This window comes from Manis pentadactyla, chromosome 2 (genome assembly GCF_030020395.1).
Source record: "Manis pentadactyla isolate mManPen7 chromosome 2, mManPen7.hap1, whole genome shotgun sequence".
Lineage (NCBI taxonomy): Eukaryota > Metazoa > Chordata > Mammalia > Pholidota > Manidae > Manis > Manis pentadactyla.
In genome coordinates this window covers 195286261-195358349 of record NC_080020.1, presented here as the reverse complement: position 1 = coordinate 195358349, position 72089 = coordinate 195286261, and positions in this window count along the sequence as shown.

The window sequence follows — 72089 nt, the reverse complement described above, 5'->3', positions numbered from 1 at the left end:
ATTAAATATTTTCTAGGTTCTGGTGCTCGAATTCTTAACCCTTTGAATTTTGAGTGAGTGACACTAAGAAGTTCACAGCCCAGATGAATCGGAAGGGGTGCAGTGGCCAGCAGGCTAGATTTTATTTGGCATCATGGTTTTTGCTTATTTGATTGCTGCCCAATTTTCAGGCATAGTTCTCCAGGCTTTCCACCTTGTCTATCTTTCCAGTCTTTGTTTCCCCCAGAGTAGGTTTCTCTTCTTACAGTCAAGAGACATTACTGATAATTGCTCCTTTATATGGGCTCTCATAACACACTGTTAATGCACATATTATAATATTTATCACTTGTACTGTTTTATTTTAGTTACTCATAATTAGAATGGGTTTGAAATAACTCTGATCATCTCATGGCCAAACTGGATACAACAAAGTTGTGCTTTATTGATCAGTCCAGTTAGATTTTTTAAATAGGCAATGACTTCTATAATTTTAAAATATGTTAAAGGAGCATCTCGCAGAAAAAAAGAAAAAAAACATTCACTTAAACAGATGTAGTGCAATGAAGCCCATGAAGGAAGCACGATGTGATCTATGGAGTCCATCAAGGATGGGCGATAACAGAATAGGGAGGCAGGTACTCATGAGGCAATGGACTGAAGCATGGATATTGAGTTTAGATTTGACTTTCATGTATAATAGGATCATATTAAGAAATTAAGAGTCCCTAATCCCTGAGAAGATTATGGGAGAAAGTCTCTGATGTTTAAAAAAAAATTTAAGTTATAAAATAAATAGAAAATCAAACAAAAGTTTGAATATTCCTGTGATAATTTATTTTGAGATCTGAAATGTCAATATTTTGAAAAAATACTCCTTGTAACTTTTGAATTTTTTTGAATATTTTCTCAAGTGTTTATTTCTTAACTAGCAACCTAGTTTGCCTTATTTTTGATCCAGTACCATATATGCTGGACACTCAGTGAATAATATAACTTATGGGTTTGACTATCTTCTGGGTATGGACTTGGGGATCAAGGGATGATCAAAACACCTATCATGAACCACCTAAACTCATTTTTCTCATCCTACTGGTTGTATCTAATTCAGTCTGAGCTTGAGAAAAAAGATCATGGATAAAGCAAGTCTCCGAGGTAGGTGTTTTATAAAGGAACTTTTGTATTTTCATGATGTAGGTAGCAATATTCTTTTCAAATGATATTTTTGGAAGGGATTTTTTCTGAAGACTTAGAATGAAAGCACCTGGACCAGATTCTGAAAGCAGAAGGCAAGTTTCACCTCAGGTGTTAAGCATTTGAATCAGGACATGTCCTGTGGAGTAGTCGCGCAATAGCAAATGCTTTCAGAGAACGCACTTGAAGGGTCGAATTCACTGACCAGTTCTTCAAAAAGGGTATCTTATTTTTAGCTCATTTTCTTACAACTTTTCATGAAGAAAATGCCACTGTTTTGTAGGAGCAGAATTTAAAAGTGGAAGCTTTTTATCCATTACATGGCCATTAAGCCCATAAGCCTCCCGATGCTAACCTATATACACTGTCAAGACAGGAAGACATGGATAACATTAAAATTGACAATAAATAAGTGCCTGCATCAAAATATTTTCCTTTCTATCTTTGAAATTACTGTAAGACCTATTATTAACAGAAAAACACTACCAAGGCATACACGTGGATGTGTGTGTGCACGTTTTCTTGTGTGTATGTATGTTTATGGGGTCACTGGTGTCTTGCCAATGGGTTTCAGCCCTTGGCAAGGTCGCTATGGATTCAATGTGACCAAAGAAATGACAGTAGAACGTTCTTGGGGTGAAAGAGTTATACCCAACTTTATTTCCATGGTGGCAGGTCAATCACTAAAATCCCATTCACTCAGAGCAGGTCTGCATGCAGCAAGCCAGTCTCTGCCTCTGGACGCTCTGCCTGCACAGCCATCCTCTGGTCCTCTGTGCCTCACAGTCATCCCACACAGCCATCCTCTGGGCCTCTCTGCTCTGCTCTCCTGCAGCCTTGCAGCCGTGCCACCATGTGGTCCAGAGCACTGGGCGGAGCTCTTTACATAGAGTCAATCGCAATGTATTACCCACAGGTGTGTAGTGAGCTAGCCAACCATGGCCAGGTGAGAATCCTGGCCACAGGAATTTTCATTTTATCCACACTCTACCCCTGCAGGATTATCTTCTCTCCATCTATGTGCCCTCAGTCCTCTGCAATGGTCCCTGTGCAAGGAAGCTGAAACATTGTAATCAAACTCCACAACAACATAATACAATATACAAATAACAGAAATTGTAAGTTATAAAAACCCTCAAGCCTGAGGAGACCCATTGCCCCTAAGCGGTCATCCTGGCTATATGCAAACCAGTTCTACTCAAATGAGTTAACCAAAAGAACCATGGGTGAGCCTTACAATACCCTCTTTCTCCAGTCTCTCCAGCAAAAAGTCTTGTAGGCATACAGGCCAGACTTGTGGCTCTGTCTCTGGCCTCTGCCTCTTTGGTCTTAATGGCTGGAACTGCTGCTCTAGTTTCAGTTGTTGCCATAGCTCCAGTAAGATACTATTTGACTTCCTGTCTAATTTCCTTCCGTCTGCTCCTGCCTGTATTAAATTAACCCACATCTGGTTCCTCATAACCTTCATGGGGCCCTTCAAATTTTTCTTGTGAGTAGAAGAACTTATTTTTTTCCGTGTTCTCATTGCTTCAACCCCTCCTAAGTCTGCTACTATATGTGTCACCTAGTTTATGGGATGCCCTAAGTGAGGGGAAAGAATGGCCACTAGAGACCCAAAGAGGGATGTAGGAGCCATTTGAAGCACAATATTTCTCATCCCAGTAGTGCAAATCTGATCATCTGGACCATAATTCTCTGGACTACAGATGGCATTTCTTATGCCTAGCTCTCATAGCACCTGTTGGAACTCAGCATATGTCTGCCATCTAACAGGAGAGGATGGCAGATCACCTGGATTGGGCCACACAGCATGAAGTGCAGCCATAAGCCAGTCGAGGGGAGTTGACTCCCTGGGGTCTGATGTGCATTTTGTAATCACTGACTCAAGGCAGGCTGCACTGTCAGGGAAGACAGCTTTCCCATCTCTGATCCCGACAGAACAATTCCATCCACCCCTAAGTCCCACAGATGCAGGAGCCAAGCTGATATTGACTCCGAGGGCTTCTGCCTAAACTCGGAGCCCAAATCCGCCAGCTCAGCCTGAGTATAGGGGTGGACCATAGAGTGCTCCATGACCCGGGGAGGGGGCTGCACCTCTCCTTGGGGAACCCTGAACTACTGGGTCTTTATTTTCTTTACAACCACTGGGCATACTTCAATACAGGAGGGGTCAGTGCCTCTGGCACCACCCCTTCATCCTTCCCCAGCTCCTCTATTTCCAGGGCTGATGGCACCTTTCTCTCCCCTCCCCCGAGTGCCTCCTCTGCTGCAACCTTTACCTTTTCTACAGTGCCTCACAGCAAAGATAGCTCAGTCTTCAGCAGCTCTCTTACCTTCACCTCAATGCTTTGCAGCTGGCATTCTTGTGCCACCCCTGCCTGTGCTTCCCTCAGGAGTTCGTCTTTCTCCTTGATGGCCTTTTCCTCCTTCAGAGCACCTGGCAGTGCTGCCATCTCATTCTATAAGGAATCTTTTACCTCTTCAATGGCACCTTGCTACCAGCATTCTCGTGCTGCCTCCTCTTACAACATTGCCATTTCTTTCTTCAGGGAATCCACAGAAGTTTGTGGCTCACATTCTCGTGCCACCATTTCTTGGGTCTTTTCAGGAGCAAGTCCTTCTCTTCTGTAGATTCTTTTAATACTGTGAGAATAAGCCAACTCACAGTCCCTGCTGCCTCACGAGCACTCTGTCTCTCAAAAGACCTACTTACTATACCAAGGGCTTCCCCTACAGCCTCAGGTGTCACCTCCACTTGCCTCCAGTCCTGGGGTGGGGCCCAGCCCTCTAGGAGGCAAGTCACCTCAGACCACTGTCCACCATCTCCGCATTCACAGGGGCAGCCTGCAGAAGCACACTTCCCATAAGGGCAGTCTATCTTTTTCCTTGGTCAACAATGAAGCCTACCAACTATGCCAATTGTCTTGCTGATGGGTCTCAGCCCCTGGCAAGTTCACTATGGATTCAATGTGACCAAAGAAATGACAGTAGAACATTCTTGGGGTGAAAGGGTTATACCCAACTTTATTTCCATGGTGGCAGGTCAAGCACTAAAATCCCATTCACTCAGAGCATTTCTGCATGCCACAAGCCAGTCTCTGCCTCTGGGCCCCTCTGTCCACACAGCCATCCTCTGGGCCTCTCTGCCTGCACAGTCATCCCACACAGCCATCCTCTGGGCTTCTGTCCTCGGTGCTGCCACCACTCCAGCCTCTGCTCTGCTCTCCTGCAGCCTTGCAGCCATGCCAGTGTGTTGCCCAAAGCACTGGGTGGAGCTTTTTGTATAGAATCAATAGCAACATATTGCCCACACATGTAGTGAGCTAACCAACCAGGGCCAGGTGAGAATCCTTGCCACAGGAACTTTCATTTTATCCATAGTGGTATGACACCTATAGGTGTCTGTCCACAAATTCTATTTGAGAACTCACAGAAGGACTTTGTAAATCTTTCCCTAAATGCAACTCAGCCACCCACAAAGTACAAATGGGTATTACTCTTGCTCACACCAGCTACATGCCTGGTACTGAGCTTTGCAGTCTTTTCAGGTTCCCAGTGGATACCATTCATCTCAAATTGTGTAGCTTAAATGTTCTAGATGTTCAGTTTACTTGCCTCCACACATCAGCCCCCAAATTTTTAAGATTCACTGGATTTCCCTGCAACTACATGAAAATAACTGTTTCATCAGGCAATGATTGAGCTTTTAGTGCTTGCCTAGTCAGGGACTAATTCCTTAATAAGCTATTCCTGCAGTAGTTTCTAAAGCAAAATACCAGGCACATTTGTTATCGAATGGAGCCCTTACCAGTCATTAGTTGCTGCTAAGCCACAATTAGATCAGTTTTCTACATGCTATAAAATCATTTTGGCATAACTGATGCTCAGGGAGATTTTTGCACAGTCTCTTGCTTTTTTATTTTTTTCAAAGTGAAAACTGAGCTCAGTGACCTTTGTTTTGCCTATTATTCTCTCTCTCTCTCTCTCTCTCTCTCTCTCTATATATATATATATATTTATATGTATATATTTAAATATATATATATATTTAAAGAAGACCTGAGTGAGTATTATGGTTTACAAATGATTCCAGCTTTATTTAATTTGTAGTCACTCCATTTGTACTTACAGTGTGTGTGTGTCTGTGCATGTGTACAGAATATAGAAGGCTAAGAAATTGAAATGGTTTATATAAAGGCAATATCCATTCATCAAATGCTTGATGTTTTAGAAGCCTTGGACAGGCTGCAGGTTTTTTATTCACTCTTTAAACCTGTAGAAATTATTTGGCTTGTATGTCTGCATCAGTCATCACTAATGTTAAGTTATAAAGTTTCAAGAAGTTTCTATGAAGAGCTTAGTCCTCTCCATTGCTGCTTCTGCCAAAGAAAAAGTGAAGGATTTTGTGTTATTGAGAAAGGAATGATAAGGTGTTGAGATAACGTTTTTCCTCTATCTATTCCTGTATAAAATGTTTAGGCCATGAAAACTTGCCTATTACTAATTATGTGATGTCTACAGAGTAACTGTATCTGGTTAGCCCACAGCACAGAAGTCACAGTTCAGGCCACAACCCTATGTGAATAGGAAGAACAACTTTTCACTTTTCGAAGTCCCATGACTTGATGATACATTACATTAACCTTACAGATGTTAAGAAAATTATATAAGCTCTTTATAAAATGGGTGTTCTTACCTATGTAGTAAGGATAATATTTATTCTGCTGTAAACTCAGCCAGCAAGGATTTGCTATACATTTACCCTAGAAACACACAAAATGCTAAGGGTGTACATAACATGATTCTTTCCCAGGGAGAATTTGCAACTTAGTAATTTTAGTCCTATATAACACACTTGACAGTACTCTGGTATAGAAATAAAAGCACTAGTGATCCTCAGCAAATATAAAATAACAAATGCCACAACTTTCTAGCTTTCTGAGGTTGAACAATTTATTTAACATTGCTAAGCCTATTTCTCCATCCACAAAGTGGGAACAAATGAAGATTCCGCCATATAGAATTATGAAGGGTCAATGAAATAAAATCTACAAAGTGCTGAGCACAATTCCAGTGATATGGTCAAACTCAGATGTTGTCCATAAATAAATAAATAAATGCCAAATAAATTAATATGTGTATTGAAAGAAATGGGGGTGGGAGAGAGAAGAAGGGGCAAGCATTCATTAAACATCTGTGTGCTCAGCAACTCTATATCTCTGTGTATCTCCCTCTCTCTTTGCCATTTGCTTGCTCTGGGACATTGGGCAGGCTACTGAATCTCTTTGTGCTTCAGTTTTCTCAGCTCTACAATGGGAAAAATATAGTATAATTGCTGTGAGGATTTAATACATGTAAAGCACTGGTGCATCGTAAGTGCTCATTAAACTTATTGCTATTTCATTTTGCAGTTATTATTTCATGAAGGGCATAGGATAACAATGGGAGGAAATATAGACTGCTCCATTGAGAAAAATGGGGAGACCACATTGGATCTCCTCATTACTAGGGGTTTTAAAAATGAATGGTTTAAAACTCAGTGAAACCTAGTTTCCTGCTTAAGATTTGATCCTCTGTTCTTTCAGTGAGCATGATTACTCACCATATGATCATTTGATGGTTACTTAGCACATGATTATCTGCCATGGCTAAAACAACAGAAGTGAACAAACAAACAAAAAAAGCCTGCATGATACTGTTAAGTCAGATTCAACTACTGAACTAGACAACTTCAGAGGTTCCTCCAAGGCCAAATCCAAATGCTTATAATTCAGTGTTTCTTTAAAAATATTCATGTAAGCAGTGCTTCTGTAACTCAGTGTTCTTTATAATAAGCATCCATCCCTCCTAACATCTCTTAAAAGGAAAATTGATGTTGTTCTAGTTGGAAAGATGATGAGACAGAGGGAGGTGAATTACCTGGACTAGTCACACGTTAAGTCAATAGCAGGGACAGACTCAGATTGAGAAGTAAAAGGAAACAATGTCTTCCCCTAACAGTAGTGATACTTTTAGTTCTAAGACTATTACCTTTTATTGCTTTAACTTTAGTTTTGATACATTTAATTGCTTTTGAAAGCACACCATTCAACATGCTTGAATGAGTTTTTAAAAAGCACCAATTTCTACTCACTAGTGGTTAAACTTCAGCTAGCTGTCGGTATACTGACATAAGGAATCCTGTGTGAGTCTGGCCAGTCTACTATGGCCTAAAATAATAAGGGAGTTGAATACGGACCCTACTGACATTGCCTGAGCAGCCAGTCCCATTCTGCTAGGGGCTTCTGACACCGAAGCCTGACTTCTCCAGGTAGCAAGGACACATGTGGCACTGGCATCTGGGTCTTCTCACACATCCCAGCCACTTGGGAAAAGAGTTTATTAAGTTGAATTATTGCTATTATTTTCACTAATAACGAAAATGGCAGGACATCATGTAGTTGTACCTGAGTAACTCAAGTCACTGTGGAAATTGGGGAACATCAAATAAAATGAACCATCTCAACAGTTCACTTATGGTTACCTCAGAAGCCAAAGCTGAAGAGCAGAGACCATGCCTAGAAGAGTTTTCTAAGATTTCTTCAGCTTTGATTTTCTGGGTTTTGTTATATTTTTGTTTTGCCTCTTGGCTGTTTCACCATAGTGATTAACACTGAAATGCAGGATACCTTTTCTTTTCTCTGGTAGGAACAAAAAGGAGTAGAGAGCTGGGAAACCACCCTCCCTTCCACAGCCAGGCTTCAGCAGAGAGTAGTCCAAAGAGCAGTAATGCAAAACAGACTGAGTCCCTGGGGTCTTTTAACAGGACCTGTCTTTGAAGGTGGACATGAAGACCAGTTTGAGTTTAAAATGTGACCTTAGAGGTTTGAGTAGGTAAGCCATGTGTGGAGCTCTTGCATTGAAGAAAATCAGCCCTGCTTTCAGGAGACTGTAAAGGACTCCAAGAACCTCATCCAGTACCCATGTGTCCCCACTGACTATGGAATGCAGTCCCAGGTTACCTGTTCAGCTGTGTTTCCCATTGTTCTCTTTCACACTCCTCATGCTCTGTGTAAGCTAAACTACGTATTTGTATTCCCTGCTCGAATCCAAAGCAATCCTACCTTAAGCACTTCCTTCCCCTCAAACCCATTTTTCTCACATCTCTACATGTGTTTCTCAACTTAGTAAATGGAAACTCCATTTACTGACACTGTTAATTGCTTAAACTAAAAATTTCTAACCATCCTTGAACCCTTTTTCATATCCACATGCCATTTCCATCAACAAGTCCCGATTTTGTCTGTTTCTCACCCCTTCCACTACAACAAGGCTGCTGCAAGCTGACACCTCTCTTGCTCAGATCATAATAACATTCTAACCAGTCTCCTTGTTTCTTTCCTTGCCTGCCTGCTATCTACTTTTAACAAAGCAGACTCCTCTGCTCAAAGTTTTATTTTCCATACAGTCAGACAAAGGCCAATGTCCCAGTTGTGACCTGCAAGACTTCCTAACACTGGGGTCCACCTTACTCCTTAGGTCTCATCTCCTACTCCTCTGCTCACTCACTCCATTCGAGTCAGAATGGCTTCTTTGCTTTCTCTGTCCAAATCAATCAAGCCCACTTCTCAGATGTGTTGTACATCTTCAGCATGAAGTCTCTTCTTCTAGTTATGCAAATGATGTTTCCCCTTACCTCCTTCAGGTGTTTGCTTAAATGCTATATTCTCTGTAGAATCTATCCTTACTACTTTTTCTTTCCACAGATCCATCGTTATCTAACATACTGTGTATTTTATTTACATTACTTTCTTATCTGTCTCCTACCATTAGAAAGGAAGTTCACACAAATAGGGAGTTTTACAAATTTTGTTTTTTGTTGTGTCCCTCCGCCCCTAGAAGAAAGCCAGGCCATATAATAGAGTCTCATTAGATTTTTCTAGAACAGATGATCAAATAAAATCCACCTCTTTACATTGCTGAAAGACTTCATGAGCATCTCAAAAAATAAGTGAGTTATTTCTCCCTTGAAGAGCCATCGTTTCTAGAGGGTATGAAATAATACAATGCCTGAGATCCAGATAGCAAGGATGATGAAATCTTTTCAAATAATATCACTATTATTATTAGGTCCTGGTTACAATTCCAGAAACCCCCTGTGGACTTAGTTAACTTTCTCCAGTACCATGATATCCTCTCTAAAGTGATTAGTTATCACTTTATTTTCCATAGTATCAACTTCAGAGTCAGCACTCATTCTCTTCAAACAAATTACTAAAAGCAACATGATAACCTGGCAGATTTGTCTTAACTTTACTTGTCTTTTTCCCTTTGAAGCTAAATCCTCTCTGCTCTTTTCAGATTATCTGAATAGATTGTATGTGATGTATCATTGGCTTTGTTGTTCTATTTTAGTGTGAACATCTTAGTGTATTCTAATGAGAGGCGAAATAAATTTGCCTAATGACATGAATAATTATAAATGTAAACATTAGCTGGGTATGTGACTCCTGGGAGAATGCCTCCATAAAGAAAACAAACCCTGTGGAAGCCAACAAAGAGAAAAAGTGACAAGTGTAATCAAAAGTCTTTCTCTCCCTCTGGCAATTCAGACTGCAGATAGACTCTTGATGCTGAGTATATATGAGCAAATAGGAAGAGGGGGAGGATATGGACTGTTTTCAGTTGACAAAGCTGGTAAATTATTGGTGAAGGGAGGATTTGGGCAATTTTGAACTCTGAATTGCCCAATGAGGAAAAGAATGGCTCAGTTTAATTCTAATCATCTAATATTATGGTCTTACTTATAATAAAGCACTGTGATAGGCATTTCCAAAGAAACAAAGATGAGTAAGCATCAACTATGTTTCAAAGAATTTCGAACTTAATAGAGTTGAGAAGGCAAGATACAGTCACAATTTGGAAGAAAGATGTAGAACAGAAGTCACAATGACACAGGCACAAGATTGCTATGAAGTTCAATTGATGAAGAGGTTATAACGAATTCATTTGTATTTGCTCAGGGGAGGAGGATGAGAAATGAGTGCAGATTTGTATAAATATTGGGAAAAGTCTTTGTGCCTCTGAAAAAAGAGACCCTAGGATGGATTTTCAAATATGAGTGGTTTTAACAATCAAAGAAGTTCAGGAAAAATATTCTAAGAAGTAGGCTTGAAGTTGGAAAAGTTAAAAATACAGCAAGTAGTTCATTGAAATAAATCACAGAAAGGTGATGATAGTAGGACTGAAAGGTACGTGAAGACAATATTATTAATATCCTTGAATATCAGCCTGTAAGTTTGTACTGTAATGCAAAATGGGGAGTCAGTGAAGACTTTGGAGCATCGGTGGAACTTTATAAGAGCTTCCAGAATGGTGAGATTCTTTTTGGAGTTTCCAGGGGAAAAGCACTGCTCTCTTTCTTTGTTACTCTCTCCTGGCCTCTTTTGACCTTTGACTTCCAAAGGTCTTAGTAGAGATAACCTGACCTTTTGTAATTTAGAGATTGAGGTTGAGAGGTTTGATCATGATAAGCCCTGAAATAGAGTAAATCCTCACAGAAATTGTACTGTTATTTTTCCTATTGTAGAGCTGAGGAAACTGAGGCACAAAGAGATTAAGTAAACTGCCCAAGACCACATAGTTAGCAAAGTTAATAAATGGCACAGAGAGTAAGAGAAAGAGAGAGAGAGGGAACCAAACATGCACTGCTGAACTGTTATAAAAGCCAGTAGACATTTGCTTAATATGTTATGGCCTTGGCTAAATTAATTTAAAGCACTAGAATTTTAATGGGGATTAATGAATTGAATTAATAATTAGAATTTTTAAATATACGGCTGAATATATTGATAGTTTTAGTTAAATATTCCTCAGTTGCCTTATTATATTGACTGAACAGTTCCAATCAAAGATCACACAGAAATATTTCATGTATTCTGAGCTGTCAAGGCTATGGCACTCACTGAAGCACAAAAAGCAATATCTGAAGCATGAGCAAAGAGAAAGAGTTCTGACTTTAATTGTAGATAAATAATTTTCCTTAATACTAAGTGAATAGTAGTAATATTTGGTTTTGGAAAGTACGAGGGTAATTCTGCAACCTTTTTTTAAAGGACACATTCTCATTAATGCAGCTAAGGTGTTCTTGTTTGCTCCATTTAACAGCTATTCAGCTGTATTCTCACATGGTGTGTGTGAACAAGTGAGTTAAAAAATGTCGTAAGCACCTATATTAAGAAGAAGGTAGCATAATATCATTTGCTTCACCCTATCATCTCACCTGTGTAAGAATAATTGCAGCTACGTAGACACTCAAAGAATTAAAAATGGGACATCATTCACAGGATAATTATTCAGAGAAAAACAACAAAAATCCTTATATTTACTTTTTAATTTCCAAAAAGGGGAAGTTGTGAATTCCCTAATATAATTTCCATTTCTTCTCCTGGTCAGCCACTTGGTGTAAGAATAAATGTCTCTTCTCTGTTCTTCCCTTGTCTGGGCTCCCCTTTAGGTACTTGAAGGGACAAGAGCCAGATGCTGAAGGGACATGTCCCCAGTAATATTGATTTTGATCCTCTTTTAGGGTTGGGCCATCACAAGGATAAGCTTATTATCATTTGCCTGAGTGTGCCTACCATATGTGTGCATTTCATTTCCACAAATTGTAAAGGTTCCTGTAAACAGAAACCAAAAAATGTGTGTGTTATTGTTAAAACATTATCTTTTCAATGAGAAATTATAAAAACATATACAGAAAATCCTTCAGATGCAGAGGTCAGACAATCTTACATTTCTAAAGGACTTGAAACTATTGGAGATCTGTAATATTCAGTCACCAGATATCACATTCATTATGCTTTTGTCAGCTAAATAAAGTAGATATCATATAATTCCTTTTATTTCCTTTTCTTGAGGCTGAGACTTTGTTAGAAATTAGTGTTGAGTCAAGAACTTTTAAAATATAAATTCTATCTTACCCAACATTTATTTTTCTAGAAATACAGTCTAGGTAGACAGACTGTCTTGGGCCAGGCTCCTATATAAGACTGTTGTAGTTCAGGGTTGAGAAGAAGCCTCTGAAATAAGAATTTGTGTGTAAATGACTTTTTATGAAAGTACCCCAGGAGAAATGAGGAAGAATAGGAAAGAGAAAGGATCCAAGCAGGAGTGCAAAATAAGGCAAAGGTCCTCTACAGCCATATCAGCCTGGTAACACAGGGACTCTGCGATATAAATCATGCCTCAAAGTTTGTCCTGACCTGAGGCAAGGATCTGGGCTTTCATATCCCCACATCTGCATTAGCTGTGGGTACTTCCTGCTCTTTGCTCCATGTGGGCAAAGCAGCTCCAGGAGCCCAAGGGCAGTTTGCAGAAGAGTCATGGGTAAGAGTGGTGTAAGCCCCTAAAGCTGGGAGAATGGAACATAGCAAAGGGTTCAGAGAATATCTGAGCAGAACACTGAAAATGACCACTGTATAGACTAAGGCAGTAGTTAGAGATGCACATATTTACATCTGATTTGCTTATTACAATTATCTGTGAAATGAAATAAAGGAAGAATGACTTTCATCACAACATGGAAGACTGTACAGACATTTGAGTTTTTGTTAATTTATTCAACAAGTATTCTTTTGAATTTAACTGATTTCAGGCACTGGGAATACATCAGACAAAATAGAAAAAAAGCAATCTACCCATATGAGGCTAGCATTCTAGAGACAAAGTAAGACCAAAACACAATGGATAATGGAGATGTAGTGTGCAAAAGACAGTAAGTTATGTGGAACAATACAGAACAAGGCATGGTTAAACAGGAGTTCCAAGCGCAAGATGTGTGTGTAAGGGAAGGGAATATATATTTTAAATTTAAAATGTAATTGAAAAGGGCCAACTAAGCAAAAACTTGAAAGAGATGAATAAATATTGCCATATGCATAACTGAGGAAAGATGTTTCTAGTCAGAAGAAATGGTGCAAAGGCCATATGCAGAGAGAATATGCCTGCTGTGTTTGAAAAATAGTGAGAAGATTCACCTGTTTAGAGCAGATTAAGATAGAGGTTCTGTAAGTGATCATGTCAGAGAGTTAATAGGGAGCCACATCATCTTGGGCTTTGTAGGTCATAGTAAGGAAGTTGAGAAGCTATTGGAAGATCTTGAGCAAAAATGTGACAGGATCTGAATTATACTTTTTAAAGGATCACTCTGGTGATGTACTGAGAACAGATTTTGGAGGGGCAAGGATAGAAACAGGGAGATAAGCTAGAAACTATTGTAATAACTCAGGCAAGTGATAACAGTGAATTGGAGTAGGACTATAGCATTTGACACGGGTGAGAAAAAGTGGATTATGTTATAAATGTAAACAACAGAATTCCCTGGTGTACTGGATAAGAGGTGTGAGGGAAAAAAAGAAGAGAGGGCAAGGAGGATTTTAATTTTTGGCCTGAGAAGTTGGAAAGATAGAGTAATAATTAATTAAGATTTGTTTCCACCTGAAGAAAATAGAACAAAAGAGTAGAGAATACTCAAAGTAGGCAGAGGAAAGGAAATAATTAAAATCAGAGCAGAAATAAATGAAATAGAAAAAAATGATTGCAACTGAAGCTTCATTCTGTGAGAAGAGCATTTAGTTGGTAAATCTCTAGACATACTGACCAGGGCGAAAAGAGGAAGGACATGAATTACCAATAATAGGACTGAGAGAGAAATCACTACAGATTCTACAGTTATTAAAAGTGATAATAACAGAATTTCATGAACAGTTTTATGCCAGTTAATTTAATAATTTTGAGGAAATGAACAAATTCCTTGCAAGACACAACTCCCAAAGCTCACTCAAGGAGAAATAAATTGAATAGCTCTACCTCTACCATGCCTACCAAAGAAACTGAATTTGTAGTTTAAAACCTCCTCTCAAGATAACACCAGAGCAGATGGCTTCTACCAAACATTTAGGAAAAAATACTAATGCTATACAAATTCTTCCAGAAAATTGAAGAGCAGGGAATACTTCCCAATTCATTCTATGAGACAGAAAATCTTAATACCAAACCCAAAGAAAACTAACGTTCAATATCCCTCATGAGCATAGATGCAAAACTCAAAACAAAACTTCAGCAAATCAAATCTAACTATACACACATACAATGATCTATACTGCATGAGATGGAAAAGTAGGCAAGCTGCCCTATTGTTCACCTAGTCCTTGTGAACACCAAACTATTTCTTTTCACTTGGTAATTAGAGTGTGATGTGTTCATATTACAGGGCCAACTCTGTGAAACATTTAGTGATGAACAGACCACCGTCACTGAACATTCATCTGCTCTGGAACTAAAAACACTGCATAAGCCTTAGTATGGACTGAATTGTGTTCCACTAAAATTCATATATTGAAACCCTAACCCTCAATGTGACTGTATTTGGAGATAGGGAATTAAAGTTAAATGAGGTCATAAGGGTGGGGTCTTAATCCTATAAGATTAGTGTTCTTAGAAGAAGAGGCACCAGAGAGCTCCAGCCCTCTCTCCCCATTAGTACACTCAAAGGAAAGGCCATGCGAGGACCCAGTGAGAAGAGGACACAGTGAGAAGATGACATCTGCAAGCCAGCAAGAGAGTTTTTACCAGAATCATTACCTTGACAGACCTTGATTTGGACTTTCCAGACTCAGGTGCTGTCAGAAAATAAATTTCTGTTGTTTAAGCCACCCAGTCTGTAATATATTGCTTATGGCAGCCTGAGTTAACTAATACAAGTTTAAAAGTAAGGGTAAGGAACCACCATACAGCTTCCTGCTAGAAGATCCTCCCCTGTGGGATTAGAGTGAAAGATACATTGACTCTACACATGGTGAAGGAATATGTGGAAGTCTGATGCTAGAACCCACTTTTTCCTAAGTGACAGGGCCATCTTAATGTTCAAAAGCAAGACCCTCCATGAATATAGCCACACTAACTTGCATCTGGGTTTATTTTTGTTTTCCACCTCTCTGTGGGTAGTACAGTTCTAACTTTTCATGAAACTGGATTTTCAGGCAATGAATAACTTTATATAAAAAGAGTAATTAAAGGAGATGGCCTTACAAATGAATTCCTAAATCCTGTTAAACCTATTATCAACCTAGTTGGTGCCTGCAGTTGATTTTCAAGGTGCTAAAATTGCTAATTGGTCTAACTTTATATTCATGACCAATAATTTCAAATTGGCCCCTGACTCTTCCCAGCATTCCTGTAGTATTCACTCTTTGAAATCATTATTTCACATTTTCTCTCTTCAAACTCCCAGCATCTTCTTCGCTTGCTTCTTAAAACATTGAAAAACAGAAGCAATTGCTTGACCATCAAAATATATCTACTTAGTTATAAACATTCTCTATGACTTTCTTCCAACTACAACAGTTTTGTCTTTCATTAAATTTCTTTCATTTCTAACTTCTTTACATTTGTCTTGGATTCCACCCCTTCCTGCCTTTGCAAGGACCCTGTTCAATTATCATCCTCAGTTTGTTGCATTATTAATTTATTTCTCTGTAATGGTGTGTTTCCCTCAGCACACAAAAGTGTTTTTGCAATTCTCACATTAAAGGAAAATTCCTTAACCCTTTGTTTTCTTTAATTTATATCCAATATTCCTTTTCCCCTTCCCAACAGAATATCTTGAAGGGGTTTTTTGTCTTAGGTATTTCTACTTTCCCACATCTCTTGCTTTTTAACGCATTCCAATAGTTCCCCTACCATTTCGCTGACATTGTTCTTACCAAGGCCACCAGCAATCCACATCTTATCAAACCTATGCCCTTATCTAATCTCACAACACCATTCAAAGGGAGTTTAAAATTCTTCTTTCTAAAAGCATTTTCTTCTCTTCCATGGTATCAAATCACCATGTTTTTTTTTTCTTGTGAGACTGTCTTCTTCTAGTTTCTCCTCTATAGATTAGTTTCAAATATTAGAATAATCAAGAGAATGGTTCCAGGCCCATTATAGTTTCCTCATTTTGCTTCTCTGTGCTTAGGTCCTGTGGAAGCATTTTTGAAGACAGACATAGAAAGGGAATGAATATGAGCAACTTTCCATGTAGGTCTTATCTAGATCTAATTATTTGATTTATTGCATAGCATTTCATTTATTATTCTAAGATACTTATGCAACATGAAATATACATGGTTGCACAGTATAATTATTAAATAACATAAGAGGTTTCGAAAAACAATTTTATATACAGATACTAGGAGTATACATGTATGCAGAAGCAGACAAATAAGTATTATTAAGAAAAAAAAGACAAATCCCTACCCTTAGAGAATTGTGGGATGGGTTCCTTCCTATTGGATGAGCAATTTACATCCTGACATAGAAAAGATAGAATAGCACCACTTAATAAAAAAGGGAAAATCTTTAACCCTCCAAATTGACAAGTATTGATTAAATATATCACCCTGAATATTCTTTTTGCTCTCTTCTGATTTCAAATATAAAAGATTAATCTTCTATTTATCACTATGGGCTGTGCTTTCTTTTTTCACCTCTATTTCATATTTAGTTCTGTTCTACTCTAAGAAAAGTATGTGTGTGACAAAGAATGGGAGGTAGGGAGTAGTTAGATGTGACCTTAGTGCTAAGAACATGGGCACTGATCACTGAAAATGAGTGATCAGAAACCTTCTCTCTTCCTTTTTATCTTTCTCCTGATGCCCCATAGCTCTTCCTGACTGCCAGTTGACAAACCTTATCTCCCCCAAGCAGGCAAAAAGAGCCCACTCCCTTCCCCCACCCTCCACATCCCCTCCTGCTTAAGCCAAGCCAATGGGTGAGCAATAAGAAATGCATGGGTAAGCTGGCAAGACTGGAAGGACTGATGCAAGGTCACCAAGTGACGCAGTCAGTGCTGCCTTTGGGGACCACAGAGCTGTTCTCCACCAAGCAAGACTCAGAACACTCTATAGACTCCCTGGATCATATCTCAGTTACTCAGAGGAACAATGAGAGTATTTATTTTGGGGTGCCTCAGGCAGCACATCTCTCTTATTCTGTCTAGCCTTTCTAAAACTTATACACCCATAAATATCCATATTCATAGTTTTCCCATTTTCTACTGTGTCCTGCTAATAAAACACTCTTTGCTGGTTTGGCTTTTAATGGTTCCTATTTCTTCTTTGACTTATTAGAACAAAAGGCTTTTACAACCAAGTCTAATATTTTGGAGTTCTGGCTTTGTTAAGTATTTTCTTCATAAGTGCCTTGGTTTGATTGAAAGCTACACATCAAGCTTATTTGTAACCTCGAGAGGCCACAATTCGTCTCTGTTGCAACTACTCAATTCTGCCTTTTAGTGTAATATTAGCCATGAACAACATGTAAATGGATGGGCATGGCTGTGTTCCAATAAAAATATTTTTTTACAATGACAGGCTATGGCCCACGTTTGGCCCAAAGGCTGTAGTTTGCCAATCCCTGATTGAAGTGCCTAAGCTGAGGTTCCAACTAAGCAGTTTTAAAGAGGGGTTAGGTCTTGGGGCTGGAGTATTGAATTGCTTCAATCAAAAGTGAGTACAAACTGCATTCAGCAGATAGTTAAAATTTAAACCTGGAGACACCAAGTCTGTTTTGGGGTCCAGCAATAGGCATATGGCACATAGGAAAAGAGATAAATTTCATGCAAAAAACAAATGTAGGAAGTAACTAATGAGAAATGAAAGAATGGATGAGGCAGGAAGAAGTACCTGTGGTTTTTCTGAGTAAAAACAGGGATGGGACACATAGTCTTCTGTACAAGGCCCAAGGTAGAAGTAGTTACTAAGTCTTCATTTCCTACTATTATTAGGCTACAGAAGGGATTAATTTCTAACCTTCCTCTACCAAAAACAGGAAAAAGGAAGAATGTTCCACCAAGTGGTAATAAGCCTGCAGAGATTCAAAGAAATGGACAAAGAAATTCAGCACCTGCCAGTTCTGCATCAGCCTCACTTAGAGATACAACACTCAACGTGCAGGTCAGATCCAGTTTGCCAGGCTGTACAAGGCTGATTCCACTCTAAGCTCGTGTCCCAGTTCTTTGCTGAATGCACCTCTTCTCATGTGAAGCAAAATGGCTTCACCTCTATGTCCCACACTGAGGTGTGTGCTCAAAACTAGCAATAAAATGAATTATCCTCTAGCTGGTTGGTGGCTGACCAACCAGTAGAGGTAATTCATTTTATTGCTAGTTTTATATCACGAGTGTTTCTGAGAAGATTTTCCTACTTATTTTACCCAAGACACTTTTAGGCATTTAAGCAAAATGCTTTTAGCTAAATGGGAATGATATAAGAAATAGATTTTTTTTTCCGCACAAAATATTCAAAAGATTGCATCTTCTGGTTTCAAGAAGCATTTATTTCTATTTTACTTCTATATCTTCAGTAGATATTCTGTTTAAAATTGAGTCTTGATTCACAGCACTGAACATGGGCTTCTGTAGGTAAAATAAATTAATATTTTAAGTTCAGGCAAGAGCTCTTGGAAAAAGAAATTGGAGGTCAGAGAAGGTTAGGTAGCCTGGACCTCTAAATGAATGAAGAGGAATAAGGGACTTAAAAACAAGTTTTGTCACATAGCCACATGGTATTGTTCGAACAAAGCAGTTGAAAAGGGCATATGTGCTATCTGTTCAAGGAGCAAGTACACAGGTTGTAGTTGTCGTTTAATGACTAGATGGCCCAGATGAGTTATAATTGAATATGTATTATTAAAATGCATTAATGGGCTTTTACTTGGTAGTTAACCCATATGCACAAATGCTGTTTTTCAGCCTTTGCATTTCTTAGTGATCATCTCCTGGCATTTAGACCATTTGTAAAAGGAATTCTGTACTTTGATCACAGCTAAATGGGTGAGAAAAAGCAAAACGATTAACTTAAAACAGAAACGTAACAATATTTCAAGGCCCTTAGGTCTGTGATTAGACTGTGACTCTCTGCACATAATCTCTTACTAAATTAAATTGATTCTTTCTCAATATAAAAATAGTATGAAGCCTTTGAATTTTGAACTAGCAAAGTTCTGTAGGCTTTTTGAATTGTGAGCCAGAAAATAACAAATCTTGCTTAATTAACAAAAGAATGAGATAGGGATGAAAAAAATCATGTTAAGACACAGTAAGAATTTATTGAAGCTGTATTTTTAGCTGTAAATTCACCGAATAGACTTTGCTTGTGAGACAGGCAACATTAATTACTCTGCTCCCATAGCAGATTCTGTGTTAAAAAAAAAAAAAATTAAACTGCAAAGAAGTAGGAAAGCATCTGTGGGTGCATTCCTTTGCACCAATAAAATAATTTTATTGAACTCTATTCATGTGCATACTTAGAATTTAAATCCAGAAGATCTTATAGGCCTGTATTCATTAAATATTATGTACCATTTTATAAGGGTATTCTCGTAAAAGGGGAATACGGAACACAATTAAAAGAAATAAATTCAGCATGGCTTTGGCACTGTATAAAATCTCTGTGTTGCTGTGTGTCTTTAACTGACTCCTTAAACCCAGGCACAACCAATATTCCAGGGATGGGAGAATTCAAAAGCAGTTTGCTTTCATGGTCAAAATTCACTCTACTTTGTCATGCTAATAGTCTAGTTGCTAGACAATCTCAAGGACCAAGTTGACAAGGTAGATATTTTATAGCCTCTCGCCATTCTTTGGTCCCAGTCATACTCCTACACAATTTGTAAGTAGCTCAGTTGGTGGGTAATTAGAGAGCAAGAATCAGGGGTGTTAGGGTATTGTAACTTTTACACTAACTCCTCTTGCCACATGCAGGTTTTTACACGCTGCATGACACAGGTAAAAACTGAAATAAAAGAGAGATCTAACCAGGTTAGCACAAGTAATTTGGGATAACAGTTCTTGGGCAAGGATCAGGATAGGGATGCTGGCCCTATAGGAGCAGGGGAATTAACCTGGGCTGTACAGATTGGCTCCAGGCTCGCCAAGGACAAGCTGGATCTTGAAGGATGTGAAGACCTTTTTGTTGTGTGGTTATTCAAACATTACATGTGCTACTTTATTATATTACCTTATGTAAGACTTGGTGGGGGACCCAAAAGACGCAGCATATTTCCCTTTTATTCTGTAAGTAAAGGCAAGCAGAAGACACAACACTAGGACCCAGCTCTGCTTCCAGTGGTTGAGAGGCCAGCACTCTTCCTGGAAGGAAAGGAACTTTCACTGAACAACCAAGTCAAGAGAAATATAGTTTAAATTTTGGCAGTTTATCCTGGAGACACTTGATTAATAAAACATGCACGTGCACTGGTAATTGTACATAGTAACAGGGCAATTACTATTCTACCTCACAGAAAAATACCATGGATTGGCCAAGCAAGTTCACATGGTCTCTAGATGGGGAGGACATACTCAAGTTAGTGTTTCTTCTGGAAATGATTCTATCAGTGCTATTTTAAGCTTTAAATAAACAGTACTGGAGTTACCAAAAATGACCTTTTATGCAGATTTCATGAACCTTTTGGAAATGCTTATTGCTATTTAATGTATTCATATACGTACTCACCTCATGAGGTGAACCTCCCACTCTCACTTCTCTGAACTTCTGTGAAGTTTCCTGTCTGGATTCCCATGGGTCTGACTTTCCCAGAGAGTACCAACTGGGATAACCACCATTAATGAATGGCCTCCCTCATTTTCCTTGATTACACCATGGTCATGTGAGTACCACACACACAACATTTTTAAATGCTGTTTCTGGTTCTCACACTAAGTTTTTATGAGGATTAAATAAAATAATGAATCCATTAGGCCTCTAATTTACTCAGAATCCTCTCTCATATGTAGAATTCTCTCCCCTAGTCATATGACTCTTATCTATCTTCTAAATCCCATTCCAGGTTCTGGGGAAATCTCTTTAGTGGAAAAAAATAAAGTCCTAGTTCAGGATCCCAAGTAATGAATATTAAGTCAAACTTGCTGGTAGTTTTGGCCTTGTTTTTCAGTTTTAAGAAATGGAATTTAGACTTGTTCCTTTGATCAAGCCTCAAACTAACATTTACTCCATCCCTGTCTTACTCCTGCTGTGATAGTATCCTACCCTTAATATATTCCCATTACCCTATGTTCTCCTCAACTGAAGCCAAGCTCCCCCCTGTTCCATTCATCCATTCTTCTATGTCTGAACCATAGTCCCTTTATCAGGTCATTTGCTGTCAGATATCCTTATCACCAACTGCCTGTTCCCAGCTTTCCTAGGTTCTGCATTTGGTCAAGTCTTTACATTCTGACCAGATCCCATTCTGATGAGCAGGTTGTTCAAAAACATTCTGAACTTTCATTCTCAAATGCCCACAAAATATAAGGTGTTTTACTTTTAGCCATTACTCCATGTTTAGACGATATTCTTCCTCAGTGTGCATATAAACACACTCTAACAATTCTTTCCATTTGTGATTGATCATTTCTTCTTTATTGCATTGCTTCCTCCTGTTCTTCCTTCCACACAATAAGTACAGGCCTCGCTTCAGTTCCCTCTTCAGTCATCTGCTCTTTCCTTTCTGCATGCTCCCCCTCAGAGTCCTCAGCTATTCCCATGGCTGCAACCATCATCACTAGGCAACTGACACCTACATCTACATTAGTCAGGAATTCTAGTCCTTGCCTTCCAGCATTCTGTCTACCAGATTCTTAGCTTAATGACTCCAAAATTAAATCAATCATCTTCTCTCACAAGCCAGTGCTTCCTCCAGACAATCCATTTTTATTGATTTTACCAGGCACCAAAACTTAAAATTTGGCTTCATTTTAACCTTTAAACTTGTCAACCACCTCTGGTTCCTAATATTTAACTTTCTAAATCCTACCAGACTTTGATGCCAAGCTCAACTCCTACTTTTTCTAATGATTCTTGGTTGATAAACCCAGCCTGAGTGGACACCTTTCTTTTTGTACAGGCTTTTGTTCCAGGCCTGTAAGGGAATAATTTTGCTTAATTTGGACTTAATATTTATTCAGTTTGATATGTGAAGCCAAAAACATTTCCTAACAATGTTTTGGGGTCAGAGTGACAATGGCTAACTGCAAAAATAACTCATTTTGGGGGCTGGTACATGTGCTGGTATTATTCAATGGGTGGTTCTTATGGGGAAGAGGAAATGCTGACATCAAATTGCCTTTCTTCTTCTAAGGAAGGGATATATATATATATATATATATATATATATATGCACTTTTTATGGATAAATGATTTTGAGACCATTACTGTGTACCTAAGCAGGTTATCACAAAGCTCTTTTAAACTAAGTGGTTTAATAAAGTTCTCCATCTAAAATATAAAATCTTTGTTATTTTGTGTCTCCAGAGCCCTCCAGATGAAGGGATATACGTTTTTTTTTTTTTTTCAGGAATGTAGGTATATATCAATAGAGCTTAAGAGGAATATACTTGCATTCATATGGTATTACTTTTTTTAGCTACTTAATGTTAAGGAGTTTGATTCTGATATCTAAAATTCCTCCAACAGAAATCTCAGAAAACTTACTCTTATTGTGAGGAATTTCGAAATGTTAGCCTTCCATTTGACCTGTCAAGAGTCAATACAACTGATCCATATGATTGGACCCAAAAACAGAAATACAGTACCTTAAGGTTCTCTCATGAATTCTCTTCCAAAAAAGAGAATGTCTTAAAAAAGAAAGTACATCTTAAAGTTTCAATTCATAGGAATAAGTAATTTTTTGTAGCATTGTTTGGTAATGGATGGTAACTAGACATATTATAGTGACTGTTTCAGTGTGTACAGACATGGGATCATCATATTGTATACTTGAAACTAATAAAAATGTTATGTGTCAATTATGCCTCCATGAAAAATTTAATACACAGTTCACAACCTCTACCTTAAAAAAAAAGAGAGAATAAAGATTTTTTCTGAAATAAAACTACATTTTTTGCAAACCTCAATATTCATAAAACTTGGGATGACTTCAAAGAAAAATATCCAAAATAATTGCTGCTGCTACACCTGCAAAACTGAAAGTTTCTTGTTTTTCCACACTGACCCAATCCTTGGTTCAATCTGTCAATTAAAAGCTCAGCACTCATTAATTTATCTACTGTAGCTAATCAACTCTTCCAGGTGCCAGGGAAAATTGAAAATAAAAAGACTTTTTCTTTTCTATCCTGAAAGAATTGCTTATGATGTCAGTGTAGATATGTGGTAACAAATATGAAATTTAAATGAAGTCAGAGATATAATTAATGTTTCAGTAAAACATTACATCTAAATACATACTAAAATGGCAAATGAACAATATAGATGTTGAGTATCACATATTAGAGATTCAGAATAGAAATATCAATGTGCATTGAATATACAAGTCAATTTTATTATCTTCTCAATGAATAATTGATTTTTAATCTACTTGTAAAATACGGTTTTAAATATATATTTTAAATGATCTGTGAAAACCTAATGAAAGGTTTTTAGATTTTGATAGATTCAATTTTTCTTGTCAATATAAAAAAATATTAGTTTCTTTAAGGAAAAAACAGCAACTTACTAACTCACAAACAAATCATCCCTGCAGATTTTAACTTAGTGATAGTTTTCTCATCCATCTTGCCCATTCCACTTTTCAATTAATAAATATTTAAGATATTTATAAGGTCTTACCTACTCTAATTTACTAACTTCTTCCTACTTGTAATATTTTCCCTTTCCAATCTATCCTAGTGTCAAATTCACATCTTTACAGTAGACTTATAACTCTGTCCTTCAATTATTCAAAAATGAAAAAATCTCCATGATTCATCTCTGCTTACAGAAAAAAATGCAAATTCCTTAATTTGGCAATCAAATTAGATCCTACTTCCTAAACTTCTCATTATACTGCCCTCTACTCCTTGTATATGTCCCGTATTTGACCACTTTTTAACTTGTTCCCCTGCCTGAAAACCTTACCTGCTTTTCCACACAATCATGTCAAAATGTCCAAGTCTTTATCTTATTCCTTAAGACGTATTTTTTAATGATTCTCTTACATAAATCCCTCATGGACCTAATCCAGCTGAAATCACACTCTTCTGAATCTGGCTCTAGAATTTGGAAAAAGTGACATATTTCTATGGAGAAGCAGCAATTTTAGGGATACAAAGATGACAGGGGTCATTTTCCTTCATTTTAGAATCTATAACAGAGTTCCCACACATACAGGTATCATGTATACATACCTTATGATGTGTTATGGTGTGTCTCACACATTTCTCCTATGAATTTTGTTTAATGTAGCATCTAGGGTTGGAGTGAAATTTGGTTTGGAGATGCAGGGAAGTCAGAGTACAAGGTAAGGAAGGAATTCATTAAAGTGAATATTGCAGGAAATGGCAGCTGCCTTGCTGGCAGGAGAGGGCAAGGAATAACTAAGAGAGGAAAGGGGAGCTCATTGAATTCTTACTCGGCATAGGGCAAATCCCTTGCCAACTCCTAAAGCTGGGGTCACCTGGCATCTAGTACCCCACTACCCCAGGATATGGGGGAGCCGCAGAGCACTGAATGGAGTGAGATTATGTTCTGAGAACTTCCCAAAGGCAAAGAAAGGAGATTTTCAGGCAGGCTACTAAAGAGCCTGGTCATATAGCTGCAGTCCCATCCAAGCCACCCAGGCCACTGGAACTTGCAAGCTTCAAATCAGAGCTCTCAGCAGCCCCTCCCTACTTATCTGAAATGGGACAGAGATGGAGTGAAGACTTGTGCTTAAGTCTGGAGAATGAAATGAAATAGCAAAGTAACAGACTCTTACTACTGGAAAAGCACAGAGAGAAAACAGTAAGTTGAGCAGTAAGAAGTTTTTATTTCAGGCAAAAAGGTGCACACTCGAAGTAGGGGGAGCGTGGGCAACCTCAAAGAGAAGGTGTCCCTAAGGGTTTAGGGTCTGGGGTTTTATAGGGCTTTTTGGATAGGTCACCATAATGCATGATGTATACAGGTGATTCATAATTCCTTTGAAATTTTGTCTTAAGAATAGGGTTATTTTGGTGACTATGTTGGTTTGGATCTTGGCATTCTTTGTCCATATAGGTTTATTTTCACTTTGGAGATGGGTTTCCTGTCCTGGTTGCTAAATTATTCAATTAAGGGGCTAGAAGAAGAGGAAGAACAGCATATAGATTAAGTTAAAGAATAAGGCTGGCCCTTTCACTGGCTAAGTAGATTCTACAATGGCCTGATCTAATTGGTACAATGAAAACATGGACTGCCCTCTGATACTTTTCTTTATCTGGAGAATATCTGGACATTCCAAGTTGCTCTTGGTCTTTGAAACTACAACTAATTAACTCATTAACTCTGTGGATCTTTTCTGGCTCTCTGGATTTATCTGGTTAACTCTGAGTCCCTTTTATGTGTTCCACTGGCCTTATTCTCCCTCCACCTGTTCCTCTCTTGCCTTTCTGCCTAACAATAGCATGTCATTTTTCTTCTTCATTTTTACAATATTTTTCTCTGAACTTTGATAGTTCCTTTATGCAACATTAGCATTTTCAACCTTCCCAAGTTTCTATGGAAATGTGTCAATACCATCTACTCTTTACAAACAATATGCATAGGATAGGTATTGAAAGGAATATATGAATATTTCACACTATAAAATGTAAACATGCATTATATATACATGTTTTTAGGCTTGCCTCAAAAGCCATTATGATGAATAAACATAAATCACTGAATGTTCACAACATATTCAAATAAATTGTGATTATCTAAAGTAATTAAGGATAAGACAATTGTAATTATATCTTTTGAAAGAAATGGATTGCTGGGTGATCTGTCATTTTGTAAAATTTGGAGTGAGGGGCCTTAAAAATTAAGAGCTTTATTTTCATCACTGGTGCAAAGACTTGTTAGGTATACCTTACCCTGAAGTCCAGAATTTTCTCCCTCCTTGACAAAACATCAAAACTGATCTAAATCAAAATATGTCAAATTTTCATTTCTGCTTAGAGCAGAAAGTATGTGGAATTTTCCCTCTAAAGTAAAGATTGTTTCAAGAATTGGTTTTCTTGCCTTTAAAAAAAGTCTTTTTATTCACTTTATGCTTTTTTGCCCCAAAGTATGTCCTCACAAATAGTAAAAGAAAAAAGTTTATTGAAATTTGGGACATTGGGCAATCTCTTTACAATCATACCCCGTTTATTTTCATAAAATGGCCCATCCTACCTATAACTCCACTTCTCTAATTTCTGTCTGATTCAACCATAGTCATCCTTTACAACCTGCCTAACTAAGAAAGTCATGGCTCAACTCTATGAGACAAATCATCATGCAGAAGACTTACTAGGACTGCTACTTTGAACAAGTCATTAAAATTCAGTTTTTTCATTTCTAAAATAGGCAATATGACAAGCTGTAAGAGGTAAAGATAATGAAGTTGGTAAGGACTTACAAGTAAGTCTGGTATGTATATATACTCTGGTAAAAATTTGCCATTCTTTCCTCTTTGTCTGGCAGGTAAAGAGAGTATTTTGCCAGCCTAATCTCCTACATCTTCCAAGGCTCAAAAAAGGAACTGTTCTCGGGCTTTTGTAATGGAGAGTCAAGTACAAAGAAGGACTACAGGAAACACACTGGAACAGAGGCTAGGTGGATCAGGGCAGGCTCAGGGCTTAGGTGTGGGAGTCGCCATTGTAGGCAAAGTCATTGAAGAGGAGGGAACACAGAGAGATTTTTAACAAATAAAACTGTAGCATATCTTCTTCAAGGTGTTTGAGAAACACATGAGATAAAATATTTGAAAGTTGCTTCTGACAGAGGCACCAAACTGAAAGAGCTCCCAGTGGGCAAAGCTGAAATACTTTGAGCAACAAAATAAGTTATGATAATACTAAATTATAACCCATAGAATAAAATAAATATCTATGAATCCATATTGTAATAAGTAATTGCACAAATAAAAGGTGGATCTTATCTTCAGTAATTACTGCTCTTACAAAATACTGATTAATAAATACAGAAGCAATGAGAGAAACAGCAAGCCACCATTACAACTACAAAGCAGTTCAAATAAAATAATCCACAGACAGATGCTTAATTTAATGGTCAACATTTGCAGAGAAATGATTATTGGTAGATATTTATTAATTTTAAACATAAAAAGATCAGTTAAAAATGGTAACTTTACCATGGAGAAACTCAGCAGACACTATCTTAGTCAACAGGTTAATATTAACATCAATCAGTAATAAAAAAATGGACATGATGTGCCTCTAAATATAATTCACTGAGAAGGTTATATTACTTATGTGGTATTGTCACTGGAGAGGAGTCCTTGGTCTTGTTGCCAGAAAGAATTCAAGAATAGATGCAAAAAGCCTTTGAGCATTGAGTTTATTTGGAGAGTAAAAGCTTAAAGAAAGTCAAAAGTATAGAACCAAAAAATGGGACTTGGGCAGACTCAGAGGGAGTCTCACTAAGGAAATAATAGGAAGCCTTTTTATGTAAAGGGAGATGAGTATTCACCAAGTGGCATTAGGTTTCAAAGGGAACAGGTGTGTTTGGGGGGATTCAGGCTTGCTCCACCCTCACCTCTGGCAGGGGGAATTTTGACTATATTTGGTTCTCATCAGAAATTTCATGGCATGGGGAGGTGTGATTTTTACTATGATAATAAGTGTATAATGTATTTTGAGGTGAAGTTTGGATCAACTTCTCCATGTTGGGACCCACCAGTTTTGGCTGGTCTGTTATCTGTATTCTCACCCTGCTCACCCTGCAAGAACACCTTACGTGGAATGTGTAGTATGTAAGCAAACACCTAGCCCAATGTAAACACCTGCTGAAGTCTCTCTCCCCCTCCATGCTTATCTATAGCTGTGAATTCTTGCAAAAATGCAAATCCTCAATCCAGTCAGAAAATATCAGAAAAACCCAAGTCAAGGGACATTCTACAAAATGATTGCCTAGTACTCACCAAAAATGTTGAGGTCATGAAAAACAGGGAAAGACGAGAAATACCACAGGTTGGAAGAAAGAAACAAGATACCACAGTGAACTGCAGTGTGACATCTGTATTGGCTGCTAGAACAGGAAAAGGATATAAGGGGGAAAATTGATGAAAACTGAATAATAAAGTCAATAGTTTAGTTAATATTTTACCAAGGTTTACTTAATTTGCAATGTAAAATATTAACATTAGAAGAAGCTGGGCAAAGTGTATATAGGACCCAGCTATACTATTTTTGCAACTTTTCAGTAAATCTACAATTATTTCAGAGTGAAAACTTTAAAAATATTATGTTGAATAAAGAAACCAAAATTTTTTGGCTGAATGAACCAATATATTTTTTGTTCATTACACTGTCCTAGGATAGAAATACATGGTTGTCATTAATTATCCTCTTAATTCTCAGAGGCACAGGCATGTTTACCATGAAGCTGATGAAGCTTACGATTTAGGTTGATCCCCTCAACTCTCCCAATGCCCAAAACTAAATTTTGTATTCTTGGTCTAAAAGAAGACCCCCCACACTCACATTTTTTTAAGTTTTAAATCCCACAAAACATGAATCTGTCTGCCTAACAGGAAAGGAAATTCTAAAACTGGTTCCAGCTTTTAGGAAAGGCAGGAAGTTGGAACCCGGGCTGAAATAACTCAACTCAATTAAAAGACTGAAATGCCATGTAGAGTGGAAAATTATTCAATTTCAGCATCTAGATTGGTACACGATAGCTTGCTCAGACTGGAGCTGATATGCAAGAGGTCCCATTTCACAGAGGAATCAAGACAATTACCAGTTTAATGATAATACTGAAAGTGAGATCAGTGGCAGTATGTTTGGATATTTCTCTAGTAGAAGGAAAAGCTCAATATCAGCAGGAAGACGGGGGAGAGAAAGGGTATTGGTAACAGCGAGGAAAGATTCCAAGTTGAGGTCAGTGGTACGCCTCCAGTCCTTAGAGGATACCAAGCAGTAGAGAAAGGGCACAACAGTGTAAGAGACTGGAAAAGGCACGTTTTGGTTGATTGTCTGTGTTCTGTACTTTCTGAAGTGCTCAGGAAGGGGATTGGAGAAATGGAGCAAATTATAGACTATCCTTCAAGAAAGCAACTTCTACTGCCTGTCTTGTCTGGGCCAGCAGAGGCACAGTCTTCAGCTTGTCACACCATAGTTAACACTAAATAAACGCTGGAGGACTAGAGCACTTTGCCCAGAGCAGATGACCAATTCTTTTGATTTCATTATTGCTTAGCAAATCATTCACTCACTTTTGGCCTAGAACTTGCCAAGTCAAGGATTTCATTTTGTTTTGTTTTTGTATATAATAATAAAATGATAATGAGAATAATAATACAAACATACAATTTATGGAGAATGTGGTATAGGTTAGATATTACTTTAGGGCTTGTTATTAATAATCTTATTTATTTAAAAAGGCCCTGTTTTCCTTCTCTAAGAGTTGCCAACTATTGAATGCTGGGATCAGGGAAGTTAGGAGGGTTAGTTGGTGCAAAAATTGGAGACAAAATATGAGTAGAATTTTGAGATTGCAAGAGAAAGCAATAAAGCTGTAACTAGGAAAAAGGGAGAGGTGATTTATAACATTCTCAACTTTTGTATATTTTTCTCTATATTTTGTGATTTATGTTATTCTATATAGAATATAAACTTAAAGAGTAAAACTACACACTAAAGCATGCATAAAAATATTTAACACACAAATATTGTCAATTCTTCTATAAACTTGCCAACTGTATAACCTGAGGTGAGAGAATCTGTGATAAAATAATGAAACTGATGAAAGAGTTCAAATTCCACCTCTTAAATTGTACTTATTCAGGGGGCGGAGCCAACATGGCGGCATGAGTAGGACAGTGGGAATCTCCTCCCAAAAACATATATACTTTTGAAAATACAACAAACACAACTAGCCCTAAAAGAGAGACCAGAAGACGCAGGACAGTGGCCAGACTGCAGCTACAGCAGCGAGAACCCAGCGACTGGTGAAAGGGGTAAGATACAAGCCCCGGCCCGGCGGGACCCGAGCGCCCCTCCCCCCAGCTCCCGGCGGGAGAAGAATAGGCAGAGCGGGAGGGAGACGGAGCCCAGGACTGCTGAACACCCAGCCCCAGCCACCCCCACCAGAGCACAGACACAGTGCGTGGGCGGAGGGCCCTGGATACTGGGGGAACAGGGCAACAAGACCTCTGAGCGGGTGCCGAAGCTGTTGCCCCTGTGACAAAGAAAAGCGGGGGCTTTTTGAAAGTCTTAAAGGGACAGGGACTTAACAGCTTGACGGAAACAACACAGGTCATAGTCCAGCAGCTGGAAATTACAGGGAAAACCGGGCGCACTAACCCCCTGGGCAACAGCTCTGAGACCCCTCCTGAAGGTAAACAGCCAAACAGCCCCCCCATCCATTACCCCTCCGGGCGCTGCGAAAGCAGAGAAGCAGCCTGAGACAAACTCCGCCCACAGAAAGGGAAATTCGTCCCTTCCGGCCAGGCAAGACACAAAGACCCAGTCTACACGCAATTACCCAACACAAGCCACTAGGGGTTACAGTTGTCCCAGTAAAGAAAGACCAGTAGCAAGTGAAAATTTTGGCCCTCCCAGCTGACAGTCAATAGCACCTGTCGACATGAAAAGGCAAAACAATATGATCCAGACAAGACTAACCCAGACAACTTCGGCATCTGCTACATCTTCCCCTGAGAAGGAATCTGGGGAGATAGATTTAGCCAGTCTTCCTGAAAAAGAATTCAAAACAAAAGTCATAACCATGCTGATGGACTTGCAGAGAAATATGCAAGAACTAAGGAAGGAGAATTCAGAAATAAAACAAGATCTGGAAGGACTTCAAAACAGAACGGAAGAGATGCAAGAGACCATTAATGGACTAGAAAACAGAGAACAGGAACGCAGAGAAGCTGATGCAGAGAGATATAAAAGGATCTCCAGGAATGAAAGAATTTTAAGAGAGCTGAGTGACCAATCAAAAAGGAACAATATATGAATTATAGGTTTACCAGAAGAAGTAGAGAGAGAAAAAGGGATAGAAAATGTCTTTGAAGAAATAATCGCCGAAAACTTCCCCAAACTACGGGAAGAAATGGCCTCTCAGACCACAGAGGTACACAGAACTCCCATGACAAGGGATCCAAGGAGGGCAACACCAAGACACATAATAATTAAAATGGCAAAGATCAAAGACAAGGACAAAGTATTAAAGGCAGCCAGAGAGAAAAAAAGGTTACCTACAAAGGAAAACCCATCAGACTATCATCAGACTTCTCAACAGAAACCCTACAGGCCAGAAGAGAATAGCATGACATTCTTAATGCAATGAAACAGAAGGGCCTCAAACCAAGACTACTGTTTCAAGCACGAATATCATTTAAATATGAAGGAGGGATTAAACAATTCCCAGACAAGCAAAAGTTGAGGGAATTTGCCTCCCACAAACCACCTCTACAGGGCATCCTACAGGGACTGCTCTAGATGGGAGCACTCCTAAAAAGAGCACATAACAAAACACCCAACATATGAAGAAGGGAGGAGGAGGAATAAGAAGGGAGAGAAATAAAGAAGCATCAGACCTCATTTATAATAGCTCAACAAGCGAGTTAAGTTAGACAGTAAGATAGTAAAGAAGCTAACCGTAAACCTTTGGTAACCACAAACTTAAAGCCTGCAATGGCAACAAATTCATACCTTTCAATAATCACCCTAAATGTAAATGGACTGAATGCACCAATCAAAAGACACAGAGTAATAGAATGGATGAAAAAGCAAGATCCATCCATATGCTGCTTACAAGAGACTCACCTCAAACCCAAAGACATGCACAGACTTAAAGTCAAGGGATGGAAAAAGATATTTCAAGCAAACAACAGAGAGAAGAAAGCAGGTGTTGCAATTCTGGTATCAGACAAAACAGACTTCAAAATAAAGAAAGTAACAAAAGACAAAGAAGGACATTACATAATGATAAAGGACTCAGTCCAACAAGAGGATATAACCACTATAAATATATATGCACCCAATACAGGAGCACCAACATACCTGAAACAAATATTAACAGAACTAAAGGCGGAAATAGAATGCAATGCATTCATTCTAGGAGACTTCAACACACCACTCACTCCAAAGGACAGATCCACCAGACAGAAAATAAGTAAGGACACAGAGGCACTGAACAACACACTAGAACAGATGGACCTAATAGACATCTACAGAACTCTACATCCAAAAGCAACAGGATACACGTTCTTCTCAAGTGCACATGGAACATTCTCCAGAATAGACCACATACTAGGACACAAAAAGAGCCTCAGTAAATTCCAAAAGATTGAAATCCTACCAACCAACTTTTCAGACCACAAAGGCATTAAACTAGAAATAAACTGTTCAAAGAAAGCAAAAAGGCTCACAAACACATGGAGGCTAAACAACATGCTCCTAAATAATCAATGGATCAATGACCAAATCAAAATGGAGATCCAGCAATATATGGAAACAAATGACAACAACAACACTAAGCCCCAACTTCTGTGGGACGCAGCAAAAGCAGTATTAAGAGGAAAGTATATAGCAATCCAAGCATATTTAAAAAAGGAAGAGCAATCCCAAATGAACGGTCTAATGTCACAACTATCAAAATTGGAAAAAGAAGAACAAATGAGGCCTAAGGTCAGCAGAAGGAGGGACATAATAAAGATCAGAGAAGAAATAAATAAAATTGAGAAGAATAAAACAATAGCAAAAATCAATGAAACCAAGAGCTGGTTCTTCGAGAAAATAAACAAAATAGATAAGCCTCTAGCCAGACTTATTAAGAGGAAAAGAGAGTCAACACAAATCAACAGTATCAGAAATGAGAAAGGAAAAATCACAACAGATCCCGCAGAAATACAAAGAATTATTAGAGACTACTATGAAAACCTATATGCTAACAAGCTGGGAAACCTAGGAGAAATGGACAACTTCCTAGAAAAATACAACCTTCCAAGACTGACCCAAAAAGAAACAGAAAATCTAAACAGACCAATTACCAGCAACGAAATTGAAGCGGTAATCAAAAAACTACCAAAGAACAAAACCCCCGGGCCAGATGGATTTACCTCGGAATTTTATCAGACATACAGGGAAGACATAATACCCATTCTCCTTAAAGTTTTCCAAGAAATAGAAGAGGAGGGGATACTCCCAAACTCATTCTATGAAGCTAACATCACCCTAATACCAAAACCAGGCAAAGACACCACCAAAAAAGAAAACTACAGACCAATATCCCTGATGAACGTAGACGCAAAAATACTCAACAAAATTTTAGCAAACCGAATTCAAAAATACATCAAAACCATCGTACACCATGACCAAGTGGGATTCATCCCAGGGATGCAAGGATGGCTCAACATTCGAAAGTCCATCAACATCATCCACCACATCAACAAAAAGAAAGACAAAAACCACATGATCATCTCCATAGATGCTGAAAAAGCATTTGACAAAGTTCAACATCCATTCATGATAAAAACTCTCAGCAAAATGGGAATAGAGGGCAAGTACCTCAACATAATAAAGGCCATCTATGAAAAACCCACAACCAACATTATATTGAACAGTGAGAAGCTGAAAGCATTTCCGCTGAGATCGGGAACTAGACAGGGATGCCCACTCTCCCCACTGTTATTTAACATAGTACTGGAGGTCCTAGTCACGGCAATCAGACAAAACAAAAAAATACCAGGAATCCAGATTGGTAAAGAAGAAGTTAAACTGTGACTATTTGCAGATGACATGATAATGTACATAACAAACCCTAAAGACTCCACCCCAGAACTACTAGAACTGATATCGGAATACAGCAAAGTTGCAGGATACAAAATCAACACACTGAAATCTGTGGCTTTCCTATACACCAACAATGAACCAACAGAAAGAGAAATCAGGAAAACAACTCCATTCACAATTGCATCAAAAAAAATAAAATGCCTAGGAATAAACCTAACCAAAGAAGTGAAAGACTTCTACTCTGAAAACTACAAGTTACTCTTAAGAGAAATTAAAGGGGACACTAACAGATGGAAACGCATCCCATGCTCATGGCTAGGAAGAATTAATATCGTCAAAATGGCCATCCTGCCCAAAGCAATATACAGATTTGATGCAATCCTTATGAAACTACCAGCAACATTCTTCAATGAACTGGAACAAATAATTCAAAAATTCATATGGAACCACCAAAGACCCCGAATAGCCAAAGCAATCCTGAGCAAGAAAAATAAAGTAGGGGGGACCTTACTCCCCAACTTCAAGCTCTTTATAAAGCCATAGTAATCAAGACAATTTGGTACTGGCACAAGAACAGAGCCACAGACCAATGGAACAGACTAGACAATCCAGACATTAACCCAGACATATATGGTCAATTAATATTTGATAAAGGAGCCATGGACATGCAATGGCGAAATGACAGTCTCTTCAACAGATGGTGCTGGCAAAACTGGACAGCTACATGTAGGAGAATGAAACTGGACCATTGTCTAACCCCATATACAAAAGTAAACTCAAAATGGATCAAAGACCTGAATCTAAGTCATGAAACCATTAAACTCTTGGAAGAAAACATAGGCAAAAACCTGTTAGACATAAACATGAGTGACCTCTTCTTGAACATATCTCCCCGGGCAAGGAAAACAACAGCAAAAATGAACAAGTGGGACTATATTAAGCTGAAAAGCTTCTGTACAGCAAAAGACACCATCAATAGAACAAAAAGGAACCCTACAGTATGGGAGAATATCTTTGAAAATGACACATCCGATAAAGGCTTGACGTCCAGAATATATAAAGAGCTCACACGCCTCAACAAACAAAAAACAAATAACCCAATTAAAAAATGGGCAGAGGAACTGAACAGACAGTTCTCCAAAAAAGAAATACACATGGACAACAGACACATGAAAAGATGCTCCACATCTCTAATTATCAGAGAAATGCAAATTAAAACTACAATGAGGTATCACCTCACACCAGTAAGGATGGCTGCCATCCAAAAGACAAACAACAACAAATGTTGGCGAGGCTGTGGAGAAAGGGGAACCCTCCTACACTGCTGGTGGGAATGTAAACTTGTTCAACCATTGTGGAAAGCAGTATGGAGGTACACCAAAATTCTCAAAACAGACATACCATTTGACCCAGGAATTGCACTCCTAGGAATTTACCCTAAGAATGCAGCAATCAAGTATGAGAAATACCAATGTACCCCTATGTTTATCGCAGCACTATTTACAATAGCCAAGAATTGGAAGCAACCTAAATGTCCATCGAAAGATGAATGGATAAAGACGAGGTGGTACATATACACAATGGAATACTACTCAGCCATAAGAAAAGGTCAAATCCTACCATTTGCAGCAACATGGATGGAGCTGGATGGTATTATGCTCAGAGAAACAAGCCAAGCGGAGAAAGAGAAATACCAAATGATTTCACTCATCTGTGGAGTATAAGAACAAAGGAAAAACTGAAGGAACAAAACAGCAGCAGAATCACAGACCTCAAGAATGGACTAACAGGCACCAAAGGGAAAGGGACTGGGGAGGATGTGTGGGTAGGGATGGATATGGGGGGGAAGTAAAAGGGGGGTATTAAGATTAGCATCCATAGGGGGGTGGGAGAAAGGGGAGGGCTGTACAACACAGAGAAGACAAGTAGTGGTTCTACAACATTTTGCTACGCTGATGGACAGTGACTGTAAAGGAGTATATAGGGGGAACCTGGTATAGGGGAGAGCCTAGTAAACAAAGTATTCGTCATGTAAGTGTAGATTAATATTAAAAAAAAAAAAAGCAGTTCCAGTGTGGTGACCTCCAATGAGTTCTACACAATGATATAAAGGGCATATAAAAGTGTAGGCAAAGGGTCTGTTTGTGTTTATACAGAGGACCATAGCCTAATTTGGCTACCCTGAAAATGAACTAAGATACGATATGAAAAATAACTTGCAACATCAGCACTCTCAGGAAGACTCATGCCAGAGGATGATCAGCAAAAAAAAACCCCAACAAAGATCCACGCACTGCTACAGCTGTAGATGCACTCATCCCACCAGTTCCTGGACTTGCCATGGGAATGAGGAAGGAGATATCTAAGCTGGCCTGTGCATACAGTAAAACAACAAGTTTGACTGGATCTATACTGTTGGAACTCAACCAAGAATTAGGAGAAGTGCAAATTGTAGCACTCCAAAATCTTACAACCACAAACTATTTACTGTTAAAAGAACATATGTGATGTGAACAGTCACCAGGAATGGGTTGTTTTAATTTGTCTGAATTCTCTCAGACTGTTCAAGTTCAGTTGGACAATATCCACCATATCATAGATAAGTTTTCACAAATGCCTAAGGTGCTTAACTGGTTTTCTTGGTTTCACTGGAGATGGCTGGTAATTACAGGTATGCTTTGGTTAGGTAACTGTACTCCTATTATGTTAATGTGTGTGCACAATTTAAGTAGTAGCTTAAAACCTATACATGCTGAAGTTACTCTACAAGAAGATACGTCAAAGAAATAACCAATCTTCCCAGGTTTTCTTCCGCCTGCTACTTCTATAGCTTTTCTTCTTCCTACCTAATTACAACCCTTAAATAGAATTCGTGCCACATGTCGAATTTACCGAGTTTCATAATTCTTCCAAGTGGTAAAGACACCTCAAGACAAATGCTGGGCATAGAAGCCACAGGGCATAAATATGCAAAGAAGTAAAAAGCTAACCTTTTCAAACAATAAGGCTTCTCTCTCACTTACCAACTTAACATTTCCCTGTATGGCCCTGGAAGATAACTGGTTAGCCAGAGACGGGTAAGATTCCTCAAGGGAGGAACAACCTAAGACAGGCACAGTTGCAGGGGGGCCATCAGGTGAGAAAATGGGGATCAGCAGAGGTGAGGCTTAGAACCTCCCCCCTCCTGTTCTGAGAGAAATCTTCTGCATACGTGGATGTTTTATTGCCCTTGTCTAGCTCAGATTAACACATAGTCTACAGGCACACACCTGATCATCTACATTTGCTCTCTTACAACACTAAACTATGTTTTCTACCTTTATCTCGTATCTACCTACCACTTCAGCATTTTATTAAAAATAATAATAATAAAGAGAGAAATGTGGTATCCACATATAAATCAAGTATAAAAATCAAATGAGTATTCATATTTGAACTGACTGTTTATATTTCATAATGCATGAGCAAAACCGAAAGCTTCTGTGATGACTGCCCTTGTACTGTTCACTATGTAACTTATTCATTATGTAAGAATTTGTTCTCCATGTAAGAACTTGTTCGTTATGCTTCAGAAGATTGGAGACTGATGAAAATTAGGCTTGGGGTGGATTAATGATTGTGCATTGAGCATTGACTCCCCTATACAGAATTTTATTGTTGTTAACAACCATTTGATCAATAAATATGAGAGATGCCCTCACAAAAAAAATATATATATATATAACACAGTTCCAATTGTAAAATAAATAAGTAACCAGGATGTAATGTATAGCATAAGGAATATAGTCAAAATATTGTAACAACTTGGTATGGTGATAGCTGGTACCTAGAATTATCATGTATATAAATGTTGAATCGCTGTGTTGTACACCTGAAACTAATGTAATACTGTGTGTCAACTACCCTTCAATAAAAAATAATTATCCAGGAAAAAAAAAAAAAAGCGAATCATGTCAGTGACCCTCCTCAAACCCTCTGATGGCTTTCCCTTGCTCTTAGAATAAAATCTAAACTCCTAAAAAAAAAAAATTGTACTTATTCACAATAGTTATTTCTTTCATATCAACTGTATCTGTCAGAAAATTGAATTTCTGTCTTATGAATTCTCTAAAGAAAAGGTTAGGGCCGTCAAGTTGCTTGGATGGTTTTGGGGAAGTGTGTGGCTGCTGGAAGCTTCTGGAAGTACTTGTTCTTCCCTCTACTCTTCCTCTCTCCCTTCAGACTAAGATTCTGCATGTTAAACTTCAGCCCAGAGAGGCTTTTTTTCTATAGTGAAGTTATAGATCCTGACAGGAGTCAGTTGCTATAAAACTGCTCACAGATAGCTATCCGTAACACTGTTAGTGGGCGCCATTGAGGGCGCCAAATCAGTTGAAACAAAACAAAAAACACATACTATATACAATCTCTTAACCAAAATTTAGCAGAAGCCAAATGTGTAGGATTGTTTTCTTCACTAAACAGAGCCCATAATCAAGGAAGCCCCTAGGGAGGTAACAGGAAATACAGTGTTCTATCTGCTCACCACTGAAGCAAGAGCTGCCTGAGGTTCTGCTGAATAATTCAGTACGTGGGGCTCCGAGGTGATGAGTACCCTCCAGAAGAAAAACCCAGCAGAAAGTACTGGGAACACATATCCCATTCCTTTTCTTTAATGCTTTAGCCAAATATGCTACACAGTGGACATAACGGTGTTTAAGCAGTCTGCCCAGCCTGCTGGGACTTTGCCTTTGGGTAATAAATATCTTCCCAGCCTTACTTTTTCTCTCCACACAACACGACCCATGCATCCTTTTTAGCCACTTTCTGCCACATAGAGTTAAAAATAGCACCAACATATAATGCTGAAATTTTATAAATGATGACTTGAAAAATAATTTTCCTATGCACTAATGTAAAGATAATAAAGGAAATTATTTTGCTATGCTATATACTATAATATGCTGTTTTTTCTCTAATTTGATCCAATTTAGTACACAGGTCAAGTGTTGTAGCAAAATAGAATTACCTCATGTAATACTAAATCAATTATATAATGCTATAATCCTTGGTTAATATCTACTTACCTTAAACAATATTTGATTCTGTGAAATTCCAGAAAAACCAAAAAATCTGAATAATCTCTTAGGTGTGTGCAAGGATTAATGGTATTAGAGAAATAAACAAAACATAATAATGCTCTACTTCTCATTCATTTTTAGAAGCTATATACTTGGAACAAATGTCATTATGGTATACGTTTTCTTTAAAATATCTTTTTAATTTGGATATCTAAAGCTGATTTGACAAGACTCTTTTGAGCAGGAGTATTGTACCTGGATAGTATTTAGATATTCAATGAATTCTCTTACAGTGATTGTTAGTTTCCTTTCATATCCAACAAAAGAATACAATGTTGGCAGTAGAGACAGAAGGATTAGCTAATTTGGATTAGTCTAGTTGTCCTTCTAAACCGGGGCCTGCACTTCATGGCAAATGAAAAGTGACCATAGTTGTTAATTGTACAAGACCAGTCTTACGGATAATCAGGATGATAAGTTGCCTATGTATTGTCAGGAATGCTTTGCTGAATAGAAATATCAATCTCTTCTTTCTCACAGTTTTTGTAAGTCTGTGCTATTATATTTTTTAATCAGGTAATAGTAAAAATCAAAATTCTTCTGTATCCAAATGAGAGTATTAGTACTTCTAAGACGAATAATTAAAAAAGCCCTTAAATCCTTATCAGATACCATTTCAATAAAAAAGCCAACTGAAATTTTCTGGAGCAAGGGATAAATAATACATTAAACATGAGTAGGGATTTGTTTGTCAGATGTGTGTCTACGTGTGATGACTGGTTAAAGGAAAAGGCAGGCAGATTTTAGGAGCTAAAGAGATGTGTCTTGACTGATTTATTACCCTAGGAGTGTCCCTCATCAGGTTGTGGGCAACCTATACTCTAAGCAGGAATTCCAAGTGGTTTCTCTGTACCTGGGCAGATAGAAATGTCTTCAACATTTCAGATGAGTCCTAGACACTGCCATGTGTGAGCAGTTTGAGAGAAATGAACTACCACATTGCAGAATATTATGAAGAAATGGATAGAACATGGATGTTATTGACAGGAAGACAATAGCACTCTGGGTTTGATTTGTGGCTCCGTTTTAGTCTAGCTGTTTGTCCTTGAGCAAACCATTTAGCTTCTCAGAATTTTAGTTTCCTCCTCTTCTGTAAATGGGAATAGCAGGTTTACCTCAGAGAATCACTGAGAAGAAATGAAACAAGGTATGGACAATACATGCATGTATCAGAAATTTAGACAAAAACAGACACAGGTATGATTAAGTATCTCCAGTCATAGAGGTTCCATTTATTCCATTTATCCTCTCTTCCTAACACACATAGCTATTTCATTTTTCTCTCTTTGACTTGATTTTAATTCATACTCTTTCCACCACCACCCCAACAGATGTGCTGTTTAATCAAACTAAACCTATCTAATTTCACCTTATGTTATAGATCATACCTAACCTGTATAAAATCCTTTAACATATAATGACTTCCCATAAGCTTTTCAAAGGAGTAAATCCAAGATACGAATTGAAAATAAACTTGTACAGCAGATCTCTGCTGATTCTTAGAAGGGGAGGTTGCAGGTCTTGAAGTGAAAGCTCTTCATTTACAATGCATAAAAAAGAAGAAGAAGAAGAAAAACACTGAGGGCAGAGTGAGGTGTGCAGGGCCATGTTTCTCAAAGCTGGGTCTGTAGATGATGCACTGATGTTTTGGGGCAGAGTTCAGATGCCTGAGAAAAGAGACAGGTCATTGTATTAATTAGGACTGCTCGTGCATGCACTAATAAATCATGACAAATTAACAAGCACTGCAAGAGAGCTCATCTTCTCTTCTACATGTTCTCAGGGCAAAAGTTACTTTTCAGTAATGGCAAAGTAGTCACACAAATTGACACAAAAGACATACTCTCTGTTGGGATAAAATTGTTTTATATATTCCTTCCCCTTCCTTCAAGGTAAAGGAATAGACTGAAAGAAGTTGAATAACAACAATACTGATTTGTTGAATCATTAGCTCATGAGTGTTAGGAGTGCCGTTAAATATTCTTTAGGCAGGCAACATAGCATGAGTCAGCATATACTTGTAGCCAAAAAGACAGTGGTATAAATAATTCTCTCAGAATGTTTTTTATTACACTATCTCTATCATTAAAGCCATTTAATAGAAAACCTAAAGAATGAACTCCTTATTCTCAAAAAGGCAAAAAACTGAGCTGTAAATCCCAAATGAAAGTGAGAGAAAATGTAATCTGATCTCTGTTTTTAAGGCTATCAGAGAAAATTCTCCATCATCATCCTTAGCCATACTTACTAACACAGGTGCAGAATATACCATTGTAAGTATTGGTAGAGAATTAAAAGGAATGTGACTTTAAACTTGGGATTCTAATGAGATTTTGTTAAAGACTCACACTCTTCTTAGTCTGGGTACAAACCCTGTCAGTAAATGAACTAATTTTGGGCAATTTTATAATCTCATTATACCTTTGGTCAAAAGAATGATTTATCAGAATTACAACACGTAATGCTGTATATCATGTGAAATATAGTCATCTGGACCAAGACAGTATCATCATTTGACTCTTTCAATACATGATATTTTCATTAATGCGGGATATTCATTCCTTCCCCTCTACTCAGCAGGGCTATAAATAGAGAGGCCAGCCAACCAAATCACACAATATTGAAAAGGTCAAAGAAGTACAGTCTATCACTATAATTTACAGAATACTGCTCATGAAGCATTAAAACTCTTGACACCTTATTTATGTGCAGAGGAAATAATGGAAACATAAAGCTGTGTGCAATGGTTAGGCTTTCATTGCCGTGATTATAGAGATAGTACTGAATGAGGCTTTCCTTGGTAGTTAAACAGCCTCCAAGCAAGCGGGAAGTTCTAGTTAGATAGTTAATAACAAACTTAAACAAACAATAGTACTTATTTCTATTGGATCCATTTAGGATTTCAAAATAAGGGAATAAAAGGAAAAAAATCTCACTGGTCTGGACAAAGGCACAGTCAGTTTGCCTTGTTCCAGAGGAAACGGAGCTGGACGACATCCCTTTAATCGGGCGTAGGAGGTTTCATCTCACCAGGCCGCATCTCTGACTGGGGTAAGCAGGAAGGCATGGACTGCCCAGATCTAAGTCTTACGCTAGGTGCTTGGCCTTAAATCCTGCTCCAACTGTCAAATTATTTGTATGACTGGGTCCAAGAGAGAGCAAAAAAAAAAAAGATCCCTGCTCATCCGCATGTAAGCAAAAGGTATTTGTGAGAAATGCCCATATAACTTCATAAATGAACTGGCAAAGCCAACATTTGTTGTTCAGGAAAAAGAAATTAGATTAAGAAGAGCCAATTTTAAAACCCTTCACTGCCCCCCTTTCCCCCCAGAATCATTATTCATGACCCTTCATGACTTGAGCCCCATTTTCTTTCAGGCCCTACCTCCGAGTTGAACTCTCAGCATCAGTCAGTTTATAATTCCCAGAAACCACTCTTAGAGCGATCGTGCAGAAAAGCCCCAGATGAAGCCGGACCTTCCCAGCTTCTACCACGTTACCGCTTTCCTTAAAGGAACAGAAGGCTGTTAATAAATGATGGTCCTTCTTCCAATTAGCATCACTGGCCTTCCTTATTTAATGCAGAATAAAAGGTGAAAATATTATTAAAAATCACCACATTTGTCTCAAGGTAGAATGAATACTTTGTAGAAATCCCCTCCTTAGATCTGCTGTTACAATGCTGATCTCCCCATTGTATTTACCAAACTAAAAGGGAGATCGAAGTAAGGAAAAAGTTTAAGAAGGAAGAAAGGAAGAAAAGAAAGTAGAGGAAGGAAGGGAGGGAGGGAGCGGGTAATGATCTCAGATGAACCAGTCTAATAGGGTTTTGCCATGGGATCAGGCTATTGGCTCGGTTCTGATTCATCATGCATAATTTGTACCCCTATAATTTTTTAACCCAAGAACAGAGCATGCCTTCCATGTTCTCAAATAGTCATCTGGGAACTTCCAGACAGAAAAATTATGTTTTGTGCTACAAAAAAAATTATTTTATATGCTGCCAACATGAATGAGGAATTAGCAGTTCTGCTGATAGTACTGTGTGTTTTGAGATAACCCACCTTCTAGGCAGAGCATATAAAGCAGACTAGGAATAACTAAGCATTGCTATGTTTTACACTTTGTGTGGAAAACGTGGCACTTAAAACATTAAATTTGTTCCTTTCTCTTGATATCCTAAAATTTCTATGTCATTATGATGAAAAGTTTAAAAAATAGTAACAGTAGGGAGGGAAGGCTGTCTCAAGTTAGGCAAATATCCATTTAAAATGACAGTCACCACTGCTCACATTTTATGTTTATTTACTCTCCTTTATTTTCTAGATATCACATACATGTGCCTAGTATTAATTAATCATTTATTTATTATTGAAAGTCATTCTGTCTGATGTCAAGAGTGCTGATTTAGACATATATTAGAAATATGATGTTATGCATTCTTCTAATATTATTAAGCATTTATGATAATGAAAGATGAATGTAGTATTTAAAAGAGAGTAATGAAGAAATAGTACTATCTTCCTTTGGATATTATTAAAAATGAACCATTTTTCCACAGTTGCCTATCTACCCCCAATAGAATGTCTATTTTGTTAACCACTGATCCCTCCCTGATCAGTGCCTTTCACATCATAGATCCTTAAATAATATTTGCTATATTAAAGAATAAATCCTACAACTCCTTGTAATGTTTTTCTGCCTCCATGCTATTTCACATGTGATTTCTTCTTTCTGGAAAGTCCTTCCTTTTCTTCTTCTTAGCTGAAATTCTAAGTTATCAATCAAACTCCAACTCGGCTATTGCTTCTTCTATGATCCCATCCACTATTCATCATATCCTCCTCTAATGTTCTTTATGCATATGCAGGATGTATTGTGTTGATAGAGTTGAAGTATATTGTGTTTACTTGTTTCTAAAACAATTCAAACCTTAAAGTTGGGCTAACCTTCTTAACCATTATATCTCTATGGTCCAAGGTGAACTATTTTTCCTAGATTGCCTAAGTGCCTATTTATGCCTGTGTCCCATTGACTTACTTCTAGCACTCCAAAATATGTTCCTGTTTAGAGGATAAATTATGTCATCATTCAAGTCTTAAAACTATTGCTAGTTGTTGAAATTCTAAACCAGCTTATAATGATCCTTCAGTCTTGTTTGATCACAGCTTGATTTATCTTATGTCCACCTCATCTCCTTGGCCTCTCAGGGTCTCAACTCTTACCTTGGTTCTTGCCTTCCTAGGCATTGGACCACATATTTTCTACAGTTTCTGGCTTAGCTCCCCCATCTTTCCTGGTTGGAACTCTTTGTTCTAACCCTGGTTCCACAGAGCTTTTCACTATTTTAGCTCCTTGGCAGAGTCCAGACAGTGAGCCAGTCTTGATGTTGTCTTGAAGAGGAGAGGAAGGCTCAGACAATACATCTGTATATCCTACCAGATATCATGTTTTTATTTATTTCTCTCTCCAATACTGAGTATACTTTATAGCACATAGTAGAGATTCAAAATATTTATTGAATCAAACTGTGGGATAACTGTGCTGTGAATTAAATTGTGTCCTCTCAAAATACAGATGTTGAAGTCATATTCCCCAAGATCTCACAATGTGGCTTTATTTGGAGATAAGATCTTTATAGAGGTAATCAAGTTAAAGTTAGATCATCAGGATGGATCGTAATCCAACATGGTTTCCTTATAAAAAGGGGAAATAATGTATACAAAGATATGCTGAGAGGGAAGATCATGTGAGGAGACTTAGTGAGGTGATGTCCATCTACAAGCCAAGGAGAAACACCTGGAGCAGATCCTCACCTCACAGCTCTCAGAAGGAACCAGCTCTGCTAATGATGCCTTGATCTGAGATGTCTAGCCTCTAGAACTGTGAAACAATAGATTCCTGCTGTTTAAGCCCCACAGCCTGTGGTACCTTGTTAGGCAGCCCTAGCAAGTTAATACAAACTCCACTGTATCTTCTAACATACAAAATAGAGACAGTAATACTGTCTCGCAGTTTATGAGGATTAAATGAGATAGTTTATGTAAAATACTAAGCAGAAAGATCAGCATGTTCAATAGATGGTAGCTATTTTTGGTGTTTGCTTATCTGAGGTTTCCTTCAGTGGGCAATGCACTCTTTGCAGACCTGTTCTTATGAACTTTCATTTATTAACCTTTCAGCTAAGATAAAAACCCATCTATTTTCTTTATTTTTATAATATTTTTTCTTTCCCTCTTACATTTAAGAATAATCTAGTAATACCTTTAATTTCTAAACTTTATTTTCTTGTACTTAAACTTGATTCCATGGCCCTGTTTATATATGGAACACACTCCAGGAGATGTAAGGTAAGAGGCATGTTTAATAATTCAAGTACGTCAGTTTCTAAATGATATGCTCTGAATTGCTTTATATCTTAGTTATGAAAAATCTCTCAAAATGAGTGCCTTTGAAGAGTGGACCCCATTCATTACTCAAAATCATTTTGTCTGATGAAGAAGAGCTGGTTCAGATGTGCATTAGAGATGTGATATCATGAATTCCTCTAATACTGCTAAGAATTTATGATAATAGAATAAAATTAAAGTGTATTTTAAAGGAGAGCAATAAAGAAACTGGTTATCTTGCTTCAGGTATTAATGAGGATGACCCATTTTGCTAAAATTGAAAAGCAGAAATGTATCTTAGAATACAAAATTATGTGAATGTTTTAAGAGAATTATATCACCTTTCTGGAAATCTAGAATCCACAAGAAAAAATATCCTTAGCATCAAAATTATACCTTTATAAACTGACCATTAGGGTAGTATTAAGTCCACCTGAAAAATATTATAGTGATCTGAAACTTTCAATTTGACATTTATTTATATATAAGAAATTTCTTTAATGTGGCAATAGTTTTTGGGATTTTTACTTTCAAGCTAATATACCTTATTTATATTACAATTATTATAGACTTCTTTTTCACCAAGACAAGTTTTAGTAAGAATTGTGTCCATTGAACTTTGGAAAGAGTGCACTCAACGTGAGATGTAATGAGTTGGAGAGAGTACTTGACTTAGAGTTGAGGGCATGGGTTTTTACCCCATTATCAATTGCTCATTGCAGAAAAGTAGAAAAGCACTTTGTGTCTCAGTTTCCCTGTTTGTATTTAGGGAGAACAATACCTGCCTTGCTTTTATTAGGATTGCTGCAAGTAGCAAACAAGATCATGTGTGTCAAATGTACAGTGTGTTACTTTAATATTGCCAAATATGGTTTATCAGAGTAAATTCAAGTGCCAGTCTGGATATACTCCATACCAACCTGCTTTCTCTGACGGCTGTTTTGTTACAAGAATAGGAATAAAGAAAATAAGGGAAATGGTTTTTTTTATTATATGAAGTTATAATCAGAGGTTGTTATTTTAAAAAGCCTAACTGGCAATGGTTGGGCACAGCTTAATGGCAGGACCTTAGATGATGAACTGTTTTGCCACTACTGAAGCCAATGTGTGTATTAAGCAGTTTGTTTACATGATATTTTATGCTAAAATAGAAAGCTAGGGTTTGTATTGATCTCTATAAATAAAACAGATTAAAATCACATTAATGGGATTATTCTCATTGATGGATTGATTTTCTAAACATTATGAACTTCTATGTTTGGACACTAGTGATTTGGAATAAATAATATGCCAAGAGCAAGAGTCTATGCTTATTCCTAAGATGGCTAGGGACAAGCCATAGGAGAAAAAAATCTTTTAATTTGTAGAGTGGATTAGAAATGAAATTTGACCTTCATTATGTGTCACTTCCCTCATTTGTTGAAGAATGGTAGCAGTGTTTACTTCTCTCACTGGGGTGTCACACAAATTAATTTGATAATGATTATAACACACTGTGAAAATTCAAAGAGCTCTCTCTAGGTCTCTTATGGACACAGCTCTGGACCCAGAACAGGGGGTAGTTCATTAACTCCCAATAATTAGTTTATTAAAGACTCATAAACACTAGAGTCCATATCAGTCTACATTAATATACCTCTTAAGTATGGTTAGGACCATCTTAACTACTTTAAGAAGTTCTTGGAAAACTTGTGTGAATGTTTACACTAAAATACTTGTATGGACTTTCAGGAACTGAGAATTTTTTCAAACAAAAATAATAACCATTCATTTGTGTGACAGTAAAGGAAACCGTTAAATTTCACTTCAATATATATTTGGAGTTTAAGACCCCCATTTCTTCAACTAAACATGAGTATCAGAGTACCAATCAAGATGTAATGAGAGTATACATTTACTCTTTAGGCAAGAAAAAGGCCCCCTATCTTACTATTATTCTTATTAAATCCATTCTAAATTTATTTAATGTTAGAATCCTTATGCAAAGACCACCAAGGAAACGTGCTGATTATACAAAGCTGAGTTCAGTAGATTTGCTGGAGAAGGGAGAACACTATTTTCACAGGGTCTGAGTGGAGTCTCAGAAGGGGGCAGATACTGAAGATACTTATACGTTAGGGGATGGGTTAGTCAAAGCTGAATTTTAAATTGAAATTAATAAGTGTAGTATTGGGTAGGGATTGGTCAAGATTTGTAAACTGTGCAGGTTTCTGAAACAGTTACCTTCTTCTCTTTAAAACCTATGCATTTTGAAATATGAAACACAAGGAGAGTTAGTGTTGCTCTGGTTTCTATAATATAATGGTCTGAAATGCCACTTTTAAAGTAATTTGAGCTTAGATACTTTGTGTTGCACATTATGACTTGGTAAGTTTATCTTTTTTTGCAAGTCATAGTTTTGATTGTATTTCTCAATTTAGTACCACTCTCTACCTAATTCTGGTTATGCTTCATCCTAAATTGGAGAACAGACCATTATTTTGAGGAGATAAGATCAATCCAGATCTTCACTGAATCTTGATATTTTATGATTATTTCAAGTATTAAGATAAATGTCCTGATTCCTGTAATTGCTGGACCTTCTCGTTCTGACTGCTGGGTGATAATATTTTTTATATCTAGTTTGATGGTAGTTACAGAACAGCATTTAAAATTCTAGATATCAAACTTTTGTTAACTAAAACACAGATAAATACTAAAATCTTCCTTGTATAACTGGTGACTTTGTAACTTAATTTGAATTTGTGTTATTCAACTCTACCATTATCTGAGGAATTAGTAGACTGTCTGGTGATTATCAACCATACGGGTTTGGGGAGTACCATGACTAGATGATAAGGTATCTTCTAAAAATACAGGTAAAGAAGATGTCATAAAAAGAATAATGTGACTATCAATGTTCCTGGTATTGGAAGGCAGGTGTCTCCTTCTGATGGTCCATCTCATGCAGTCATGAGTCTTGGCCTGGCAGTTTCTTACTTTGGAACATCACTGTTAACTTGTCACTTTCTTTCTTTAGTTTTATTTGTTTTCACTTCATGTATTTTGAAGCTCATTCATTAGTAGAATGTACATTTAAGATTATGTCTCCCTAAGCACCCCTTTTATCATGAAACGCCTCCTCCCCTGTATCTTTAGAAATATTCTTTATCTTAAGGTCTACTTCATCTAATATTTAGTATGGAGGTGTTATCACTGATGTATATTAATATGGTGTGCTAGGCAAATTATTTTGCTGGTTGTGTGATATATCTTTTTCATCCTCTCCCTTAAAATGCTCTGCATTTTTGAATTTAATATCTATCTTAAAGATGATGTATAATCAAGTCTTACTTTTTCATTCAGACTTATAGTCTTTGTTTTATAATTGGAGTATTTATTGCATATTCATTTAATGAAATTTTTATGTGTTTGAGTTTACGTCTACCATTTTGCTATCTGTTTTTAGTTTGTCCTTTCTAGATTTTGTTGTTGCTTATTGGCTCTGGTTCCTTATTCATTGTTTCTTCTTATGTTTTGTAAGAGGGAATGCTGAGAGCTGCAGTTAAACATAGAATATAGGAGAAATTATGAAAAAAGCATTATATATGTAATCCTAATCAGTCCAAATTTGATTATGTAGATATTGAGAAGTCATTTTATTTTTTTTACTTTTAAGATTTGCTTTTAATAAGATCATGCTACATAGAGAACATATGAATGAAATTTGGCCTAGAAGAAGAGTTTGTAAAGAGTCTATGGAAATAAACACAGAGAAAGCTTGAAATTAAGAAATTCAAAATAAAGATGAAAGAGAGAGGACATATTTAAGAAGAATTCAGAGGGAAAATTGTCAAAATATGATTACTGAGAGGCATGGAGGTTTTGATAGTGAGTGTTTCTAAGATACTCATAAGTTTCTGGCATGAGAAACATGGTTGTTCATGGTATCATTCACTGAATAAGGTCTACACCCGAAGGCAGGTAGACTTGGAGGGTCCATGAGTTTGCTCTGGGACTTGATATGTTTTTAGATATTTGTAAGACACTTAACTGTAGATATTTAATAGGATGCAAAGTAGACAAGTCCTGACATTCAAAGAAAATTTTGCTCTAGAGAAACAAATTTGGAAATCATTCAATTATAGGTAATAGTTGAATAATGGAAAGGATAAAATTTCTGAGGTATATATAACCAGGGATTTATATGTGTGTATGTGATTACATGAATGTGGACATGTGTGTATATATACATGTGACTGTATATGAGGATATTCTAACATTTTGGGGTCAACATAAAATCTAAGGTCTCTTTCAATACCAAACACTACACACATTAAAAATTGATTCTTAACAAATCAAAATTGATAAGGAGAGTCCTTTGCATTTTAATCATTAGTTTTTATCTATGAGGTTACTCCATTTAATGCTCTGATTCTTTAGTGCAACTATTTAACAGGGTTGGGGCTTTTCGGCTTCCATTCTGATTACATATCTGTGAAGACTGTCCATCAGAAGTTAATAACCAGCTTTATTGAACAGACTAAGATCTACTTTAAAAGGTGGCAACTGTGCAGAATCTAACACTGCCTAACTTTTATGGGGCAGATCCTAATTACATCCAATTTCAATTGTTGTAAAAAAAATTTTTGATACTGAAACTTAGTGATATCAGATGACTCATAAACTGGGACTCTTTAAGCATTTATCATGGATTTTTATTATAGCAATATTTGAAATACATTTTTAGAGTTTAGGATTATTTAAATGAAACCGTTCATTCATCAGTTTTGCTAGTAACAGGTTAGAAGGGGAAGAAGGAATTGGCAAGCCCAATATGGAACAATTACAGAATGAAGATTTAGATAAAAACTGTTACCTAGGATACATTTGCTGCACAAAATGACCTTTTCTTGTCTTGGGATTTTACATATTCTCACAGATGTTACATGAACCAGTTGACACTACAGGGCACAAACATCTACACCTTACTCTATTGCCTTCTCACTGCATATCCAGTGTTCAAAGACATTTAAACATCATGGCCAGACTGGTTTCAAGATGATGCACATATCCTGAAAGTGAGATGTTGATTATGTTTATGACTCCAGAAAAAATATTATCATTCAAAAATAGCACTGCCTTTGTTAAAGCCTACAATTATTAAACTCTTTCCCATTATCATTTTCCTACAGGGCAGAAATACATAGACCAGGAAAATAGGTTCTCTTAGGACTTCTCTTTCCTCATTTCCATGGAAAACTCATTCTTCATATGAATGTTTTCCGTTCACTGACATCCATTCTGCTAACTTCATGCTTAACTGCATACCCTCAGGCTATGGTAATTTACACAGCCTCTGCTACACAGAACGCTGCAGGTCAAATCCTGCTTGTTGAGAGAAAATGACACAAAACGTGCTGCAACCATACTAATTCTCAGCTCACTGTCTGAGCCCGGACTATTGTACACACGTAAAATATTTGTCCATCTGGATAAGGCAAGACATTCTGTAAAATCACCCATGAGGATAGGCAATGCAGTCATTATGCAGAATATAGACAGTATGCTTTTAGAGGGCAAAAATGTGGCCCTTCATCCTGGCTCCCTCTTACTACCCATTCCTTGTGCTACGTATAATAATTGCTTCAAACATGACAGCGATTGACTGCTGCAAAGTAAAATAAAACACCAAATGATATTTTGAGGGATAAATACGTCAGTGAATTCATATTCTTTCTCAACTTTTCTCTTAAGCCAATTTTCTTTTTATCCTATAAATGCCTTAAACTATTTGGTCCTTATGACTCTGTACAATTATATGTTATTCCAAAAAGTCATGTTAAACTTGCATAATTTTTAAAGTCCAATTTAATATTTTATTTGATTCTGACCACAGGCCTATCTCCACTGTAACAGATTTTTAGAAATGAAATCTTTGTCTTATTTATCTTTGAAACAGTACCTAGGAGATTATCTGACATTTTAGGTTGACATTCTAATGTTGAATGAACAAGTGAATGAATGAGTAAATGAATGAGTCGATCCATTTCATTGGCGCATTAGGAAGAATGTCACGAAAGTGGCTTGCTCTTCAACTCCCGAATTGCTAATGACAAGTAGGACAAAGGAATTTTAACTATGAGGGAAAGCAAATAAATGGAATAGTTTAAGTCTATTACTTTGGAAATTACAACAAAACAAAGCAAGCATACAAACACATTCCTGGGGGGAAAGAGAACTAGACTGATAAAAGTCAGAGTCAGGATCAGAGAAGTACAAACAGGTCCAAGGGAGAAGTCAAATGTCCGTAGGATTTGAGGCATTTCTGTCCCTAAGAAATTAGAGCCAGGACAAGTGGGAATTAACAGTCACAAGTAGAGGTAGGCAGCAAAAGAATGAAAGAATGTACTTTTTTTGTTTGTTTTGCATTTCTATTACTGTGTAACAAACCATCACTAATTCTTAGCTTATGCGTAGGTCAGAAATCTGGTCAGTGCGTCAATGGGTTTCCTGCTCGGGGTCTACAAGGTTAAAGTCAAGGTGTGAGGCAGACTGGGTTCTCATCTGGAATTCAGGGTACTTTCCTAGCTCACGTAGCTGTTGCCAGAGTTCAGTTCCTTGCATTTGTGGGGTGGAAATGCAGTTTTCTTGTAACTGTCCCCTGGGGGTCGCTCTCATCCTCTAGAGGCTGTCACATGGCTATCCCCGCAACAGGGCAGTCCGGGTCTTCAAAGCCGGCAAGAGGCTCATCTGATGCTGCTTCCTGTTTCTCATGGGGTTACTCTGATCGGGTCAGGTGCACCCAGCTCATCTCCGTTTTGATCAGATCTTCATTACATGTACAAAATCCCTTTTGCCCTGTTACCTAACGGTAGCACTGGGTGATATCCCATCGCAGTCACGGGTCTACCACACTAAAGAGAAGATGTACAGCAGCCACTGGGATCTTGGGGCCATGCTAGAATTCTACCTGCCACAGACAGTGGATCACTAGTATCTGAGAAAGAGCAAAAAGGAAAGGCACAGAAAAAGAGAGAAAAGGAGGAATATTCAAAAGACTTCCCAATATTAAAATAAGAACTGTTGATTGCCAAATGTTCTGTGAAAGAAATGTCGGACGTGGAGATGGATAGAGGTAAACAGAGGCAGTCTTTGAAGGGAAGACAGCAGAGAAATAAACTTTTTAATTATCCAAAGACAATGGTGCCTTGTCAAGAGAAGAATTAAAGGAAAGAAGTCAGAGGGTGTTTATCTACTGATCACACTGAGAGGACTATGACTATAAGATTACTGGGAATAACTCTGAAAGACATGTTGGCAGTAATTCAGCTGCCAAGATTAAATAGAAGTTTTAGACATGGAGTAATGGAGTATGTTTTGAAAGCAATATAGTTCGCAATAAAAAAAATTCTCAAAATTGCTGGTTTTATTATGCAGAATTACAGTGATAAAAACTATATGAGTGCTATTCAGAAATGAAGCGACTGCTAGAAAAGACAAAAGTGAGTAAATAGAAAGTCACCAAAAATGTCATAAGTTTCAGCTAAGTAAGAAAGGTGAACATGAAAAACATAAGGAAAAGTATTTAGAGGAAGTCCAATGTGTCATACAATGAAAGGGATTATTATTGGTGATATGGACAGATATGTTCCCCTGGCCACACGTACGGCATCTGTCAGGACTCTTCCCCAAGTAGAGAGGTTTTGGTGGAGACATAGGGCTACCAGAGGTAATAACAGGGTATTTTTTATTTAAATGCTTTAAATATGGAGAGGAGAAACTACAGAGGTGTAAAATTTTCAGTCAATTATATGACATGGAAGGGCATATTTAGTCCATTTATTCAGTCATATCTGTAAAGAGTAAAAGAAAAAAAAAACAGATATGTGGAACAAAAAGACAAAAAAGTCAGATTTTTCAGAAGACACATGTTGACTTGAGAGGTGACTTCTCTATCAATTAAGTTAGAGCTAGTGGAGCTCAGGTTAACCCAGGGAAGAGGGACCACAGGGCTCAGCTTGAGGAAAAAAAGCTGAAAAATTCCAGAGGTATGTGCATCGTGGGACTGATATGCACTTCCTTCCCAGGTAGAGCTCTTGATCTGGAGACCTAATAGTCAGGAAAAGGAACCATGCAGAAGTTTTAGGAATGGTAGTAGAAAGAAGGAAGGAGAAGAGAGAAGCATGGAAAAGAAAATGTCTAAATGAACATCACAGAGCAATATGCACTAAAATAAGGTAAATGGGCATCATAAATGGCAGGAATGCAGAGTAGGAGCAATTAACAGAAGTAAAACGACTATAGAACAGAAATGAAAATATTATTTCCCAGAAGGTTAGCCTTCCAGCTGAGCGTAGGTTCTCACCAAGGCTGTGTCTTTTGCCGGCTGCTCCCTCACCAGCCTCCACTTCTGCCTCTTAACTGCCGACCCCCAGTGTCCTCCTGTACTTTGTAGCTCAGAAACCTCTTTTCCAGAACTTCCATTCTGGGGCAATGCTAAAAATAAACTGGAAGGACTCTATTTTATCAGAACTATTTTTAAATTGGCTATTATTTGTTGCTGTTGAACAGGGACCTAGAGAACTAATTCATATAATGATACTGTCTGATTAAGTTTAATGAGATTTCCCCTCAGGAAATTGTGCATTTTGTTACAAGGAAAGGATTACCTAAAGGGGGGATTTTCAGGCAACTAATGGCTGATTTAGGAGCGGGGCCTTCCCATGTCTATTAAAGTTTAATTGCATATATAAATGCCTAGTCATCCTGCATTACAAGTAGTCTTGAATGAAAGTGGAGAAATCTTGTGAGAAGGAAGTCTGGATCTTATGATTGTATATGTATATCTCACTTATTTGTACCCTACACATAATCAGTGTGATCACAGGACAAAATCTAGGCTAAGGAAATGTTTCTAATGATACATTTTCAGTCAGCATCTTCATTTTGGGGGCACACTATAACAAGCATTTACTAAAGAATCTGCTATGTATCAAACTGCACACTTGACATTAGAGGCACAATATTGAGTCACGTGTCCTGCTGTCATGGAGCTCACAATTTAGCAGTGTAGCAAGAAAGGCAGTCCTGCACACAGCTACCAATTTCATTAATTCTAAAACACACCTTTTACTTATACTCTATCACATCTGAATTTGAGATGCTTCACATAATTGATGGCACCACAGTTTAATGTGAACCATGGGGAACATTACAATCAATGACATCTTAGATTTGAGAAATATGGTAGCTCTCATTATAAAAATACAAATGTTACATGCATCTTATTAAAGAACGAAGGAGGAAATGGGAGAAAACAATGCTAAACTGCATAGAAGATTTGATTCAATGGGGTTTTGATAAAAGTTCAGAGATTTTACCAAGCAGTAGGGAAAGGAATAGGGAGACCTTCTGGCTATAGGGAATAACAAGAATATTTTACATCTTAATTAACACAAGTGGGTAATACAATGTGCTGGTTTATAGAGGCCCTTGGAAACATGGTATAAAAATGAAACCAGAAAAGTAAATTGTGATCAGACAGTAAAAACCTGTAAATGACTTTAACTGCAGGTTTCTAACCACTAGTGTAATATCATTTGATTCATCTAGGTTTGTACTGCTTGCTTCAAGTCCCAGTGATAGTGAGCTTGTACTAATTTTCCTGACTACTTGGCAGTTTGAACTAGCTTAAAGGAGGCTTACAGAGGCATTAGCAGTACTCAAGGTTAAGTAGTTTTGTAAAGCAGGTATTGATTTGGTTTTTAGCTGGGTAACTTTTTACCCTCTAATAACAAGAAATACACAAAGGTGGAAAAGAGCAGTGATTTTTTAAAAAAATGATTTTATGAAGATGGGGTTTAAAAGCATTCCATTCTTTCCTGTTTGTGAGTTATCCATCCACAAACCAGTTTTGTTAGCATATGGTTTTAAATCTTTCTTTTGGGACTAAAGTGTACATGCCCCCCACTGGATCCCTCCCCTAAAAGAGGATGGCAGTCATTCTAGTATTAGTATTTCTCCAGGACAGGAATAAGTTTGATAACAATTAGTTTATTATGTTAGCTTTTCCTTTTGTTGTTGTTAACTCAGTAATTGTGCAACACTAATTCAATAACTGGGGATTGACTTGGCTCTTAACAATCATTTCTCTGGAACCACTGTATAACCAGAATTATTACTTTGTCCGAGATCCCTAAGAAGTGTTTGGTTTGTGTTAGGTCAACATGTTCCAGAGAAATGCCTATCAGGACATTGTGGTAAATGTGGATCCAATTCTCAGACCCAGCTTGGGCTGCAGAGAGCAGAGATACCCCACTGGTTGTGGACTGGTGAGAGCAGCCACTGGGCAGCAAGTGGGCAGAAGGAGAGATGCTCCTAGCCACGCTCAAAGGCTCTGAGGTATGCTCACATGTATTCATTCCCTACCCCGTCTGTCCTCCCACCAGTTGTCATCAAGGTATTCATTCAAGTTACGAGGCTACTGCTCTTCAGTTCCAAACCCACACTTCTAAACACTGCTTGCTGATGCTAGGCTAGTACTCTGCAAACACATTTTTGCTTTGACATCTGTCTTCCTGTTAGGCTCAGCCCATAGAGAGTGATAGAGGGAACTGGCAAGGCTGGAGGAGTGAGAGGGTTGGTCCTTCCTGTTTACTTCCTCCCTGCTCGTTCTTGTCACTCCCAGTCCAGCAATACTCCTTATCCCATCAGCGACAGATGACTGCCAAGAGGTCTGGGGTTCCCACGGGGACCCCCCTCTTAATTGCTGTTTTATATTACTCAGAGCTCTTCCCTTTGTTTCCCAGTGGTGAAACCTATCCTAGTAACTTTGAGGTTTTTGTTTTGTTTCCAATTTTATGCCTAGTTAATTCTTTTTTATAATTTTTTTTTATCTCAAATTCTTTAAAAATCATTGGTATATTCTATCACCAGACTGGACCTTAACTGATACTGTCTGAGTGATCTGCATCTAGTCCCTATTATCACTCTGCTCCAGCATGTTTGTTTTCTATCAAGTCTAGGACTTTTTTTTTTATCAGAAACATGAATAAGCAGGTTGAGAGACAAGTCCGTGCATATTCTTTTCACGTTACTTGTCAAGAGTCCAAAGGTGGCAACCAATGTAGGTATCAGCCCTAGCCTTTTCCTTCTTGGTAGTTTCTCATTTATTCTGGATTCCTTCTACAAGAGAGAATGCTTTGCTTGGCCTTCTTATGTTGTCAAATTACATTTGAGATTTTCCTGTGATGTAGCTCACAATAAAATTATATTAATGCCCTAATATCTCAGTTGCATGATAGATTTATGATTATATTTTTATTTTAGCTCATTAAATTGGATATACTTGTCAACAGTTAATAGGTAACATAAAATGTTAGGTATCAAAATTACAGCAAAACTAAAAAAAAAAACGTATAATAGATATAAATGTATAGCTTTTCAACAATAAGATTACATGTAAAGCATTGCTCTTCTTTTAAAATCAGAAGTAAATATAATGTAGGAGCCCTTTAATCATGTTCTAAAATGTCATCATTCATTTGTGCATTGTTACTGCCACATAGTTGTATTAAGGGTCTTTTATGTTTTAGATGTCCCAAGTCCTGGAAATCTTTTAGAGAATGAAAAAGATATATGCCAAATGGATGAATGAGGCATGCACAAGGTAATTAATTGCCCTGGACAAATATTTGAGTAAACTCAGAAGAGAGGGTGTTCACCTTTCTTAGCCTATGATGAGGGGCAGAGGGAGAGCTCAGAGAAGGTAAACTCATGTGAGTCATGAAAGTTCTATGAACAGAGACATTTAGAGATCAGAAACAATGTGTACAAAGGTGTGAAGGTATGGAAACTGTAAGAAACTGCAAATAGTTACATATTATTAGAGCAGGTGTAGAGTTGTGGTGGCAGGAGTTGAGGATAGAGAAGTAAGCATTGACAAACGCTGGAGAATTTAAATAACCTCAGTAATTTGTACTTTATTCTTTAGATGATAGGAACCCATTGAAGAATTCTAATCATTTGCCATGAAGAGAGTTGCATCTTGGCTAGATACTCCAACTTCAATCTGGAGAATATCTGAAGTCAAGATACTCTAGAGAGAAAACTATCTTAAGCCTTTGAGAAATCAACACCATCCCACTCACATCATAAGCTTTCCTCCTTTCCTTCTCTTCATCTACGTTCCTTTATATTTTGTTGTAAATAAGCAAGCTGGAGAGTTTTGGACTATCAAGTGCAGGAGAATCCACACATCTTTGCATGCCCAGTACCTCATACAATGCTTGCTGCAGAGTCGGTCCCCAATACGTGCTGATTAATGAATGAGTGAATGGACCTGAATTAAAGCAGAAGCAGGGAAGGCAAAGAGAGAAGGGTGGGTTAGGGAGATTTTAACAGTTACCAGAACAAGGGCTTGGTTGTGGAGTGTGAGGAAAGGAGGTGACTAGAATGACTCTGGTGTTTCTGGGAAATCTGGGTAATTGAACAAATGGTGGTACCACATAGAGATGAAAAAACAGGAAAAAAAGGCATTGGTGATAGTTGGAAGTAAATATTCTCACTTTAAATACTCAGTCATTTGTTTTGCCCCTAGCCATGCCTATAAGCCTTATGTTGATGATAAGGATTTTACCTGAAAATAAATCCATGGTCAGTTCCTGCTTTACCTCAGACAAGGTACAATGCAATGAGAACCTTTCTGACGTTCTGCCTAAGCCAACTCTGCATCAGAGAATTTCGGTACCTAATATTTGCTTATCAAACTGTCACTGGATTCTTGATAAATAATATTCTTAGATGGTTATTTATCTTCTTCATCTTTTCTTTCATTATTTGGGAGATCAATCATCTCTGCTAAAATCTCAACCAGTTCGGAGCTTTACAACATTTCCCTTCTCAATTTCCCCTTAAACACATTTGCTGTCACTTATTATATTTAAGAGTTGAGAGAAATTCTTAACTAGCTTTTCACATCTCAGTTGCAGAGTATTTTCTGCACTCTGAGATTGTACTGCTACTGTGAGAGAGCAAGTACCAATTACTTTAAAGGAAGAGTGAAAGACAGGACAACCTTCAACAGATGCATTAAATTTCAAGATAACACAAATTGGAGTGCAGGCATTTAGCTTACAAAAATGAAACCGCTTATTAACATAGGAACACAATTAAAGTAACTAAGTTTCTGACTCACTTCGAATTACCAATTAGAACAAAATTCATGAAAATAATACATCTCTTAAATAAGCATACATGTAATTAATTCAAACCTATTAGAGTAGACATGCCTAATAACTGAAGAAACTGGATTCTATCACTGTAAACATATTCTTTAGGTCTTTTCCAGTTCTAACATTTTTTGTTTTGTTTCTCATGTTCTCAGCACTGTCAGTCACTGGCTCAAAATTCAGCTACAAAACATAGTAGAAACTAACTCCTAAGTTTGGCAGTTTCTGCTATAATAAGCATAATAACAATGTTTCCTCTGGCTAATATGCATGATAGGCATGTTCACTGGTGTTCCATTTTAGAATATATTCCTTCTTAATTTTGGAGGGTTTTTTCCTCCGACTGACTAGCCAGATCAGAAATATTAATTTCTCTGAATATCACTTTTCAGTGTTAGCTTTCTCTAACCTAGTAATAATTTTTTAATGGCCTTCCCCTCCCATCACTGAATTTCAGTAATGCCCTTTTTCATGTATCTGCCCTGATTGCTTTTAGTCTCAGGACTCACTATTACAAAATGGTCCATTTTCAAACAACAAATCTATTTAAAAATCATTCTAACTAATACAAGCATTCATTTTAAAAATTGTACTTTTGTTAGTTTACAAAATGTAAATGAAAACAGTTGCACCTTATTAATAAAAATCCTTCTTCACCCTATGGCATTATGTACTTTACACAGTGATCTCCATCCTTGCCCCAATTTCCCCCCCCGCCCCACCAACTAAAGACACAGGGGAGAATTACTCAGAAAGTAATTTTAAAATCTCATGCACTGAAAAATAAATGTAGGTACTAGCGGATGCAGGAAGGTGTAACTGACAATGCTGTGGAATACAAACACGTAGCATACATGACTCGCCTGGACCATGCTCAACGACCCACTCTTAGGTCTGGCTAGAGGTGCTGCAGACTTGGGCCCCTTACTTTGGGCCCATATTCACCACATATTATAATTACATACTCCCAAAAATGTGTTAAAGACATATGAAGGCATCTGTCACTTAGAATCAGGTGCTCAGGCCTAGCAGAGCCCAATCTATAATCCCACACATTAACTCCTATAACCACCACCATTCAGGAAAAAACAAAGGCAACGGCATCCAAATGTTTTAAAGGTTTATGGGTTTTGCTGCAGCATATGTTGAAGTGTAAAAGTGTTTAAGGGAAAAAAAAAATTAATTAACCTGTTAAATATGTGCTCTTGGATCACACTAATGCAATAGATTCTTCCTTAACCAAGTACTATTTCCCAGCAGTGCCACACCTCTGTTTTCTTGCCTCCTTTATTGGGTTTTCCAGTTGATGATTCTGACAACTCATGTATTAGAGTGTCATTCCCAGCAGTTACAAGGGAAACTGAGAACCATTTTTCAATATTCAATAAATTATATTATTCTTAAATTTAAATATGTGGGAGTTAGAAGTAATAAGCATAAGCTTAATACTGATTTTTTTCCACTGTTGATTCCATTGATATTTAACATTAGCATCGCAATTCTTTTTATTTGTATTTTGAAAGTTAGTAAGTTTAATTACTTTGAAAACTTAAATAAAAACGCATATATATTGGTATAATTTGATTAATATAGTCTATTTTCATCAGTTATAATTTGTATAATGCATTTTTATTTTAATAGAAAACTTGAATATCATAGAAGAAAAGTAACTTTAAAGATATGAAAAACAATTTTACTTTTTCAATCTCTTATTTTGTTACATTATTGCTGTAAACGTACTTAAATTTTGTATGTATTGGATATTTGTTCTTTTTTTATCCCCATATTACTAATGCTGTAAGAACACAAATAATATGAAAATCCTGATTATAACAACATAAAACAACAATCAGTAATTTTGCTGAAATTAAGATGAGTTAAGCTGACTAAAATAAAGGTACACTAATTTATATATTATTTATTTTTAATTTTTTCTCATCTAAACACTGCCCCCTCTAAGCAAAACACCCGGACATGTCCAATTGTAATTAAGTTCACCCACTTCTAATATTTTAATGCCAGATGGCCTTTTAAAAGTTCTGTCATTATGATGCTTTTTTTGTTAAGGTACCACTGTTTTATTTATCATATTGGTTTATAACTTTTAAATATTTGGACTTAATGTTTTGCTGGTCTTTGTACTCCTGCTCTAGGAATTTCTGGGACAGGTTCACATGCCACGACATGGTGTGAAGGAGACCCGCAGCACTTCTTTCTCAGCTCAGGGCCTGGGGACGCAGGGTGGGGCAATCTGGTAGGGCCAAGTCAGAAAGGCAGAACTGCAAGTGGAAGAGACGTCAGTGACCATCTAACACAAGCACTTGACTTCATGGGTGAGATCACTGAGGCTGAGGAAAGCCACTGACTGACTTACTTGAGATTTAAGCTGGTTTCTGGAAAAGAGACAACTCTGTCCCCCTAATGTTTCAACTTACATATCAAATATTTTCTGAAGGCATATTTAGGATGGTTCATCCCAGGGTTTTTGAGCCTTTGGATCAAACACTAATTTAATCGTGGCAACAGAGCCAACTAGTTATGGAAGAGAGAGAGAGAGAGAGGGGAAGAAACGAAGGAAAAAGGAAGGGGTGGGAAGGAAATAATGAAGGAGAAGACAGGAGCTAATAATACCATTATCTTTTGGAAATGTGTAATGGTCTTGCTGCTGCAGAGAAATAAGAAAAATAAAAAACTTCCCCAGGAGCTGCAGTGATGCTGAGTTCATGTTCAGAGATAGAACGTTAATTTAGCAGCAGCTTAGTGATTCTGCCTTTGTTTTACATCTGCATGTTACAGGTTTATTTCTTTAATACAACATAGAATAAAAACTGCAACTTCTGAAGCAAATCAAGACCTTGCTGCCTAAAGCAAATCATGTTATTTATGCATCAACCAATCTGAAACTGTCTTTCCGAAAGTTAGAAATAATGTACTTTCAATTTTAAAAATATTTACTTGTACATTATTTGTGGAATTACCGTAATATAGTTAAGCCTTCCATCTCCCTCACTTGTGTTGTCAAATTGACATGAATTCCTTTCCTTAAGTCATCAAAGAGTGAATGTAAATAAAAGAAGAGAAAATCACCCAAGACTTGAGTCTTAGGCTTAAATCCTACCGACCCCTACTTCCTACCTGCTAATTCGTAGTGGCTCACGTAGCAGTCTGCACCATAGAAGCTCCCCCCGTCCTTCTTACTGATGCTGTAAATGCCTTCACACTGAACAAAATCAAACCACAAATGCAAATATACTTAAAAATAATTGTGGTTTCTTATTTGCTAGAAAGCAGGGTCTCAACTCCTTAGAATATCTATCTAAGCTGTTACATTTCTGGTTCAAACCTAACTTTCTGGCGTGTGCTTCAGCCACTTGTCCCCAGGCTGTAACGCGTACCTAGTCACCTTTACTCCAGCATGCAGCTTCACCCCCCATGCCTTCGCCCGTTTCATGATCCTAAAGACCCTCCCTAGGGGATACATATGACAAAACCTTTTAAGCTTCAGATCACAACTGCTGGATTTTTGTTTGTTTATCTTTCCTATAGTTTTCCCTGATTCTTCCGGCTACAAATGCCTTCTTCATCTGTAATTCCCTGACGCTTTATACAATTCTCTCTTGCAGCATTTATGTGGAATTTTAATTGTTTATGGATCTCCCTTCTCAGCTAGATTGTGAGTTCCTGAGGCATAGACAAGGACAGTACTTTATTCATTTGTATGTGCCCAGCAACTAGTAGGGCACCTGACTTGTATAGACCCAATAAATGTTTGTGAAATTGAATTGACTCTTCCAGGAGGACTATTGGCTTAAAATTACACCAAGGTAAGCATTGCTAATATAAATCTTTCCTGAGGGCTGAGTATTTTTGTTTTGCTTTGTTTCTTTTTTAGGAGAGCATGTAGAGAATGCTTGAGGGCACAGAGGTGAGAAAAATATACAAGATATTTTATGACACGTCCTTTCAATGGACATTTCTAGTTTTAGGGCCTAATTATTCAATGCAGAGGAAAGCATCTTTCTTTGTTTATTTCAAAGCTGATGTAGCACTTGGCCAGCAGAGGGAGAAAATACAATATGAAATACAAGCAGCAATGTTGAGCTCTCTCCATTACAAATGATGTATTTTTATGTTTTTAAAAATATTTTCAGGTCAGAATATGTATGGTTTTGATCCAAGACTATGTAGTTATCCAAATAATCTCTACCAACTCCCCAAATTTAAAGCGTTACCCTTATTTTTAAGTTGAGAGAAGTCAGCAGTATATTTTAGTTGAGAGCCATTAAGCTCTCATTTGAAATTAATGGAAATTATGCCTTTCAGAGAAAGCTGCAATTTCCAGCTGCTCATTCCTTCTCTCATTGAGCACTAATGAAATGAACTAGAGTATTTAGTCACTAGATATCCTGTTGCATGGGTTTGAGGGCAGTTGACCAAGATCTGATGATGCGAGATGGAACTCCTCCCCTACAGCAGCAGACGTGCTTATAACATGAACTGTGGTGCGGAGGTGTGGGTAGGGTGTGAGTGTCCATGGTGTGTCAGGACCGTGATGCTTATATATATTTCAGCTGACCAAATTAATACCATATGTGCCTAATGGAAGCATACTATATAAAATTCACATTAACAAAATAGGTAAAATTAAGATCTTACATCAAAACCTGATATCGTACAATCTGATTCACAGCTCTCATTAGTGCATGTCAAATAAAATTAAACCTTTGCATCAGCAAGATATATAACATTTTCACACTTCCTATAAACATCTACTGTTCAGGTAATACAGCTTGTAATGGAAACAAATAAAGCCGAGTGAGTATTAACAGCAGTTATAGAGAGTGTGTGATAAACATAATGCATCATCCTTCTTGCTGAAATAGTACAGATTCTGAAGCACCAATTTCTCCATACTTTCTCAGACGTCTCTCTTTGCTTGGCTTCTTCTCCTCATCTCCTTCCCCTGAGCCTGCTTCTATTCTTAAATGAACTATTTCAGTGATTATTACCAACATTGTTCACCCAATTATCCAAATTCTAAATCTGAACCTCATTCATAACACCATCTTTTCCTCTGTTCCCACATCCAAATATTCAGGAAGTACTTACTATTGATTCTACCACTTCCACATGTTTCAGACTGGTAGAGCCTCACAAATATCATTGCCAGTGATTTAGCTACAACCACAGCTACTCGTTCCTTCCATTAGTTCACTACCTCATCTTAATACAGTATTATTTTCCTAGAATCATATTCCACCCTGTATCCAGAGGGTCTGATTTTTTTTTTTTGAGATCATTATGGATTCATATGTAATTATAGGACACAATTTAAAGAGATACTGTATATTCTTTTTTTTTTCTTTTTAGATAATTATTTTTTATTGAAGGGTAGTTGACACACAGTATTACATTAGTTTCAGGTGGACAACACAGTGATTCAACATTTATATACATGATAATTCTAGGTACCAGCTATCACCATACGAAGTTGTTATAGTATTTTGACTATATTCCTTATGCTATACATTACATCCCGGTTACTTATTTATTTTACAATTGGAAGTGTGTGTATATATATATATATGTGTGTGTGTGTGTGTATGTGTGTGTGTGTGTTTGTGAGGGCATCTCTCATATTTATTGATCAAATGGTTGTTAACAAAAATAAAATTCTGTATAGGGGGGTCAATGCTCAATGCACAATCATTAATCCACCCCAAGCCTAATTTTCGTCAGTCTCCAATCTTCTAAAGCATAGCGAACAAGTTCTTACATGGAGAACAAATTCTTACATAGTGAATAAGTTACATGGTGAACATTACAAGGGCAGTCATCACAGAAGCTTTCGGTTTTGCTCATGCATTATGAACTATAAACAGTTCAAATATGAATACTCATTTGATTTTTATACTTGATTTATATGTGGATACCACATTTCTCTCTTTATTATTATTATTTTTAATAAAATGCTGAAGTATACAAGATAAAGGTAGAAAACATAGTTTAGTGTTGTAAGAGAGCAAATGTAGATGATCAGGTGTGTGCCTGTAGACTATGTGTTAATCCAAGCTAGACAAGGGCAATAAAACATCCACGTATGCAGAAGATTTCTCTCAGAAAAGGGGGGGTGAGGTTCTAAGCCTCACCTCTGCTGATCCCCAATTTCTCACCTGATGGCCCCCCTGCGACTGTGCCTCTCTTAGGTTGTTCCTCCCTTGAGGAATCTTACCCGTCTCTGGCTAACCAGTCATCTTCTGGGGCCATACAGGGAAATGTAAAGTTAGTAAGTGAGAGAGAAGCCTTATTGTTTGAAAAGGTTAGCTTTTTACATCTTTGCATATTTATGCCCTGTGGCTTCTATGCCCAGCATTTGTCTTGAGGTGTCTTTACCACTTGGAAGAATTATGATACTCAGTAAATTCGATATGAGGCACGAATTCTATTTAAGGGTTGTAAATAGGAAGGAAGAAGAAAAGCTATAGAAGTAGCAGGCGGAAGAAAACATGGGAAGATTGATTATTTCTTTGACATATCTTCTTGTAGAGTAACTTCAGCATGTATAGGTTTTAAACTACTAATTAAATTGCGCACACACATTAACGTAATAGGAGTACAGTTATGTAACCAAAGCATACCTGTAATTACCAGCCATCTCCAGTGAAGCCAAGAAAACCATTAAGGCACCTTAGGCATTTGTGAAAACTTATCTATGTTATGGTGGATATTGTCCAACTGAACTTGAACAGTCTGAGAGAAATCAGAAAAATTAAAACAACCCATTCCTGGGGACTGTTCACATGCCATATGTTCTTTTAACAGTAAATATATATATATGTGTGTGTGTGTGTAAATAGTCTGCAGTTGTAAGATTTTGGAGCGCTACAATTTGCACTTCTCCTAATTCTTGGTTGAGTTCCAACAGTATAGATCCAGTCAAATTTGTGGTTTTACTGTATGCACAGGCCAGCTTAGATATCTCCTTCATCATTCCCATGGCAAGTCCAGGAATTGGTGGGATGAGTGCATCTACACCTGTGGCAGCGCGTGGATCTTTGTTGGGGTTATTTGCTGATCATCTTCTGGCATGAGTCTTCCTGAGAGTGCTGATGTTGGAAGTTCTTTTTCAAATCGTAACTTAGTTCATTTTCAGGGTAGCTAAATTAGGCTTTGGTCCTCTGTATAAACACAAACAGACCCTTTGCCTACACTTTTATATGCCCTTTATATCATTGTGTAGAACTCATTGGAGGTCACCACACTGGAACTGCTTTTTTTTTTTTTTCATTAATCTACACTTACATGAAAAATGATTTGTTTACTAGTCTCTCCCCTATACCAGGTTCACCCTATAAACTCCTTTACAGTCACTGTCCATCCGCGTAGCAAAATGTTGTAGAATCACTACTTGTCTTCTCTGTGTTGTATAGCCCTCCCCTTTCTCCCACCCCCCCATGCATGCTAATCTTAATAATCCCCTTTTTCTTCCCCCCCCTTATACCTCCCTACCCACGCATCCTCCCCAGTCCCTTTCCCTTTGGTACCTGTTAGTCCATTCTTGAGTTCTGTGATTCTGCTGCTGTTTTGTTCCTTCAGTTTTTCATTTGTTCTTATACTCCACAGATGAGTGAAATCATTTGGTATTTCTCTTTCTCCACTTGGCTTGTTTCACTGAGCATAATACCCTCCAGCTCCATCCATGTTGCTGCAAATGGTAGGATTTGCCCTTTTCTTATGGCTGAGTAGTATTCCACTCTGTATATGTACCACATCTTCTTTATCCATTCATCTATCGATGGACATTTAGGTTGCTTCCAATTCTTGGCTATTGTAAATAGTGCTGCGATAAACATAGGGGTACATTGGTCTTTCTCATACTTGATTGCTGCATTCTTAGGGTAAATTCCTAGGAGTGCAATTCCTGGGTCAAATGGTAGGTCTGTTTTGAGCATTTTGATGTACCTCCATACTGCTTTCCACAATGGTTGAACTAATTTACATTCCCACCAGCAGGGTAGGAGGGTTCCCCTTTCTCCACAGCCTCGCCAACATTTGTTGTTGTTTCTCTTTGGGTTGGCAGCCATCCTTATTGGTGTGAGGTGATACCTCATTGGAGTTTTAATTTGTATTTCTCTGATAATTAGCGATGTGGAGCATCTTTTCATGTGTCTGTTGGCCATGTGTATTTCTTTTTTGGAGAACTGTCTGTTCAGTTCCTCTGCCCATTTTTTAATTGGGTTATTTGTTTTTTGTTTGTTGAGGCGTGTGAGCTCTTTATATATTCTGGACGTCAAGCCTTTAGCAGATGTGTCATTTTCAAAGATATTCTCCCATACTGTAGGGTTCCTTTTCGTTCTATTGATGGTGTCTTTTGCTGTACAGAAGCTTTTCAGCTTAATATAGTCCCACTTGTTCATTTTTGCTGTTGTTTTCCTTGCCTGGGGAGATATGTTCAAGAAGAGGTCACTCATGTTTATGTCTAAGAGGTTTTTGCCTATGTTTTCTTCTAAGAGTTTAATGGTTTCATGACTTAGATTCAGGTCTTTGATCCATTTTGAGTTTTCTTTTGTATATGGGGTTAGACAATGGTCCTGTTTCATTCTCCTACACATAGCTGTCCAGTTTTGCCAGCACCATCTGTTGAAGAGACTGTCATTTTGCCTTTGTATGTCCATGGCTCCTTTATCAAATATTAATTGACCATATATGTCTGGGTTAATGTCTGGATTCTCTAGTCTTTTCCATTAGTCTGTGGCTCTGTTCTTGTGCCAGTACCAAATTGTCTTGATTACTATGGCTTTATAAAGAGCTTGAAGTTGGGGAGTGAGGTCCCCCCTACTTTATTCTTCTTTCTCAGGATTGCTTTGGCTATTCAGGGTCTTTGGTGGTTCCATATGAATTTTTGAATTATTTGTTCCAGTTCATTGAAGAATGTTGCTGGTAGTTTCATAGGGATTGCATCAAATCTGTCTATTGCTTTGGGCAGGATGGCCATTTTGACGATATTAATTCTTCCTAGCCACGAGCATGGGATGCGTTTCCATCTGTTAGTGTCCCCTTTAATTTCTCTTAAGATTGACTTGTAGTTTTCAGAGTATAAGTCTTTCACTTCTTTGGTTAGGTTTATTCCTAGGCATTTTATTTTTTTTGATGCAATTGTGAATTGAGTTGTTTCCCTGATTTCTCTTTCTGTTGGTTCATTGTTAGTGTATAGGAAAGCCACAGATTTCAGTGTGTTGATTTTGTATCCTGCAACTTTGCTGTATTCCGATATCAGTTCTAGTAGTTTTGGGGTGGAGTCTTTAGGGTTTTTTATGTACAGTATCATGTCATCTGCAAATAGTGACAGTTTAACTTCTTCTTTACCAATCTGGATTCCTTGTATTTTTTTGTTTTGTCTGATTGCCGTGGCTAGGACCTCCAGTACTATGTTAAATAACAGTGGGGAGAGTGGGCATCCCTGTCTAGTTCCCGATCTCAGCGGAAATGCTTTCAGCTTCTCGCTGTTCAATATAATGTTGGCTGTGGGTTTATCATATATGGCCTTTATTATGTTGAGGTACTTGCTCTCTATTCCCATTTTGCTGAGAGTTTTTATCATGAATGGATGTTGAACTTTGTCAAATGCTTTTTCAGCATCTATGGAGATGATCATGTGGTTTTTGTCTTTCTTTTTGTTGATGTGGTGGATGATGTTGATGGACTTTCGAATGTTGTGCCATCCTTGCATCCCTGGGATGAATACCATCCTTTTGATGTATTTTTGAATTCGGTTTGCTAATATTTTGTTGAGTATTTTTCCATCTACGTTCATCAGGGATATTGGTCTGTAGTTTTCTTTTTTGGTGGGGTCTTTGCCTGGTTTTGGTATTAGGGTGATGTTAGCTTCATAGAATGAGTTTGGGAGTATCCCCTCCTCTTCTATTTTTTGGAAATCTTTAAGGAGAATGGGTATTATGTCTTCCCTGTATGTCTGATAAAATTCCGAGTAAATCCATCTGGCCCGGGGGTTTTGTTCTTGGGTAGTTTTTTGATTACCGCTTCAATTTCGTTGCTGGTACTTGGTCTGTTTAGATTTTCTGTTTCTTTCTGGGTCAGTTTTGGAAGGTTGTATTTTTCTAGGAAGTTGTCCATTTCTCCTAGGTTTCCCAGCTTGTTAGCATATAGGTTTTCATAGTATTCTCTAATAATTCTTTGTATTTCTGTGGGGTCCATCGTGATTTTTCCTTTCTCGTTTCTGATAGTGTTGATTTGTATTGACTCTCTTTTCCTCTTAATTTGTCTGGCTAGAGGCTTATCTATTTTGTTTATTTTCTCGAAGAACCAGCTCTTGGTTTCATTGATTTTTGCTATTGTTTTCTTCTTCTCAATTTTATTTATTTCTTCTCTGATCTTTATTATGTCCCTCCTTCTGCTGACCTTAGGCCTCATTTGTTATTCTTTTTCCAATTTCGATAGTTGTGACATTAGACCATTCATTTGGGATTGTTCTTCGTTTTTTAAATATGCTTGGATTGCTATATACTTTCCTCTTAAGACTGCTTTTGCTGTGTCCCACAGAAGTTGGGGCTTAGTGTTGTTGTTGTCATTTGTTTCCATATATTGCTGGATCTCCATTTTGATTTGGTCATTGATCCATTGATTATTTAGGAGCGTGTTGTTTAGCCTCCATGTGTTTGTGAGCCTTTTTGCTTTCTTTGTTCAGTTTATTTCTAGTTTTATGCCTTTGTGGTCTGAAAAGTTGGTTGGTAGGATTTCAATCTTTTGGAATTCACTGAGGCTCTTTTTCTGTCCTAGTATGTGGTCTATTCTGGAGAATGTTCCATGTGCACTTGAGAAGAATGTGTATCCTGTTGCTTTTGGATGTAGAGTTCTATAGATGTCTATTAGGTCCATCTGTTGAAGTGTGCTGTGCAGTGCCTCTGTGTCCTTACTTATTTTCTGTCTGGTGGATCTGTCCTTTGGAGTGAGTGGTGTGTTGAAGTCTCCTAGAATGAATGCATTGCATTCTATTTCCTCTGTTAGTTCTGTTAATATTTGTTTCAGGTATGTTGGTGCTCCTGTATTGGGTGCATATATATTTATAATGGTTATATCCTCTTGTTGGATTGAGCCTTTTATCATTGTGTAATGTTCTTCTTTGTCTTTTGTTACTTTCTTTATTTTGAAGTCTGTTTTGTCTGATTTCAGAATTGCAACACCTGCTTTCTTCTCTTTGTTGTTTGCATGAAATATCTTTTTCCATCCCTTGACTTTAAGTCTGTGCATGTCTTTGGGTTTGAGGTGAGTCTCTTGTAAGCAGCATATGGATGGATCTTGCTTTTTTATCCATTCTATTACTCTGTGTCTTTTGATTGGTCCATTCAGTTCATTTACATTTAGGGTGATTATTGAAAGGTATGAATTTGTTGCCATTGCAGGCTTTAAGTTTGTGGTTACCAAAGGTTCAGGGTTAGCTTCTTTACTATCTTACTGTCTAACTTAACTCGCTTGTTGAGCTATTATAAACACAGTCTGATGCTTCTTTATTTCTCTCCCTTCTTATTCCTCCTCCTCCCTTCTTCATATGTTGGGTGTTTTGTTTTGTGCTCTTTTTAGGAGTGCTCCCATCTAGAGCAGTCCCTGTAGGATGCCCTGAAGAGGTGGTTTGGGGGAGGCAAATTCCCTCAACTTTTGCTTGTCTGGGAATTGTTTAATCCCTCCTTCATATTTAAATGATATTCGTGCTTGAAACAGTAGTCTTGGTTCGAGGCCCTTGTGTTTCATTGCATTAAGAATGTCATGCCATTCTCTTCTGGCCTGTAGGGTTTCTGTTGAGAAGTCTGATGATAGCCTAATGGGTTTTCCTTTGTAGGTGACCTTGTTTTTCTCTCTGGCTGCCTTTTATACTTTGTCCTTGTCTTTGATCTTTGCCATTTTAATTATTATGTGTCTTGGTGTTTCCCTCCTTGGATCCCTTGTCATGGGAGTTCTGTGTACCTCTGTGGTCTGAGAGGCCATTTCTTCCCCTAGTTTGGGGAAGGTTTTGGCAATTATTTCTTCAAAGACACTTTCTATCCCTTTTTCTCTCTCTTCTTCTTCTGGTATCCCTATAATGTGTATATTGTTCCTTTTTGATTGGTCACTCAGCTCTCTTAAAATTCTTTCATTCCTGGAGATCCTTTTATCTCTCTCTGCATCAGCTTCTCTGCGTTCCTGTTCTCTGTTTTCTAGTCCATTAATGGTCTCTTGCATCTCGTCCATTCCTTTTTGAAGTCCTTCCAGAGCTTGTTTTATTTCTGTATTCTCCTTCCTTAGTTCTTGCATATTTCTCTGCAAGTCCATTAGCATGGTTATGACTTTTGTTTTGAATTCTTTTTCAGGAAGACTGGCTAAATCTATCTCCCCAGGTTCCTTCTCAGGGGAAGATGTAGCAGATGCCGAAGCTGTCTGGGTTAGTCTTGTCTGGATCATATTTTTTTGTCTTTTCATGTTGACAGGTGCTATTGACTGTCAGCTGGGAGGGCCAGACTTTTCACTTGCTACTGGTCTTTCTTTACTGGGACAACTGCGACCCCTAGTGGCTTGTGTTGGGTAATTGCGTGTAGGCTGGGTCTTTGTGTCTTGCCTGGCCGATATGGAGGGATCTCCCTTTCTGTGGGCGTGGTTTGCCTTAGGCTGTTTCTCTGCTTTCGCAGCACCTGGAGGGGTAATGGACGGGGTGGGGGGGGTGAGGTGGGTGTCTGTTTGGCTGTTCACCTCCGTGAGGGGTCTCAGAGTTGTTGCCCAGGGGGTTAGTGTGCCCAGTTTTCCCTGTAATTTCCAGCCCCTGGGCTGTGACCTGTGTTGTTTCCTTTTAGCTGTTAAGTCCCTGTCCCTTTAAGACTTTCAAAATGCACTTGGTTTTCTTTGTCACAGGGGCATCAGCTTCGGAACCCACTCAGAGGTCTTGCTGCCCTGTTTCCCTATTTTCTAGCCCTCCATGCCTGCACTGTGTCTGCGCTCTGGTGCAGGTGGCTGGGGCTGGGTGTTCAGCAGTCCTGGGCTCCCTCTCCCTCCCGCTGGGAGCTGGGGGGAGGGGCGCTCGGGTCCCGCCAGGCCAGGGCTTGTATCTCACCCCTTTCACCAGGCGCTGGGCTCTCACACGTGTGAATGTAGTCAGGCTGTTGTCCTGTGTCTTCTGGTCTCTCTTTTAGGATTAGTTGTATTTGTTGTATTTTCAAAAGTATATATGTTTTTGGGAGGAGATTCCCACTGTCCTACTCACGCCGCCATGTTGGCTCCACCTCCGATCCTGTATATTCTTTATTAAGTTTTTCCCATTGGTAACTCCATAGTACAGTATCACAAACAAGAAATTAACACCGATACAGTACCTGTCCATCACCACAAGCATCCCTCATTTTACCCTCTTATAGCCACACCTATTATCCTTTCCCCTCCCATATCCCTG